At 37.9% G+C, this 55,740-nt stretch overlaps 3 protein-coding genes and 1 long non-coding RNA gene across 5 annotated transcripts; all 4 read right to left on the bottom strand.

The window, feature by feature from the left end:
- Window positions 1-675: 675 nt before the first annotated feature.
- pik3cd (phosphatidylinositol-4,5-bisphosphate 3-kinase, catalytic subunit delta) lies at window positions 676-25,666 on the bottom strand. 2 transcript variants are annotated; one of them, XM_042491959.2, is made up of 23 exons: window positions 25,415-25,666; window positions 24,329-24,504; window positions 23,263-23,491; window positions 20,869-21,101; window positions 20,477-20,653; window positions 18,807-18,962; window positions 17,066-17,152; window positions 15,784-16,005; window positions 13,069-13,165; window positions 12,557-12,687; window positions 12,431-12,481; window positions 12,163-12,330; window positions 11,040-11,161; window positions 10,806-10,949; window positions 10,629-10,728; window positions 10,375-10,541; window positions 9,393-9,502; window positions 8,992-9,070; window positions 8,725-8,892; window positions 6,464-6,587; window positions 4,590-4,735; window positions 4,366-4,498; window positions 676-4,274 (listed from the first exon to the last, which is right to left on the bottom strand). In XM_042491959.2, the coding sequence occupies exons 2-23, from the start codon at window positions 24,461-24,463 to the stop codon at window positions 4,137-4,139; spliced, it is 3,117 nt and encodes a 1,038-aa protein (XP_042347893.2). In that variant the 5' UTR covers window positions 24,464-24,504; window positions 25,415-25,666; the 3' UTR covers window positions 676-4,136. The 2 variants fall into 2 exon arrangements, with proteins under 2 accessions (XP_042347893.2, XP_042347890.2); XM_042491956.2 differs by having other exon boundaries at window positions 17,066-17,155; window positions 25,415-25,665.
- On the bottom strand, window positions 25,501-31,709 carry LOC148188740 (uncharacterized). Its single transcript, XR_015777524.1, has 3 exons — window positions 31,632-31,709; window positions 28,587-28,649; window positions 25,501-25,689 (listed from the first exon to the last, which is right to left on the bottom strand). It is a non-coding gene; the product is annotated as an uncharacterized LOC148188740 (long non-coding RNA).
- An 829-nt stretch (window positions 31,710-32,538) lies between these two features.
- On the bottom strand, window positions 32,539-48,037 carry tmem201 (transmembrane protein 201). Its single transcript, XM_042491463.2, has 11 exons — window positions 47,811-48,037; window positions 46,854-46,974; window positions 46,522-46,716; window positions 46,241-46,420; window positions 44,694-45,058; window positions 44,406-44,606; window positions 39,564-39,784; window positions 38,240-38,302; window positions 37,837-38,124; window positions 37,494-37,622; window positions 32,539-35,238 (listed from the first exon to the last, which is right to left on the bottom strand). Exons 1-11 carry the CDS (start codon window positions 47,954-47,956, stop codon window positions 35,141-35,143), a joined length of 2,007 nt encoding a protein of 668 aa, XP_042347397.2. The 5' UTR covers window positions 47,957-48,037; the 3' UTR covers window positions 32,539-35,140.
- A 1,187-nt stretch (window positions 48,038-49,224) lies between these two features.
- foxl2l (forkhead box L2-like) lies at window positions 49,225-50,628 on the bottom strand. The gene has a single exon (XM_042492316.2). It carries the CDS (start codon window positions 50,531-50,533, stop codon window positions 49,736-49,738), a length of 798 nt encoding a protein of 265 aa, XP_042348250.2. The 5' UTR covers window positions 50,534-50,628; the 3' UTR covers window positions 49,225-49,735.
- Window positions 50,629-55,740: the final 5,112 nt, after the last annotated feature.

Raw genomic sequence — 55,740 nt, 5'->3', positions numbered from 1 at the left:
AATGCTTGTGAAAGGCGTCTGAGGCTGCACAAGAAAACTGTTGTTAATCTAGGTCTCAAAGGGTTAAATACTCTATATATACAACATAATATAAAAATAATATAATATAATCATAATATACAAAAACCTCACAGATATAAATGCCACTTTCTGTCTTGAAACAAGTCATTTAATTTGGCTCACTTTATTGATGTTTGAGGGAACAGGGACCTAATCCCTTGCTTGTCAAGTATTCATTACCAACATGAAATATGCATTTTTGTAGCAATAATGCAGATTCCATTTTTTTTCGACAATCTGACCGCACTGCAAAAAGCTTTAAATTGAAATGTTCCAGTTTCAAAACATGTATAGGCTACCTGTTGTTTTAAAGTTATAAATTACTGTACACCCCACATGGATGCTATTTTCATCTTCATAATAGCAAAGCAATGTAAACATATCTGCTAGCCTATGTTAAGGTCTTGGTCCGGCAGTATTATACATTAAATACACCTGTGATCAAGATAGCTATTCTCCAAATGCAGTATATCTGTGGATTTACATTATTGCCAAAACAAGAAACAACTATGGATTGAATAGACGGTGACATTGTTGGCTCTGGCCTTCATGCATAATCAGCCTTTTTTTAGCTAACATATGGCTTGGATCCTAGAAAGCCTCAGTGAACTCTGCTGTTGCAAACATGTTTATTGAGTGTGTGTTTCCCTCCCAACAGCAAGTGAAGCAAATGTTAAAAACAGCAACAACGACAACAACAAAAACAGGATGCAGATAAAGGACAGGTCTGCATGGGACTTACGTTGAGAGGATGATTTGTCGGTTTTAGCTGCACACATGTGAGTAAGGCCTGAATGTTAAAATATTTGTACCATTTGATATAATTCATCAATTACAATCAGTTCAAAGGCAACAGTAGTACATTTTACAATTTGCAAAAGTAGCTCATTAACTCATCAGACTCCCTCCTCCTGGCTCAAAGGGACAGTTCATCATAGAGATGTCCGTCTTTCCTCTATTATAATGGCACAAGATGGCACTTGGCTTACGGTGCTCAAAGACCTTGTTTGGAGCAGTTTCATATACCAACTATTTTTTTCTCTACCAAACTAAAAAAACTTGATGAACAGCATTACAGATAAGAGGCTAAAAAATGTATTTTTTTTTTAGATTTGGGGCGAACTGTCCCTTTAAAGCAGCAGTGTTTAGCTAAGCCCATTCTGAGGGGCGTTGATGACCCATATTTAAAGCCTATTCCACAGTAAATATTTCAGTAGCTTAAGGACATTAAAACTTCTCGCTGTGTAATCCACAGCTACGCTTGCTCTTCTGTAAAAGTCATCGTTGTACAGAGATTCATAGAAACGACAGAGATGGTGTGAACTGTTACGCAAAATAAAAAGGCGATGAAAAGCACACCACCTTCTCTGCATGACTGACAGCAAGATATACAGCATGTAAAGTATTCTGAATGCACCATAAAATTATATCATACAGCACATAAGTACAGAGCTGTACAAGCATGGAATCTCTTTCATGGCACCTGGCACATTAGATCAAAAATGCAATGAAAATCACTGTGCATAACTTAAATAGAAAGAACACACACACACACACACACACACACACACACACACACACGCACGCGCACGCACACACACATTCATACTGCAACATCTGTTTACATGGTCTCAAGATTAACACTTACAAAAGGGCACATTTTGAGAAACACAGCCACAGGCTAAAATATGATTGGGTTGTAATGCCTTATGTTTTCAATATAATTTTCTACATTTAGATGATATATTTGTCTAGCACCTGAGTTCCTGTTTTTGTTTTTTTTCTTAGCTAAGAGTGCTAATTTTCATTAAAGGAATAGTTGGACATTTTGCGTCTTGCTAGTTAGATGGGAAAAACGATACCACTTTCATAAACTGTATTTTCATTCAATATCAAGACAGAGCTCGGAGACAGTTATTTTATCGTAGCATTAAGACTGGAAACAGAGGGAAACGGCTAGCCTGGCTTTGTCCAAAATTTAAAAGACAAAACAAAAAACACCTCTAAAAACCTGGGGGTTTTACAGATTCAGTCTGTGATTTTTGATAGTATGCTAGCGTTCTGAAAAGGAAAAGAGACATGGCAAGCGTGACATGTAAAACAACGTGGTCAGCCTCTAGTGTGATATATAGCATATATGTTGGACAGCACTTCCTAAACAATATTAATGGCCTAATGTGACAATCACAAGCGTCAACTGTCCCTGTCATTTGGTGGTTGATCTGCTCTGAGGGTAAGTAAGGATCTCCTCAGTGTCATTGCTTTTCTAATTTGAGGACAATTTCGGGTTGCTGTTCTTCTTTTTGGAGTTAGTTACTCACTGCTGCTAGCTGCTTTTTAGGTTTCCTGGCAATAGGTTGCACACACAACACACTGTGAAAACATCACACCTGCCATGTTCTGCTGGCTGTACCTTCAAAATAAACATCGATTCAGCTGCGTTACTACCTCCGCTGCCCGCTTAAAGGTCAGACAACTCTGTCCCCCGATTCCATAATCGTACCTTTTATACAGAATGGCGAGGCAGAATAACAGCGCATTATTACAGCGCCTTGAACAGGCAGTGTAAAAGGGGCTTATGTTTCAGTCTCTCAAGTAAGCTAAGCTAAATGCTGCTGGCTCCAGTTTCATATTTAACAGACAGACATGAGAGTTGTCCAGACCTTTTCATTAAACTCTCAGCAAGAAAGAAAATATTACCAAAATGTGAAACTATTCCTATTATACATAAGCACAGAAAAGGGTCTGCTTCCTACGGAAACTTAGGAAGGCTAGATTCCAGAGCAAGATCCTGGTTAACTTCTACAGAGGAGCAATAGAAAGCGTACTGACTGAAACCATCACGAACTGGCATGGTTCGCCCAGGACAGGAAGGCTCAGCAGCGGGTGATTAAAACAGACCAGAACATCACTGGTACCCGTCTACAGAGCATCAGTGACCTCGGTGAAGTGAGGTGTCTGCACAGAGCCCAAAGGATACTGAAACACAGCAGCCACAGTCTGTTCACCCTGCTGCCATCTGGGGAAAGATACAGAAGTATCCGCTGCAAAACCACCAGACTACAGAGCAGCTTCTTTCCCCAGACTGTGAGACTCTTCAACTCCTCCTTCTATGCCAAAAAGATGCAGCAGGATTTAGGGTCAACTTTAATTTAATTTTTTCTTAAACTATGTTTGAAAAGATGACAAACAAATCTACCTTGTACCTTGTATAATGTGTAGTAGCTGTTTGGTAAAGGTCTGCTTAGTGACACAGCATGGTACACACAGGTCCCATTTAAAGTTATGTTCTCATCTTAAAATAAATGGTAAATGCTACAATGCTTTCTGTCTCCTGGCACTCCAAAGGCAACAAACTGCACTTCAAGGCAATATTACACATCAAAACAGCAGTAAAACACAACCTCTTCTCAAAATATCCTTCATGACTTTGTACAAGTAATTCCGGGCTTCCTAATTAAATAAAATACAATAAAATATGAAACAAACAAGACACATTTGCAAATAGGCAGCTGAAATGAGAGGAAATACAACATCCATCCAGTGTCGTAAACCGTACAAAAGTTGACTTGAGGTGAAACTGTCGCCCTGTAATGGATCTTGTTATGGTGTTGTCTAAGGTCTTCATAAAGTTTGTCTGCAGTTTGCTCTCTGCAGAGCGATGCAGTCAGTGAGATGAACTTTCAGTCTCTGCTTCTGTTTCCGTGATTCATGACACTTTTGCACGTGCAGGTGGTTTTCAATTGGCAATTTTAACATATCAGAGAAGCAGGTTTATGTTTACTGTCGATACGTCCTCGAGTCACAGGCGTGCTTGAGGGGAGAAAGATGAGTGATTTCCTTCATTGCGACAATATCTCTTTGTTGAGATTAAGCTGAGTGGTTGTATCATCTTTGGATGTCTCCATTTAGTCGTTATTAACCACAGACGGGCTAGTCAGATGTAAACATTTGCGGAGTGTCTTTGAATGCCATCAGTAAAGTAAAATATTTTTGTGTTTTCTTCCCTTTTATCTCCATAAATTGAAATCCGCAATTTTTTGGTCAGTGTTCAGGTTTCCTTGATGCAATGCTCTTCACGGTCTATTATCTTTGGCCAAGGAGTGCATCATCCAGTTGACCTTCGTCTTCCAGCTCTCCCGCAGAGCTTCATTGAACTTCACTTTGAAATTCTTCAGTGCCTCTTCCTCTGATTTGCCCAAAGCTAAAGAGTCCTTTAGAAAAATAAACAAACAAAAAACCCCCATTATCAACATTATCATCGTCCTCGTCAACAGTAGCAGCAGCATCGTCACTCTTGCATACCTTTAGATACTGGATGTCTTTGAAGGAGGTGAGCTCCGGCAGTCCTGCTGCCTTCATCATAGCAAAGAGGTTGACGAACAGTGTCCCGTTGCGACACAGGATCTTATAGGCCCGCTCGCAGTACTCTCTGAACCTGACAACATGATGCAATACTCAGTCAACTGTTTAAAATACGTGAACAGAATCCCAGATCAGTAAACAGACTGATACAAAAAAAGATGTACCTCTCAAACTTCTCACTGTTGTTTGTTCTTCCTTGTTGGATCACGTGGACGAAGTCATAGGTCAAGATGAAAGGCACACGCTCCCTGTTGATCCCCAGTTTTCGCTTGAAGTTGCCCAGGAAGTGCCCAAAGTCGATGTGGAACAGCTGTGGTGAAGCAAAGACGAAAATGACTTCTGTGATGTGAATCACTGACCACAGTCACATTTCTTAGAGGGACAGTTCACCCCAAAATCAAAAAACAGATTTTTCTGTTCTTACCTGTAGTGCTATTTATCAATCAAGATTGTTTTGGTGTGAGTTGCAGAGTGCTGCAGATATTGGCTGTGGAGATGTCTGCCTTCATTCCACAGAACTAGATGGCACTCGGCTTGTGGTGATCGGCGCGCCGAGAAAACTCAGAAATCAATTTCCAGAAATCATGACCCTGTTACTCTAGATAACCTACGGAACTTATTGTGAGCAGTTTCAGTCAGAAACTATTTTCTTTCTACTGAACTACACACACCAACCAGCCTCCTTCTACGCAGTGATATAGTTGGCAGGTGACATTTAAAGAAAAAATAGTTCCTATATGAAACTGTTCACAACAAGGTGTGTGGATTATCTTGAGTAACTGTGTCATGATTTCTCACAAATACATTGCCAGAATCTAGATTTATAAGTAGCACTTCAGTCAAGGGGAAAAAAAACTATTTTTGATTTTGGGGTGAAATGTCCCTTTAAAGACTCACTAACTGATGAGCAGTGTATTAGTTATTAGTCATAGTGATTAGTTAGAAGTTGAATTACTTTACCAGTTATTGCATATTAAAGTTATTCATTACTGAGAAATGTAAATTTTGCACTACTTTTAAATATCAGCCCAAATTCTCTTATTAACGTACACATGGCTATATTATTTTTGTGTTGCTGTAATAGTGTGAGACAAGACATGAAAGCTCTCACACCTGCACTTAGACTATAACTCACCACCTTATTTGTGTCTTTGATCTGAAGAGGTGAAAAATAATTTCCAGTATGTGCAGGACAGCAAACCCAAATTACCTAAACTGTCGGCCATTGTGTGCAGTAACATTCTAATATTGATCGATTGATTGATTCCAGTCATTCATTGTGCCGCCGTAAGGTTGTGTGACATTAGATTATAACCAGGAAAATATCTGTGTAATAGGCTGCATTGGTCTGCTAACATCAAGACAAAAATAATGACTAATGAGTCTGTTTAAATTTCAGTAAATGTAATTGCATTATTCAACTGAAAAATGTGATTAGTTACATTACTGGTGGAACACTGGATCTCATTCCAAAGTGACCATCTAACCTGACAAATGACTCATTGGAATTAAATCAAATTAAATATCTTAATTTATACTAAAAATGAGTATTGTAAAAGGTAAACGGCGCTTGACTTATTGGTTGCTGTCTGTAAACACCTTCATCAGTGAAACTGAAAGTAACAGCCAACTCCAGATTCACTCTCGTTTGGCGTTTCTCCTTGCAGTATTTGGTTTTTTGTTTTCGATGCTGTGTCTCTTGGTGAATTACTTCTGTGAGTCTATACATGTGTGTGTGTGGGGGGGGGGGGTTGTTTTTTAACAGGAGAATCCTGCATAGCTCATCTTTAAGGTTGTTGGCTGTTTGAAAACACTCAAACCTTGACATCATGTTTTTTTTAAACAGTACCCACTGACTATTAATCATATTGCTACCATGTTATTAATTTCAGCAACTGTAGTAAGTGTTCAGCTGCAAAACTGCATTATGTAGTAGAGCACAAGTAAATTCAGGTTGACACCCATTTCTCATTCTATGTGTAATCGCCCCCTTGTGGTACATTTCAGTTCTGTAGTGTGAAGATAAATATCATCCCACCTGTCCAGTTTCCCTGATCATGATATTGTCGTTATGACGATCTCCAATACCCAAGACATAAGTAGCTACACAGTAGCCAGCGCAGGACAGCGTGAACTCCTCTATTGCTTGATCAAGTTTCTCCCTGATGACAAAAAAAAGATCAGATAAACAAGGAAGCGAAGCATGAGTGAGTTTTGATCTTACTGTACATTTACACTTCTCTTATCTTTATCATATAACCTACAGAACACACACACACACACACACTCTCTCTCTCTCTCTCTCTCACACACACACACACACACACACAGACAGTCATGAGGCAGGATTTCCTCACTGCTTTATGAAATATTTACAGCAGGAGTTCCTGTGGACGATTAATGATTGACTGTCATGTCCTGTCACGGTCTCGACGTGCACAGAGGTTTAAGCTTTTACTAATTTTCTCCGCTCCATTGCGGGCGCTGCAGCATTTCAAGCTAATTACCTTTCTGTTCTGTCGTGCAGTCAGCTGGCCATGTCTTGCCAACGTGACTTACAAAGGCTTATTCATTACATTGAATGGTTCTCTCTCTCTCTTCGAGGAGCTTTCAGGATAGACCTTCAGACTGTCTGGCACCAAATCAAAATCTACTCTCGCTTAATATTACTAAACCTGTAGTCGCCTATGCACTTTGTGTTGGTCCGTCATGGTTTTAAAATTCTGCACACGGTAAACACTTTGAAGTAAACACTTCAAACCACATGCGCAGATATCCAGAGGGCATTTCTCAAAACATGAAACATGCTTACATGCTCCCATCTTAAATCAAGAAAAAGGATTTTTCTACACATGGTCAATTTTGAAATACCACTCACATACTCTGTACCTGTATGTTTTTTTAAATCAAGAATTTAAAAGTATTTTTGTTAATTAGCAGAGGTGTGGACTCAAGTTGCATGACGTGGACTTGAATCAGACTCGAGTTACAAATTTAGACTTAAAACAAAAAAAAGACTTGCGACTCAACTTGAACTAAAATTCCAGTGACTCATTCCTTTACTTGGACTTGAGTGTTTTAACTTTAAAATACTTGATACCTTCCCCCAAGCCCAAAGATTAAGATTGTTACTATAATATCATAATATTCTACTATTCTGTTGTTAAAATGGCATTTAGAGTGCTTAATAACTTGTTCAGGATCCACAACACGAAATGTAGGAGTAGTTTGTCAGTCTTGACTTGGGGCTTAAGTGCAAAGACTTGAAACTTACTTTACAAGCATCTAATTAACATATATGGGAGCACTCGCATTTTTAAGCATAATATAAAAAACCTTAGAAATGCACTTTTAAGCACAATATAAAAACCTTATAAATGGATTATCACACATTGTAGTGTAATTGTAAGCATATATTAGTATATTTTATATGATAACTGATGTACAGTATTTCTAAACAATTATAACCTCTCCTATGAAGACAAATGTTACTATTGAACTTTGTTTTACTGAATTGTGATTCACTATCTCTTTATACGCACACCTCTACTTATGGCTTCCTCACAGGCAGAGCTATAGTTGTCAACAAATGATGATTATTCATCACTAAAAAAAAAAACAAATTCTGAAATGCCGATTTCAAATTAAAAAATTTCACAAAGAGTAAGTGCAAGATTTGTTTGTGTTGTGAACAAAACATAACAATAACTAGTATAACATGCTGTATGCATTTGGGACACAGTTTTCGACAGAGTTGGCCTAGCAGCACTTGGGGATCTCCCCATGAGGCACTGGGGAAAGTTACTGGGTAAAAGGCCATTTGGATAGTTTTGCTGATCATGATAAACAATTTGAAAGTGCTTAGTGTGCTTATAATGGACCAAGTGTTGGGCTCCTGGGGTTAAAGGGTAAAGTATGTTTCTGTGTGCAAGTGACTAACGGGAAGAACAATTTAAAAAAAAATCCAGTATTGAGCAAGAGACCTGCAGCTGGCAGCGGCAACACAAGCCGCAATGTAACCACTCGGAGCATGTCCACCCTCGGTGTCATCCACTAAAAGTGTTTCTTTTTGCTATTCACCAGCTCAAAATATTATTTTAAGTGTCCGATAGCGTTGTGAGATAGCCCTTTTTTGATAGAGTAAAACCCTTTTCGTTTGTCCAGTTTTAAGAATACCAATGCTACTCTTTCAATAGGGTCAGCACTTCTAAAGAGCTAAATACAGTATCTACACAGTAGAAGATGACATTTTGAGACTCCAGTGGTAACCACTGCAGCACAGTCGCTGATCATACTCACTCAGGATTTTTAGATTTGAGCCAGTTGAGCAGGGCATCCTTGTTGAAGGCAGCGGTGGCAGCACTGTTGCTGCTGTTGCGCTGGATGTTGGCGATGGTGTCAGAGTTCTTCACTACCTCAATGAGCCCCATCTTGTTCCCGGTGGACAAGCAGCCATATGGGATCATCCTGTGAGTGTTTGGTGAAATGAATAGTATCAGGTTGGTTTTCAGGAGCTCCTCGTGCAAAAGCATCACCAGCTGCAGCAAACAGCCGCTGCCACTGTACCTGAGATCCAGGCCTTCTCTCTTCCATAAATTCTCCATAAGCTGGATCATCTGGAGGGTCAACATGTCTTGTCGAAGATCTAAAGGGGGTGAGGAAAAAAAGGCGAAAGAATCATTATGTTGTCACGACTGATCAAATTTAAATGCAATGCTAACTTTCACCATGGTACTGTTCAGCTTCTAACCTTCCTCTTTTTGAATTTAGGGGACATCCCTTTCCAAACCTGCCTGTTAAATTTATCTTTCTGCTACATTTCAATGCACAGCCCTGTATGTGAACCCTTCAGCAAATTCCTTTTGGGCTAAATTGATGTAAACTACAACTTAAATTTTGACATTGTGTGGCTGGTGTAAGTTAATGTGTACTGAATGTGTTTGTATTGACATTTTCTTGTGTCTCACCATCTCCGTTCTTGAAAATGATTCCCACCAAGTCACCCTGAGCACAGGGGTTTTTATACATCAGCCAGAGCGGCTTCATCTTGGAGTCCATGAACCTGCACTTGTCTGCACTGCAACAACAAAAACACTCTATATTAACACATGATAATTATAATCCTGCCAGATACAAAAGGTTAAAAAAACGTTTCTTCAAACCCTAACACCATTTCAGTTTTGCCACCCTTGTAAAATTTTAAAATTGTACTATTATTTTTTTTACTTAAGTTCTTAAGAGAATACTTCACCCACAAAATTATCATTTCTCTATTACTAACTCCCCCTGTGTTGTGAAGAACACTTTATTTTTCTTGTATGCCCAGAGTGAAGGAAGAATCCAAAAAAGGAGAAAGTTCTTGATAAACTGAAGTGAAAAGGGTCCGGGTTCAAGGAGCACTGCTCGTCCCCGTGTTAGACTGTTTATGCAGAGGTGTTTTCAATAGTAAGGCTTTAGAAAACCTGTGTTTGGAAAGCACTAAGTATACAACTGGTTAAATGAGACTTGGATTACACTGAACGAGTTGTATGAGAGTTTGTGAATGGATGTCTTTGTATAGTTTTCTTTTTATTAAACACAGCCCCCTTTTACTCCAGTGTATCAAGAATATTCCCAGTTTTTTTATTCTTCATTCATCATGGAGGCATGTGGAAAAAACAAAGTTTTCTTTACAAAATTAACATATCACAGGGGGAGTAGCTGCTAAACAAATAATAATTTTGTGGATGAGGTATTCCTTTAAATATTGTATCTCTGACTATTGTCAATTGACAATTTGTCAATATGCGACATAAATGTATTATTTTATAATTCTGTAAATCTAGAGAGGGACCAAAACTGCCCCTGAAAATCCAATTAAGCTGTTTCTTTTGTGTGTGTGTGTGTGTGTGTGTGTGTGTGTGTGTGTGTGTGTGTGTGTGTGTGTGTGTGTGTGTGTCTGGCACTAACCAGATCTCAGTGAGGATGATGCTGGGGTTGAGCGGTGACAGCAGGTCTGACAGGGCCTCCAGGTACGACTCCTGCCTGATACACAGCTTCAGGTCATCTGCTGTCATCCTCTGGGAGCCCGACTTGACAAAGTCACTCAGGGCCTTCATTTTGCCCAAAGCCTCGATCTGGGAGGGAGAGGTAAGGGTGAAATTTGGAACAAAACGAAAACATTTCAGAGCTTGACGTCAGTGTGTATTAATGAGTGACATTACCTGTTTGGTTAAGAGCTTGATGTGGTGGATGTTTCCCCTGCAGTAGGCCTCTAGAATCAGGCCAAAACGCAAACTCACGGACGCCACATGAACCTCTGACCTACAGCAAAAACAAACTGTCAATCAAAAGGCTGCAGATGCATATAGTTGTGTGTTTTCCGCTGAACTGTGTCTCACCTGAGATGCCAAAACAGAAAGTGTCCTATCCTCCAGTTAGACAAAGCCCTTTCTAGCAGGAAAGTGGTGAGGTCACAGTCTAAGTAGGACTCGTACTTTAGGACCTGGACCAGCTGAATTAAGTACTGCAGCAGTTCATCATCACTGTGTGCAGAGAAAATGTTGCAAGCTATTAAAACTCAAAACATGTGATTCTTCATGAGCAAAACACGAGGGCAAGAAATATGTGTGTACCTGAGCTTCCTGAGGCACCTGATTGTGAAAGAACGGACCGCTGGGTCGGGAAAACTATAGTCTAAGAGCTCCAAGGCATGGATGGCAGGGAGGTCCGGCCAGTGCCTCAGTAAACTCACCATCTGAGGAGAAACACATTATTATTTTATACCATAATGAAAGCAATTAAAACTGTTTCTGTTTCTGTTTCTGTTTCTACAACAATGGAAACATTTTATTGTGATCACATCTTTCCTGGTTAAGTTGATTACTTCAAGCAGATGATCATTATCACAGATTTTTTATTCTTGACCTTCATTTCTCATGCAGATAACCATAAATCATGATAATTGACAGTTATTACATAAATATGTAGTAATGAAAAGGGCAGCTTGGCTATTTGCCTAATATTATTGACTGTTTCAAAATAACATACAGCTGCATTATCAATGCACTGGATCAGGGAGGTTTCAACCACAGGTGGTTTCCCCGTGCACATTAGTTTTCTGTCTCCATCACTCCCAGACATGACTGTTTCTTGCTTATTTCAATGTGCATGCAGCACCAGTCTCAGATAGCCAGCTGGAAAACAGACAGGTTACTGCTACAAAGTATTATGGGAGTAAAATAAAATTTTAAAAAGTAATTAATTAATAGAATTACCTTAGATTTTTATAAATCAGTAAAAAATTACAAAAATTACATAGCAAAACAAGAAGTTAGCTTCAAAAAGTGCTTCAAAATTATAAGAATTTTGTAACATAATTTTAAATATGTAATAATAATAATTATAATAATTATAAACACAGTTTTTTCCAGCTTTTTTTCCCCTGACATTTCCCCTAGCTTTTTAAAAACAAAAACAGTTTTCTAAATCTACTAATTTCCAGCAACATGTATTGCATTTGTGCCCTATGTTTTTGAAGGAAATTGCACCATTTTACTCAGAATTTAAAGGTTTAAATACTGGTAAAAAGTATTTGAAAGCAGCACAAGAAAAGTAATGCTGCTCCAGGTTTCAAAGGGTTAATGTGTATTATAAGAGGAACTGGGGAACATAGGACCCTGGGAACGTAGATGTGCTCCCCACTGTGAGGACCTAAACCTACTTTAGACATTCCCTCTTAAAATTCTCTGTTAATACCTGAACTACGTCCTCACGCCGATTCCACTTGGAAATGAGGAGCAGCTTGGACAGACTTTCAGGAAAACGGTCACGGACTTCTGTGCGGAATTTCCACAGGAGCTCCTTCTCGTCCTCGAAAAACTCGGTGTAGTTTTTGTTGTCCATGATTTCTTTTAGTTTCATGTACTGCAGAGAGTAAAATGACATAGGTGGTCAGCAAATGACAACTGCTGTTTTTTAGCTTTAACTGTGTGAGACCTGTAAACTGTGATATGTAGAGTCTTACCTCTTCTTTTGTGGCAATAGCTGCATCACCGTTCTTCTCCATGTCACTCACCTGAAAGTAGATGAGGATTTTGTAATACAAATTATTTCAGTATATACTCAAATACAGCCTTTGGAGAATAAGTACCTTGTCTAGTGGAGGGTAATAGAGAGGATGTGGCCGGATGTTTGGGAAACGAATGAGAAGCCCGGCAGCACTGTCAACATTTGGGTTCTTCTCGACCGTTCCCATCGGGTTCAACAGGTCGCTTTTGTCATCTGTGATTAAAAAAAAAAAAAAGTCATGACTGAAATGTGTCATTTGGTAGATGCTTTTATCTACTTAGTGAGTACATTTTCATTCAAATCTCTAAAAGTGACAGCACGTGTTAAACTCACTGCCCTTCCCAAACCACTAAGAAAGATCATTTTGGTAAATAAAGATGAAGTCATAATTAGCGAACAGAAAACTGTCATTTTCACATTTCAAAAAGGCTGTCATGGGCATCAGTCAACGTGTAATGTGTAAATATGTGGGGTTTTAATGGCACCAAACGTCATTTTCACGGTGGTGCTGCTATGCGCTCTGAAGGAGGCTGTCAACATGTGAGGTGTTTTTGAAGAGGATGAAATGTCAGAAAAGGTAGGGTCTGAAAGTACCAGGAACAGATGGCCATGTGGACAAGAGGAACTCCCCAGTCTTCAGCTGGTCCTTGTAGTCGAACACCATGGTGTTCACCCAGGCTATCGGACAATCCTGAGGAGAGGGACAGGGAGGATTAGAATTTGTTGACTGGCTTTAAAGACCATCTGCAAGCAGTGAAATTGGGCAAAACAGAGCAGAAGAGCAACAGAGAGTACTCTCATTTTCAATCAAAGCTATATTAAGATTTCATCATCTGATCAAAAAAAGATGAAATTATTTTTAATCAAAATACAGGAGCTTGTAGTGATTTGTCTCTAAATTATATTCTAACATCTATATGCTCTTTTCCTGTCAAAAAGTTGAAAACAAGTTCAACAGCCAATTGATTTTGCAACATTCAAAAGACATATTTACATATGAATGATTTTTATCTATTAATCTAAAGGGCATTGAATCTCTCTATGACATCTACTTTATTTTAGACGGTTGTTTGAATTCAAATCAAATAGCACTACAAAAAACTGAAATATTTTAATGGCCATAAATAACTTTAAAAAGTATTCATGACATCTTTTATTTTCTAACTCATCACGTTAAATTATAAAACGTGTAGCAAAAGACTTTGCAGCTGTTGTTAAAAAATGCATGACAGCGATGCCACATTTATATGGTCGAAAGTTGAAATGTAAAGTAGCAAAAATGGAAATAAGAGGAAGAGATCTGCAGAAAAATAACTTCCAATGTGTCAAAAACAAGACAAACACATTCAAGCTGAATGCGTCCAGCTAAAAAAAGAGATGCACATATACACGACGGACTAAAATAGCTCAACTTCTGCCTGTCTGCAGGACTTCTCTTCCGGGCAAAAGAAGAGAGAAGTTGCAAAGAAAGCAGAAGTGGCCTTGATGCCTATAAACACACCTGGGTGCCATGTTTGGGCCGACCTTTGAAACAGGTTGCCCACAGCCACTGCAATGCTTCAAAACAAGAGAGGCTGTGACCACAGCCGCAAAAAAAAAGGGGAAATTGTTGTTTACTGTACGTCCCACTGTACAGTGAGTAGGTGTGAGGAGTCGGTGTCTCAGTTTAATACTACTGTTGGTGTAGTTTGATGCATAAAACAGGGTTTTAAAAATAAGCTAACGGCAAGAGGACTCCGCTGGCATATTATAAATGTTACTTTTGTGATACTGGAGTAGCATATCCGTTTGAAATGTCTGAATGTACCCATACTGAAATGTAATATGTGTACATATGCTGAATTCCAGATATGAAATACATGTACATGGGAGTAAAAACAAGTACACTCACAAATCACTTAGAAATTGGAACAGTTTCATATATTGACATATATGTCTAGGCCATACAAATATGTATGTTTACATATGTTTGATACATTTACTGCCATATATATCACATACATTATGATTTATACATATAACATAAATGTGTACGGGTTTCAGCATGAAGGTCAGTGTTCTTGCCTGCAAAGCCATCTAACTTTTTCATACACCACTAATAACTAACTACTACTAGATTAATAAAAAAAAAACATATATAAGCATAAAGATTTTTGGTATGTACTTTGTTTTCAAAAACTTGCATTCATAAATTAAATATATATCGTTAACAGATGTGGTTGCAACAAATAATGTTGTATAAAAATAGATCTTATAGGTATTCTTAATATACTGTATATGGTATGCATATAAATATAAATATAAATATATATATATCTCCATCCTAAAGCCCATCAAGATAAGGTTTTATTATTTATGTACATATTAAAGACAGATATTTTTCAAAAACATATATAAGCATACAGAATTTTTGCATATATATATATATATATATATATATTGTTTTACAAAAATTATCAATTCAATACAGATTGTTAATATATATGGTGATATATAACATGGTATAGAAATTAATCATAATGATATTTTTAATATGCACATCTACTAATTTTACTGTGGGTATATTTTATATCATAAATATTTATTTTTATATATCCAGAGGATGCATGTATGTGATGATAATATATCATAACTAACATATACTGCTACATCTCTTGATATAAGGGCATTTGTGTCATTTTCGTATGGGTAATAGAGCGGCAGTTAATAGTAGAACTTTATTGTTGCTTAATCTGCTGATTATTTTCTATGAAATGTCAAAAAACATGTTAAATCCAAAAACATTTATTAACAATTTTATGAAACTGAGTAAAAAGGTGTTTGGCATTTTGCCTTAAAAAATGAAGATACGTTTTATATCTAAAACAGCTGCACAGTTTTTAAACCTCTGCTCTAACCTGTCCCAAACACAGGCCTAAAAGATGAAAAGTAAATTAAAAAGTGAAATGCTCAATGGGTGAAGGGGAGAACTGCAACTACGAACGACGACTGCAAAGATGAATTTAGAATTCCTTGAAAATGTTTGTCAATTCCTTCCTTCCTTGGAGTGATGTACAGATAAAAGAACTGAAGCGGATGAAATGCTAACCGCAGCCTTGCCACTGAACATACTTGCACAACCAGACGCAGCAGCAAAACACACCCACACAGCAAACACACACTGACTACACGCACCACACAATAGAGAGGAAACAGATCTGTTTGTGCTTGTTAACAAACTCACACCCACCAACCCAAAACACTCGCCCCCTCCATCACAAGTTGTACACTGAGGACCCAAAAAACTGTGTGAGTTTCTGATAAACTTACCGCTTTCTTATTCTTCTTTTTAGTGCCGCGGGGTTTCTTGGTTTTCTCAATGACAGCGTAGAGCGCGAAGCACAGGCGGCTCATGCGAGGCAGGTCAGCCACGTTTATGTCAAACTCCAGCTTCTGATCCCACAGTGGCTCAGAGCTGACTGCCACCTCTGAGGTTGTCACCACCTTGCAGAGGAGTTCGCTGCCATGGAACAGACCGGCCTGCACCACAAGCTGGAGAGGAAACACACATACACAGTGGTGATTAGGTGGAGGCATGACATGTGGTTTGGATGCCGAATAGTTTGTTAAAGGGAGATTGTTTGTGGAAGATTAACAGACTTCACGAGATGATTCAGAGTTTCCTGTGTCACTCAGGCTATGAGTCAAAGGGTCTACACATTCATAACGTAAGCAGGCCGCGACGCCTTTCAATGTTATGTAGAGTCTGTCCAAAATGACAAACAGCCACCAGAGTCAAAATTCAATATTGTACAGCCATTAAGCTCCTGCCTTTTGCCAAATCAAGATAGTCCTAAATCTATATTTACAAAATATATGAGTGGCTGTTCTCCCCCAGGGTGTTTTCAAACCTCAGCCTGCCAACTGCAGACATGACTGATAATTATGTGACAGAACAAATTTGCCATGAGTCATGCTCTGAGGCAGCAGCCGGAAGTGCACTTACACTTAATAAGCCATCTAAACAGTAACATAGTTAGTTATGAAACTGAATCATAAGCACAGACACACATTAACAGAGTTCCCTACTTGTCTTTTCGCTCTTTTTCTTGTGTGTCAAATTGGATGAGTAAAAAATAAATAAATAAATAAAAACACAAAGAAGTGAATATGGAGTGTTATAACTGGATGTTTTTAACACTGGATATTTTTAAGCACTCGTTTGCAGGGGAACAGGCTTTAACAAACACTTCAGCAAACACTGAAGCTTAGGTCAGGGCCTTTCTGCAATAGTAACAAGATGCATGCATCGCCTTCAAAAAAAGAAGTGCATTGAAAGCGAGAGAGGGAGAGACAGCCTGCAGTCTGTCTTTTTTCTTAGAATCTAGGCCTCAGAATGAGATGTAAAAAGCAGATAGGCCCTCCCCACTTCCTGTTTTGAAGTTTCAGCCAACCGCCTTGATGAATTATGGGAAACGTGTGGTCTGGACCATGTGACCCCCCTGTCATTTACATGTCAACCTCGCTGTTTCTACAACTGAAATTGAGATATTGGTAAACAAGTGACTGCCACATTTCATTGAGTGTCAAACCCACGCAAAACCACACCAACCTTCATTCCTTCGTCTGCATTGACTCGGCTGCCCTGCAGCAGGTGAATGTAGAAAGGCTCATTGATGGACCACAGAGAGGACGTATTCTGCTGTAAGAAGGAGTCAGAGGAGGGGAAATGTTAATTTTTCACTTCCATTCTTTAAATTAAGTGGAAAAAGACAACTAAGGTTGCTTATTGTATAGTCTTTTTGATGACTGCTGGAGGGCGACCTTACAGATATTTTTTTGTTTTTATGTCATTTTGTTGATTGTTCAGAGCTTGACGATGCACGTCAAATGTCTGTGAGAATGGACAATAAAGTATCATCTTATCTTAAGATATCCTACCAAAATGCACACACAAGAGTTCACATGATTTCCTATGAATTAGCGACCTGCGAGTGTTGCTATGTCTTCAACGTAGAGTTATGTAAATGATGTTCAGTTTAAGAGATCAGGTTTGGGGAAGTAAAGTTAATGTGGTTAAGTTTACTTGGAGTTCCCACAATTCTGAACACTGATCTTAGGGTAAAGTCTTGTATTTTGTGACTCACCTGCAAATTTGCATTTCCTAAGATGACAAAAACATGCCAATGAAGGCAACGAGCACGAGCCAATCAGAGGGAGAGAAGGGCAGGTCATTCCTTGCTATCCTATGATTTGCAAATTTGTGACCCATCCGCCGCTCAAGACCTCTTTTTTCTGTACTCTCCTTCTTTTCTTACATGATTTCAGCCTTCAAAAATACATGGGTTATGCACGAATTACTAACTCATCATTAAGTGGGATATGTACGAATTATGGATCATGGCTTTTTATAGGAAAATGTGCAGTGCATGAGAACAGCCTGTTTCAAGCGGTATCATCATTGTTAACGCTGTTGTCGCACAGACAGCCGGATTGCTTTTTGTGTTCCTCAGAGCCTTACAACAGATCTCAGTTTTCACAGACACTCTGTTTGTTTCAATGCCCACTATTTCCACTACTGGGGATAGTAACTGCAAATAACTTTCACTGGTACTCTCTAGTAACTGGAACTATCGCTACAAACAAAAGCGCTATCTTCTTCCTTCTCTGGTTGCGCAATAGCATTTCCTTCGTGCCGTAAATTGAGCCTTCATTTGCCTGGGAGATTGTACTCTATGACAGATAGGACTGCAGTGACAGTGACGCTTACAGGGAACCACTCTTAGCACTTATGATGTCGTTATTCTGAAGCCGTTACATTGTGCATACATTTACATCATACTATGTTATAGCAAAAAACGTTCACTTTATCCAATTTAAAACAGCATTTGTAGCAATGGCTGAAGTCTAAAATCAAGAGACTGTTGCTACAATGTCCTGTTTGGCAACACATCAGAAGATGGAAACACAACAACGTACACTTCTTAAAAGTGAAAAAGAGGAACCAACTTCGAAACCTGGAAAAAACTGACAAAAGTACTTTGATTAAGTGTTAAAAACATGTAATGTCATTGTTCTTTAGCACTCATATTTCAAGATTTCAAAGATAAAAGCTTAAAAAAGCAGAACAGCTTTCATTTTTTCAGTGCAGTTCAGGGACAGTATTAGATGCTCTATGTGAAACTACAGTAAATGCAAGCACAGGTGTAAATTATCAACAATTGTATTGCACTGCATGTTTCAAAGTGTGCCAAAGTCCACAGTCCGGTTGAGGAACGACTGTGATGAGGACAGAGAAAAAAAGAGTCACAGCTCTGTTAATGAAAGATGACAGCCGTCAGCTGACCTCTTACCTTCTTCAGGGGCAGCGGAGGAGGTCTGGACAAGGAGCGACTCTTGTATGCCTGGCTGCACATTCTGCCCTGCTCCTCCTGATATTTGCTGATGGTGGTGTGGTGCACCATGGTGAGGTGAGGGTTTTGGCCATTTCTCAAACACAAGAATATGTACTGGGAGATAAAGAGAGACAGAAGGGGACAGAAGATTTGTTTACTGGTACAACCATCAGTCAGCTCACCCACAGATATTTCCCAGTGTTCTGATAGCGCTGGTTAACTCCTGGAGGCTGTTCATTTGCTGTAGGTTAATGCAACCGAAATCTCATTATGTGTGGATGGATGCAGTTCCTTTCTGCAGGGCTGCTAGACAGATATGAGTCACCCCTGCAGGTAGCTGGAGTTTCAAAGTCAACAGTGGAGTCTCCTGCCACCAAAACCTTGACTCACCCCACTCCTGATCTGACAATCATTTCAGATATTATGGACCAACCGCACAGGGCATAAAAGAAAATCACCCACGTCCTCTGAGAAAATAACAGCTCTTGTGACGATACAAAGTGTTTGTAATAATTTGGCATTTTGACACAGATCAACAGAAAAGTGCTCTTTGGGGTGAAAATGAATAAAATCGCTATAAATGTATCAAAATCCAGCACAATTAACCAGTTTGATTGCACAAGTATTCACCCGCTTACTATGAGACGCTTTAAAAAGCAAAAACTACATGATGATTATTACTAAATTTTACACAAATCTAAAGTCAGATTATTTAAAAACATCAATCAGAAGGACGACAGTTGAAAATGTCCAACATACTGAGTATTTAACAGTTATGTAAATCACAAAAATATGGCCCAGTTGGGTCCTCTAAAAGTATCAGCTCGTCAAGCTGACTGATTGCTTATCAAGTCACAATCGTACGGCAAAAAGTAGGGCTGGGTATCGTTTAAAAATTACAATACTAATGTCCTTAAATTGACATCAAAACCAGTAGAGCACTTCATTTGATGGCTTTTTTTGTTCTACTTCATTTGATTCCCATCAAGTGAACACAGGCATTCAGTTACATAAAATACCATCAGCCACTGATTATTACACAATAATATTTTGAGTGTTCAAATTATTAGAGTATTTATTAAATAATTGTACAGACAGTCACATCGCACTCTACTTCATCACACAGCAGACTGTACTGGTTATAGCTGCTGCGGCTAAGACGCAATCATTTGTTACATTCAATCGAAGAACGATTGTGGTTTTTGGCTAAGAGCAAAACCATACGAATAGTCTTTCGTTTTTCTAGATCTAGGTAAAAAATGATCAAACACAGGTATCATTTGATTGGAGAAATTCCCCTTCTACTTAGTACTGGGTCATTTCAGTTGATACGATAAAGGTATCAAGTACTGACTCCCATCTTTAGTGAAAGAACCGAAAAAAAGGCATAACATCTAGACTAATGTTTTCCTTGAGGCATGTGGGAGCCTCTGAAACAAAGTGGAGAAAGATTTTATGAATTAATGAGAAAACTGAGCTTTTTTACTCATTATACTGATGGCCGTTTGACATAATCAAAAACCAAACATCCGCAAAAAAACGGCATAAGTTTGAATGAGAACAGGGAGAAAATAAAATATGATTAAAACACAGAAAAACTCAAAAACACTGCTGCTGCAGTCACTCACTTTGAACTGGCACAAAGGATGTTTCCCATAGATGAACTCCCACCTCCCATTGACCTGTAAGGTGTAGTCCTCAGGCTCCTGGCGTACTGAGCGAAAGACGGTGGCCTTCTTCTTCAGGGCGCTCTTCATCAGAACCACTGGGGGGTCCTGAGGGTCCTGCTGCAGCATGAAGCTCTCCTGAAAGAGAGACATTGATGCAAATATAGGCGCCAGGCTCATCAAAAATCACACAAAATGTAGCTTTCATGACGGTGGATGTTGCTCCCGGGTGATGTTTTGTAGTGTGGGAGCGGGATTTCCAAAGCTGCTCACATTTACCTGAAATCATCCTCTGATTTGTCCCAACACCCTTTGCAAATATGACTCATGAAAAGTCATAAAGATCAACTCACATCACAAGCCTCAAACTTGACATTGATGAAAATCTTCTTGGTGTTTTTTGACTTCATGCTACCACTCTGCTGCAGAGAGCAGCATGGCTCCAGCTCGCACGGAAAGCTGTATTCCAACCACTGCTGCCATGGTAACATCTGCCGCTCCTGAGCCTTTTCTTCACAAAACGTACGCATCTTCGTCCGAAACTCATTCACCTCGTGGTTCTTCTGGGCCTCAAACTCATGCAGACCTGGAAAAATCACAATGAAATCATCACAAAAAACAAGTATTGTACAGTGAGAGAAACACTCTGCTAGTTGTGAAAGATTTCTATACACAAACATTTAGTTTGTGTATAGAAAGTTAAATATGTCACTGGAAATGGTAAATGGAATTATTATAAGTAAGCGTAGCTGCACTGCATTTTCAGTTAGCTACATTAGTTCAAACCTCTCTAACTTGTTGACCTTCAAAGATAGAAATGAAAGCTTTTTTCATACCTTCTTGTCCATACAATTTATTTTGCTAACTTTACTAACTGCTCAAAAAACTGTGGTAATCTTTTCCGACTGACTGAACTGAAGCTTCGTGAAGATGACAAAAGAGAATAAGCTCCATTTTCAAGTTAGCTACAAGTTAGCTTACTCACAGCTAGCCAGTACCTTTTTCCCTCCCAAGATTATGAACCACAAATGTAAAGCAAACTAAGACAGAATTTATTTTTTTTAACTTTGTTATTTAAGTGCTAGTTTGCTAACTTTGCTAGTGGCTCCAAATTAGTGGTAATTTAGTTGTGCCCATAATTAAGGTTTTCAGTTAGTCAATGGGATTCGTCTCTGGGACTACTCGGCTTGCAGCTCCAAACTATCCACGTAGTCCCGCACTCTGAATCATGGTCACATCCTCATTTTCATCCAATAATTGTGCTGTTGCTATTCAGACTTTTCTGTGCAACAGAGGTAGGACTCAGTCATTGTTTTGCAAGTTACAAATAAGTCTCAAGACTTTGCATTGAAGTCCGAAGTGTGGTCCCAAGTCCCGTGTGATTTTTGAGTCCTAAACACGTCACTGACCAAATGAAATGCCACTTAAACAACAGAGTAATAATATATGACACTTGCAAAAATCACAAATGCTTTATAAATTTGCTCTCTGTAATTTTCGACCAGCATCGCAACATCGCAATTCCTTTTAAGTAAAACGCAATTAAAGTGCGTGAATAAAATTATCTTTAGTATAGTTTTTTCTAACTGGTGCTCAGTAACGTAACATCAGTTCTTCATGGCTCTTGCTGCAACTTGATTGGATACATTTTTTTTTGGTTCAAACAAAGTGCATCATCTTTTTTTTTACATTTATATTTAACCAGGTAAGTCCCGTTTAAATCAATAATCTCTTTTTCAAAGGAGACCAGGCCAAGACAGCAGCATAAAAATGTTACAAACAACAATAACCATAATAAAAAAATCAGAGAATACTCAGTAACATCTAGAAATGTCAAGTACCAACACGATTCATACACCTGGGCTTATGAGGGGGCTTTAAAATCAGGCAGTTCTCTTAGTTTGAAATCTTTCCGAAGGCTGTTCCAAGAGTGGGAAGCAAGAACATAAAAGCTTTCTCTCCCCGCTCAGTCTGTACACTAGGAACAGACAACAAAACTAACTCTTGAAATAGCAGACTAGAGCTAGAGTCAGATTTCTGTTCGATCATCTTGGGAATAAAATGTTGACATGCTGGGAATGAAAAGGATTAACATTAGTTGACTTATTTAATTGATTAGTGGCACACTTTATAAATGATGTATTTTAAAATCTTTGAGCTTAGGGGAAGGTATCAAGTGTTTTCAAGTCAAAACGCTTGAGTCCAAGCCAAGTCAAGAGTCACTGGTCTTTTTTTAATTTTGTCCATATTCATTAAAACTGTGACGTGAGTCCACACCTCTGCCATGCAAGATTAAGAATAGGATTGTCATCTTCATCTGCCACAACCTGAAAAATTGTGACGAAAAAAATTCCAACAGAAATGGCGAGAAGTGACATGAGACCAGACCTCAGAACAGGCTGTCATCAGTAAACTTACAAAAGTAATAATTCTCAAAACAAAATATTTATTCAATCAATTTGAAAAGCGCTAAATGCTCTAGCAGCCGCCACCAAAGCTTCCCTCATGATGAGGACGTGTCACTGTATGACTGGGACGGTGATTGTCAGTAACTACTAACTGATTAGTGTCAGAGTGAAACAACATGGCAATTCAATATGAAATTTCCAGAGGTGTGGACGGTGATTCAGAGAACTTAAAACATGCTAGAAGATGTATGTTACACTTAGTAAGTGTACAACAATCCCAACAACCAGCAAAAACCTCTATATAGCATGTCAGCTCTATCAGAGGAGGATGCTGCTGACCTTTGCCAATTAACAAGCTGATCTGGGTGTTAGTGAGTTTCTCCACTCGGTCGCCCTCCCTCGCCACCAGCCTCAGAACACACATGAAGGGCCGCACGTCGCTTATGCGCCTCGATTCTTCCTCCAGTTCTTCCCTCTCAGCTGTCTGGTTGATGCAAGTGAAGACGTATGCGTCGGGATCACCCAGTGCGCTGAACAGGGCTTCGCTTCTGGCATTTTTCCAAACCATCTGAAACAAGAGACACCAGCAACACATGATATTGAGAGCATGGCGTTTATAACCTGAAGTGTACAGTGTGTTCTTTGGGGCTGTGAAATTTATGCTTGAGGGGTCGTGTTAAACAAACTTTATCCATACCTCGACCAGTGCCCTAACTATTTTCAAAACTACTGTCAACTAAAGTGATGTTGAAGAAAATCATGTTTGCCACCACTCTGATTTCTCTAATTTGCTCAAATGATACCCGATTGTACAAAAAATTACCCCGGCAGTTTTTGAACATTTTCTAAAATTCCTTGTGAATAACCCCCCAATAGGAAAGACATTTAATCTCTTAATCATCTTAACAGCTTCCAAGAGTATCATTACTTAACACAGCTAAATCAAACAGCCTGAAGTGGCAGAACTGTTGGCATAGAAACTGGCACATTCACATTTAACAGCAGATCCGCCTCAGTAGAGAACTGGCCGTGTATACCAAGGAGGAAAGCTGTGGCTCCTTCACCAACAGTTGCATCAAAACTTCAAGATGAATCAAAAGCACACAAGGGCATTGTTCGGATTGTGTCATGTTTTAATTAGTTTAATGTCTGAAGGAAATATTAAGCCAATTTGCTTAAAAGCGTATTGAGTAAATATTGTAAATAACATTTTGGAAACAGTGGAGACCAGAGCTGCAATGTTGTGCTGCAGTCTTTCCATTGCACCAGAAATACAGTGTTATCTTCTGACAAGCATTATGACATCACACATTATTTTTAGACGAAAAAATTTTTCTGTCAGAGATCTCTGATCTCTAAATGCAGCTGCTGATAAGGAATTACAAGGGGATGTGAGGGGACGTACTTTTTTGATGCTTTTGATGGTGTCGTTTGGAGACACAGGGAATTTGAGGAAGATCCCAGTCGGCAGCAGGAAGTCCATCTCCAGGTCCCCCTCCTTCTCCCATTCCTCCTGCATCCCATACTTCCCCGGGGGCATGGTGACGGCCTCTCATTTACCGTCAGCTCCTCTGCTGCACACTGGAAAACAAGCCGGCCGTCCACACAAAGGAAACACACAGCCAGGGTTAATACGTCCACTATTAACACGTGTAACTGTGCAGTGTTTATAAAACCCCGAACCATCTAACTGTCCGGGGTTGTTTCTGGGATCAGAACATATGCAGAGTGTGTATGACATCCATATGAATCCTGCAGTTGATGGGACTTGTTTGCACCTGACCATTCCTCCATCTCTTCAATGTTTAATACATATAAAAACGTGGATATAAGATACAAACTGGTAAACAGAGGCAGTAGCATTTGGATTCTTTTTGTTTTTGGAGTGCTGCTATCCGTTTGTATCAATCCCTTTAATATACAGTTCAGTTACATACATTGAACTGTACATAATTGAACTGTATACTAAAGGCAGTTCAATTACATACATTTTAAACCTCAAAGACTGAATGTAAAAAAAGGTGCTCGGGGGTCAAATATGGTAAAGACACACTACTAAGAAACTCCAATCCACTGAATCATACACACTACAAAAAATACAGATATTTTTTAATGTGATATCCTGCTTCCCGCAAATGTACCATACTGAATGTGCAGACAGTAAACACTGTATCTTGAGCGTAATTTCAATAGTTCGCCATAAAGTAATTCTACACTACTGATTTCGTTAAGAGGAACTGCGTGAGCTGCATTGCCTGTTTCTTAGTGCCAGATGTATGCTGACTTGTATATCAAAATGTAATATAATGAATTTACAGTATTATTTCAACACATTATAAAGGTCTCTAAAATCAGCAATGGGAGAGAGATCAGCAGGTGCACATACAACTAGAGTCCGATATAAAACGTGACATTTTGCTGTGTGAGTTAAACTTGTACAACAGATGTATGATAGCGAAAGCCTTGCCAACCTGTTAGCGCAGACACTTGCCTGTCAGCTCTACAAGCCGGTCATCTCTTCATTGTTTTTTTTCCCAGCGATGATGGAGGCTGTAACATCACGGTGACATGTCTCGGTCAGGCGGCTGCGGGTGTATCCGTTAAGTTGTAGAGAGGTGATGTGTTGTAAATCCAGCTCAAACGGACGAAGCGCTCGCACACGGCTCGTGTGAAGCGTCGGAGAGCTCCCCTGCGTCGGTCAAGTGCGCCGTCATTCATGCAGTGATGTTGATGCGCTGAGCGGCTGCGCTCTGCCTCTGCAGCTCCCTGCGGACCAAGGGACCGTCCAACAAAACTTTAGTTCGCGCGAAGTGAAAGTAGATATGACTCTCTCTTACTCCCGCCCTCCATCCCTTAGATGTTTTTCTTTCCTTCTTTTCTTTATTTTCTGTCAAGTTTCAGTCAAGCTTATTAACTGAAATTAATAAGTAAATTGGAAACAATTTTAATAATTGTCATTACAGTAAATTTTTCAGAGCAAAAATGTCAAATATTTGCCAGTTTCAGCATCTATTTTTTTTTTTTTCTATTTTTGTCAAAAACTCTTTACTTAACATTTATTTTATTTTTGTAAATTTATTTTAGTCATCCATTTTAATTATTATTTTGTTTCCTCACAAATTCAGCAAATGATTCATATTGCTCTTTATAAGACTGTTACCTGAAAAGATTTCTTTTGGGCTTTCAGATCCTGTGAGTAAAAGTAGCCTACCACAATAAATGTGTTTACACGGACATGAATAACCCCTTTACGATTGGGTATTTGTTTTATTCTGTTTATGTGTTGGAATATGTAAATAGCATATTTTGTTGATGAGAAACCTGAATATGCTAGCCAGAATACTCTAATAGAAACTGCGCGTATACATGTAATGTGAATGCGCATTATGTCCCGAATATGATCATAACCAAGATAAGACTCATAAATGGATTAGTCATGTCCATGTTACCGTAGTCAATTTTTTTAAATAGAAGGAATAATAATAATAATAATAATAATAATAATAATAATAATAATAATAATAATAATAAGTAAAAGTCACTTTTTGAAAATATATTAGTAAAAGAACATAAGTGTTATGGGGAAAATGCACTTAAAATATCCAAAGAAAAGGGACTCAGTGCAAAAAACAAGTCCCTGTTATGTGTTATATTATTATATATTACATTTTTGCATTATTATTACTAAAACATTCATGTGTAAGTTGCATTTACTGCTGTGTGGTCTAGGTAGAGCTTTGTTTTTAGATAAATAGATATTTCACAAACAGATGTTATTATTTATTTATATTTTAAAGCTCATCAGATGTTTCAGTTCTAAAACCTTTATCTGTATCCAATATCAGTATCCAATAGCTGATAAATAAATACATGTAACTGAGTAGAAACTAAAGTATTTCCCTCTGAAATGCAGATGAATAGAAGTGTTAAGTGGCACCAAGAAGAAAGACTCAAATTAAGTACAACATACCACATCAAATTTCAAGAACAGTACCAGAGTAAATGTACATTGTTTGAATCCTCCACTGGATTTGGACTGTTGGTCGGACAAAACAAGTAATTTGAATATTCACCTTGGACATATTGAAATTGTAACTTATAACATAGACTAATCGATTAATCAAGAAATAAATGAGCTTATTATTTAAAATAAAAACAGTATTTTGCAGCACTAAACCATGTTGTCGCTTTAATCTCTACAACGTTCATAGTGATCAAATTAAATTTGTCAAATAAGCCATAGAAGGCATTACAAGTCTAATGCGCATTCAGCCAAAGCAGACCCAAGGTGTCTCCTGGTTTTCAAAATTCTTGTAAGTCAGATGGCTTTTAAGTTTATTTCCAGGTACTTTAGAAAAATCCAGCCCCCTTCAAGTTGACTGTTTGTTAAAAAGGAGGTTAAATTGTTAATGTCCGTTTAAGAATAAGCAGCCATCATAAAACAGAGAGAATATTTCCTAATATATATATTATATATATATATATATATATATACACACACACACACACACACACACACACACACACATATACATATACATATATACATTGAGGAAATATTCTCTTTGTTTTATGATGGTTGCATATTTATGACATATATATATATATATATATATATATATATATATATATATATATATATATATATATATATATATATATATATATAGTAAAAGTGTAAGATAAGAGTTTATGGGTGCTTAAATGTAAATTCATAAAAATAAATAAATACAACATTTTGTGAATAATTAAACTGTTTCTCTGCACTTTGTGAGTTAAAGTATTCAGACGCTTATAGCCAACCACAGTATAATTTACTTTTAAGCCATTTGTTCATCTGTAGATTTCAAATAACAATGAAACTCCTCAATCAGACACCTGCTTTCCATTTTTATATTTCCATCTGGTAACCATAAGACCAGAGACAAGTTAAGTTTTGCAGCAAATAGCGAGCAGTGTCACCACTCTCATGGAAGTGGATCATAAACCACAGTAGTACTACCGTAAAAGGGGGAAATGCAGGGGCCAACATCAAAAGCATGACATTACAACTATTCACTCTCAGCTATTTGATACACAAAGTACAGCACTCTTTGTCTTCATATCCAGGCCAGACCGCATAAATAAAAAACATGATATTTGTCAGTTTGGTTTGCAGGTGTTAATCCTTCGTGTGCTCTGAGTCTTGGTGGTCTAGTAGTTCTGGTGAAAACAGGAAGTGATTGTACAGAAGAGAAACTTTTGGCCCGAGCTACAGACTGAAAGTACGAACCTGCTTCCCACCAATCAGCTGGTGCACTATTTTCAGCTATAAAACCCTGTCAGTAAACAAGAGTTGAACCTTTCGTGCATTGTGTCTGACAAAAGGATCAACTCCACCTGCTTTCATAGGAACTCTGGAGCCATAGTGCTGTATGCAGAGGGGTCACAGAGTTCAGATGATTTGTGCTGCTGGGATTTAAATTAAACTGTCGGTGTAACTACAGTTTCTAAATAACACAACCTCACTGTGCTGTTTTAATTTCACACACAGCAATAAAGCCATTACCAGCACTTTAACAGTGCAGGAAAAAAATATTTAAGACAATATATTTACCCTGATAATAAGCAAACAAACTATTAGTCATGTGATACTCAGATGTGTGACCTGTTTACAGTCTTACCCGCAGTGCTGTGGTGGGACTGAGAAGAGGGTCTTGACTTCCTGGAAAGGTGCTGTTCTGGCCCTAACAAACAAAACAAAAAGTAGCCACGTCTTTAAAAAAAAAATTGCTTTTCTTTTTGTAATGCGTATTCGTCTTTTCATTATTCCTTTCTTGACTCACTTGGTGGGTTATGTAATATAACAATAATGTCACTTTGAAGAAAATGCTTGAGAAAAAGATTTGTTGATTTAAAAAAACAGAAAGAACACAAAAGGGGTTTGATAAACAAATAAAACGGCAAACACAATGCTAGAAAATGAAGTATGCAATTACAATACATCATAAAGGTGACAGTGCTGGGGAGTAACAAGTTACATTAAACAGATTTACGTAACCTAATAAAACTTCAAAATAAACATCATTGTAATCAGTTATAGTTACTAAGAAAAAAAGTTGTTTGTCTTTTCCATAAAAAATTGTTTGTATATTATCACACTTATTCTGTCGCTGTGTAGGAATGCCTTCTTTTGGCATGTATTTGACAATGCAGGTCAGTAAAGCCTTTGGGATAAACTTGAGTACAACATATACACTTAAGTTTTTTTTGTAATTTTCAGCTTTTTTAGCCTGTTTAAAGTATTTGTTATAGAAGTACCTATTACATTCCCCACAATGACATTGAATGACAAATGCACAAAAAATAATTTTTACATGTTAGTTTTTGTATGGATTTAACAAATGAGACAGAGAGTATTTATTGGTGAGTTTTAGAGGTGATGGTGGGTGGATTTTGACAGAGCCAGGCTAGCTGTTTCCATCTGTTTTCAGTCTAAATGCTAAGCTAAGCCAACTGGCTGCAGATTTCAGCCACAAATTGATAACTGATATTAAACACTGATATTTGACCCAGAAGAAAGTGGATAAGCTTGTTTGCTAACCCCTCTGCGATTCTCGTCTGACCAGGATAGAAAAGGAAGGGCTTGAAAATTATCCTCAGTTGAATGAAGCTCGACCTGACTGCTAGTTATCCATCTTTATCCAAGCAATCGTCAGAATCGATTAAAAGATTACTAGCTAACAGATTTTCACTCATTGAGTTTTACACAGCTATCCAACTTCTGAGACAACCCCAGGGGTCTTTGAATTATAGTTTAGTTTTAGAATGAGATATAACAGCATCAATACTAACAGTAAATACATGTAATTCTGAAAGATTTGACAAAGAGGAAGTGTGCTGTAAAGAGAGAAAATGATAGCACCTAACATGAACCCTTGAGAAAGCCAACAAAGGAAACTAGCAAAGGATGAGAAACTGCCCATTACTCAGAAAGTTCTGTCTGTAGGGTAGCAGGTAAAGCCGTCCAGCAGTGTCCCGTCAATACATTTCATTTTGAAAGAGCACATCCCATCGTGTCAAAAAGAGAGGTCAAAGAAGAGAAAAAATAGCAGTATTAAAAACTAAAATTAGACTATTTAAGAATTTCAGATGCGCTGATCCGCAGATGTTGAATCGCTAAATCCATACTGAAATGTATCACAGATTACTGGGACTTAAATAACTGGAACATTCTCCAAAAATGAGAGATTAAGGGATCAAGTGTCAAATGAGGTGTGTTTTTAGTCAGGCAGTGTGGCTCCAGCAATGACAATATTGGTCTGATGGCCAGGGACTACAAAAATATCTCAATAAATGAATAAAGGACAAATGGTCATCAGATTTTGTACAGCCTTTTTTCAAAACTATAATTCTTCCAATACTTTGGTTTATGACCGACACCTGAAAGCTGATGACATTCAGCTTCATGTTAAGTGCTAATTAGCACGTTAGCATGCTAACATGCTAAGCCTAAAATGGTGACAATGGTAAACATCAGCATTTTAACATCATCATTGAAAACATGTCTGCATTTAGCTCAAAGCACCAATGAGCCACTGAACATCCTCCCAGAGCTGCTTTTATGACTGCAGACTCCAGTCAAGTCGACCATTTTTAAATAGCCCAAGCTTTAGTATCTGTCCGACACCCTCCGCCTTTAGATCTCACTTCCTCTTGATCTTCTTAAACCATGGTGGCAGCACTAATTATTTTAAACAAAGTCAGAGTAGAGCGATACAGCACAGAGAATACTGGAGTCTAATGTGTCTAAAGCTTGTTTGAACAATATGGAGAGCACTGTAACTTGTCAGTTTTATTATTATTATCATTTTATCTATATCTTTACACATTTAGTCTTTATTTACCTGTTGTTTATATTATTTTATTTATTTTCTTCATAGGTTTATTCTGCTTCTGGTGTTTCCTCACTTATGCTAGCGCTTCCTCAGTTCTGCAATTTCTGGTTTAAATGAGTACGTCAATGCTTTATTTAATCACAAGGTCTCGTTGTTATTTATGCGTGTGTGTATGTGTGTGTGGGCGGGGGGGTTACTTTCACTGTGTGAAGCACTTTGTGTTACAATCCGTTTGTATGAAAGGTGATATACAAATACAGTCTGATTGATTGATCGATTGATTATAAAAAAAACATTTAAAAATTAATAAATACTGATTTCAGGTTATCTTTGCAGTCAAAGTTCAGTGCTTGAGATTGAGAACATTAATTAAAATACCTGTGCTTTATCTACTATGACCTGTTAAAATTTCTGTTGTGAAGAAAGACAGAGGGAAAAAAAACGTTCTCTGAAGGTAACACAGAGAAACGGAAGCTCTAATTGAACAAACAAAAGAGGATGTAAGAGGAAGTGACTCAGGGTTAAGAAAAGGCGATGGAGTATTGAACAACTGACCTGTGAGAAGATAAGAAAAAACAGCCACTTCAATTTTTTTTAAGAAAAAAATTATTTAAGTTATACTTAAGTATTTAAGTATATAAGTTAACCTATTTCACACCTCATCAAACCTTCTGTTGGTGGCATCCAACTATTAGCAAAAGGTTTGAAAAGGTGGGTTGACTGATAAACTCATGAATAAGCTCTTTAAAATTTAAAATCCTCAGGTCTGGGGAAAATAGCCTATTCATGGGCCTTAATCTGTGACAAAATGTGTAGGTGCGGGGAACTCACCTGGTAAATCGGGCGCCCCATATACGAAGGTTATGTCCTAGGTTTGACTCCAATCCCAGCCATTTGTGGCATGTCATCTTCTCTCTCTCCCCTTTCAAATAAAGGTGAAAAGCCAAGAAAATATTGTTAAAAAATATGAGTGCATCTCAAAAGTTTTAAACTCAAAATAATTGAGTTATTTATCTAAAATCCACAGAAGTCTTATATTTGTCAGAAATGCACTTATACCTTCATATCCACCGTGTCAAATTCAGTCTACCATTGCTATGGCAATGTTTTAGGTGTCTGACTTCCCTCAAGCGTTCAATGCAAGCTCAATGATGCAAACTTTCAGTTTACTGAACGACTGCAGTGTTCAACAAAGACACTCATCACAAGGACTAAACACAAGTGTGAAGGGAAAGAAGCTGATGATTGCAAAGAGGGAAACTAAACAAAACCTGCCAGCATCAATTTATTTTACACACATTATGACAAAATTGCCAGAATAAATGTTGACATTGTACATTCCTGCAAACTATGGATAAGTTGGCAGTCAAGTCAGCCCTAATAGATATCCAAAAATGTTCCATTTCAATTTAGTTTTATGTTATAACAACACTATGTTAATATGGGGTTAGGTTTGGGGTCCTGAACTCTTATTTAAAAATACCTGCTTTTGTTGGTCTCAAATACTAGTCTGTTGATGTCTGTTGCTCTGCAGGCATCCCACTTTAATGTGTCACGCCATCCAACACCTCGCCCTCTTCCTGATGACAAACGCTGCTCATACATGACATCTGAAACACATCATACATAAGAAAACATACAAATGTAACACATCCATGGTTTGCAGAAATGTACAACACTAGCTGGGCTGTAATAGCAGATTTATGTAGCTGGATAAACAGGAGAAACGCAACACATATTTAACAATAATTAGGAAAAACACTTTATTAAAAAAGTATGGGTCCACATGAAACACATCAGTGTTGTTCAGTACATTCACACAGACCAGCAGATGCTGCAGACAAGCATTTGCTGAACAAAGTGACATAACAACCCTTCAAACCCTTTTAGTGCGAGTACATAAATAAACCTTTGATTTAACTTAATGAAGAAGTGAAGTCCAGAAAAAAAACACACAACATACTTTCATAACACTTTAAATACAAACTCAAAAATAAATTCATTTTTTCATTAACTACGAAATTAGGTTTGTCTCATCAGGAAAATTCAAAACAGTTGATTTACATTTCAACCTGTACATGATCTTTCACTGAAAGAGCATTCTTCAGAGAAGAAATAAACATACACCAAGGTACACATCAAGTACAACTACACGAGTCTGTATACAGTATGGCGAAAGGTTCTAATACCTTTTAGCAACTTTTATTCATTATAAGGTTGGGTAACACTTTATTCGGGATAGTCGAGTTTTTAGTATTATATTTCTAACATTTCAACAGCCTATTCAGTTAAGTGAATTGTTCAAAAAAATATTCAGAGAATATTTAGTGAATTGTCATAGAAATAAACATCTACAAAGTGAAACCGCTGAATTATTGAATCTCATTCACTAAAACAATGAGATGTTATAAATACTCTGCTGGCGGAATATCCAAATAAAGTATTACCTAAGGGTGTCTAACGATAGTTTTTCTGAACTTATCATTAGAGAATTCCCAGTCATTTAGTGACTTTCAGTAGCAAGTTTATTTTTCTCAGAAACTTAATTTCACATAAGTTTCTTTAATTATGATTCTGGCTCAAGATAAACAAACTCATTTCAGTCATCACAGATTCAAATTGTAGTAAGTAAGCAGTAAGTGTCTGAGAAAAACACATAACCCAGTAATTCTTCAAAGAAGATAAAATGTTTCCCCTCAAAAAATCAAGTGTGGCCATTTAACAACATTCTTCCAAGTGAAAACAAACACCCAAAAGCCTACCATAAGTTGTGTTTTTACATGTGAAGCAAAATAAGTGAACTAACCTGTTTATATACATCTTACACATGTCCAAAATGTACAACTATTTTTTATGTTCAATACACACACACACACACACACACACACACACACACACAATAATAAAACATCTTCATCTCTAATAGAATAATTTCAAACATTCAAAATACAACACAACCAAACATAAAGAGTGAACAGATTCAGAAAAAAAAACACGTGCAAACTCCTTCCAATTTAATATGTAGATGTTTGACAACAAGTTAAATATAACTTATGTATTACTTTACAGCTCAGTTGTAAGTAGGGCTGGGCAATATGTTGATATCATATCAATATTGTGATATAAGACTAGTTACCGTCTAAGAATTTAAATATCGTATAATAAGTGTTCTCTTTTCCTGGTTTTAAAGGCTGCATTACTGTAAATGCAGTACATTTTCTGAACTTACCAGACTGTTCCATTATTTGCCTTTTCCTTCCACATTAATCATTATTAATCAAAAATCTCAGTGTAAAATTATTGTGATATTTGATGTTCTTCATATCGCGCAGCCCTAGTGAGGAGTAAAAGTCACTGGGGGCCTACATCTGAATCTTTGTGCCATTTTTAAGCAAACATCATGTAAATGTGAACATGATTTCATTTTATAGATTGGGAAATAAAAAAAATATATATTAACATTGCACTTGAGCTTAGGAGCATTGCCCTCTTCAAACCAACCTGTGAAACGGAGATAACGGTGAAAAAAACATTTAGGTGAAAGAGAACCATTTCTATAGTGACCGATTGTGACATGTCACCGTGGTATGAGATATAAATAAGCATAATATTACAAATGGTGACTGTAAACTGTATAACAAAACATCATTACAGGATAGAGTTTGACACACCACTCTTTCCCAGATGAATATACAAAGAAACACAATGGAAAACGCGTGCAGTGAGATTATGACATTACAAAGTGAAAGTTTGTACAAATTTCCAAAATGGAAAAACTTAATTATACACCACAAATGTTACATGCTGCTTAATGTTTTGTTTTTTTTTTAAATAATCGTTTGGCTGTTGTAGAGAAGCAAAAGTGTTTATCCACTGGGGGAGGTAATGCACTCATCACCATCAGTATTAGACATGAACCTCTGTGTCCGAGGATCAACTTAACAGTACATGTTTATTGCACATTTCACAGCATCAGTGCAAGAATTGAGCCTTTTAAATCAATTACACATGCACCTGCGTTCATGTAAGAGGAGCAGTGATGCCAAAACAAGGCCAGATCAAAAAGGAGAAAAAAAAACATTAACCACAAATCACAAAGAAAACCACCGTTTTCTCGTAACTCCAATCACATGGGAGGTATGCTGTTGAAAATCTATCAGTTGACATCTGTATTTTCACTAAGCACCAGTGAGCAACAAGTAGCCTGAAATGTGATGATCTCTGGCATTGCTGAATAACTGCCAGGTCCACAGACATGACAGGGATGTCAGAGGTCAGAGGCCAGAGGCCGACTCACTCTGTGCAGGTCACAAGAGAACAGCAGCAGAATCACCAGCAGTTCATCTCCAGTTATGGTACATGTAGAGGCCGGCGAAGAACAGGTTGGAAGTCAGGCTCACCAACAAAAGTCCTGGCCAGAGAAGACTCTTAACAAATCCTGGAGATGTCAACGCAGAAGAAAATTAGTATCATAAGAATTGTCATTGTGCATCACCTATCTGACATGAAGGTTTTCTATTTTGCATAAAAGGATAGATGCAGGGAAGGTTACAAAAAGTCTGCTGTGTTAAAGGTTTCCAAAAAGCAGAGTGGCCGATGAAGATTGGTAAGAGAGGTGATGAGGAACTTGATGTTGACTCTGGCTGAGCAAAAGAAAGGCTGCATGGGGAAACTTCCAGAAAGACAACCATCACAGCAACAATAGGATTTATAGCAGAGTGGCCAGACAGAAGCTTCTCCTCAGTGAAAGACATAGAAAAGCACCTAAAGGACTCTCAGACTGTGATGAACGAGATTTTCTGCACTGATGAGCCAAGATTAAACTGTTTGACATCGCCATCTGCCCAAGACCATCCCAATGGTGAGGCATGGTGGTGGTAGCATCATGCTGTGCGGGTGGTTTTCAGCTGCAGGGGTTGGGGAACTGGCCAGAGCTGAGGGAAATCTCAACATAAGTATAGAGATGTCGTTAAACGAAAACCTGCCGCCAAGTACTCAGGACCTCAGACAGGGCCGAAGGTTCATCTTCCAACAGAACACTGACCCTAAATGTCTTAGAGACGACTCTGTGAACGCCCCTGAGTGACCCAGTCAAAGCCCTGACTTGAAAATTGAACATCTCTGGAGAGACCTGAAAATAGCCATCCACTCGAGGTCACCATCAGGCAGAAAATCCTCAAATACAGGTGTGCAGAGCTCATACCCAAGAAGATTCAAGGCTGGAATCACTGACAAACTTCTTTCATGCAAAAATTATGGAGGCCACAGTGCTTTTGGTAACATTTAATGCAGCAAACATTTTTTTTAGTCATCCTCCACAAAAGCCTGTCTCTGAGATCTGCAGGCAGTTTCTTGACCTCATAGTTTGGTTTTTGCTCTGATATTCACTGTCAGCTTTGAGACCTTTTATATAAAAGGCTGTGAATTTATCACAGGTGTACTCCAATCAAGGTGTAGACACATCCTGACTAGAAAGAGAAAAAGGAGGCACCTGGGATATAATTCAAGTGTAATAGTAAAGGGTCTGAATACTTATGTCAGTGTGATATTTCAGTTTTTCCCTTTTTAACACATTTGCAAAAATTCTAAAATCCTGTATTCGCTTCATCATTTTGGGGTATTAAGTGTGGATGGACAAGGAGAAGAAATAATGTAAACTGCTTGAGCATAAGACTGCAACTTAAAAAAAGAAATGTAAAAAAGAAGAAGTGATAGGTGAATTCTGGATGAACGCTTTGCTTCTAAACCAGGGCTGTAATGGTTCATGTAGCAGGACCATCCCTGGGGTACTGGGCTCATGTTCTGGTGCATGCAGCCGTAAACAAAACACACAGTGTGTAGACTGACTCATGTTATGAGGAACAAAAATTGAGAATTCAGACCGGAAATTAAGCCGTACGCCGTTAGCAACACATGTTATTGTTAGCACAACAGGATTGGTTTGTGAGTCAGTCTAACAGGCTGATCACCCAAATGATTCATGTTTGGCTGCTTTGAATGTTTAAATATAGGCAATGTGAACTGAAACTAGTCAAGGTAATCGTAATGCAAAAGTTTTATTTTTTAATTATTTAATGGATTTTGATATTAGCAGTTATATAGCCCAAGTAATGCTTTTCAGTTTCATAGCCTATTTTGACCTGTTGCCTTTTGGGAAAGTGGTTGTTCAGTGTTATACAGAAGTGTTTGAAACACTCCTTATTCTCATAGATATATAGATAGATATGAAGGAATATTTTTGTTTTTGTTCCTATTTTTGCCTATTTTAAATGTAATTACAAAGACTTTTTTTATGTGTACCCATGAAACTTACTTCTCTAAAATTTTGTGTACATATCTGTTCAAAACCACACTTCTCCTTTGCCAAAATAATCCATCCACGTGACAGGTGTTGCTTATCAAAATGCTGATTTCACAGCATGATTATGTCACAGGTGTGCCTTGGGCTAGCCACTTTTTTTAATCTATAGTGCTCTAAATGTACATAAACATGTGAGTATTGTTTTAAGACAGACTTGACTGAATGTGAGCCGATCCTTTAAAATGTCAAACAAGGCCTACCATTTTATTTATAAAGGTCTAAGGTCATGACACTGTTTAGCATCCAGTGAAAAAAAAGGAGTGGGACCAAAATTAAATGTGATTTCTGACACAACATCCATCTCCCTGTCATGTTTAAATCATACTGGTTACCTTCTGGAGGAGGGGTGTTCTCAGGTCCCTGCGTAGTGGTGCCAACCATGCATGCGGAGGACTCAGAGGAGCTGCCTTGCTTCTCTTCCTCTTCAATCACACTGCCGTCCCTTAACAAAGAACTCAAATCTGCACAGCAATGGAACCACTTAAATCAACTTGGATTTATTGATGAACATTGATGAATATGTCTCTCTGTCAAGCCGCCATATGTAGGATTTGAGAAAGATTGCCATCTGGTGGTGATATCACAAATGACACTAAGGTGTACTGCAGTGCACGTTGTTAATAACCCAAAAATTCAACTTTTTACTTTGCACAATTTAACCTCAGCTGTACTTACCATTTTGGCTTTGGAAGGGTGATATGTCAGGTGAAAAGCAGCTGCTGTAAATGGAGGAGGTTGACTTTACATTGAAGTGGGATGAAGACACAGATGGGGACATGAGCGCGGGTTCTGGCTCCGTGGAGAAAAGCCGCAGTTTCCTGCCGCTGATGTTGAGGCGAGCAGGGCTGATGAGGGGCCGCCGTCTGGCAGAACTTGAACTGGATGTAACTGACCCAGCTACTGAAGGGGTTGGAGAGGGACCCGGGGATGATGGGCGGCTCCCAGAAATCAGTGAAAAATAGTCTGTGGCACAAAAGAGAAAAAAAAATGTAATTCAATCAAGTGCTTTTAAAGGGTTAAGACCTGTTTAAAATAGAGTGTTGAGTTGAGATCACAAAATCACTACAAGTTTAAATACCTGAGGGCGGAGAGTCTTTGTATTGTGATGCTGGTCTGCTTCCACTGAACAGGTAACCAGAGTCTGAAAATAAACACATAATAGTCCACCATTAACTACAACCATGAACCAGGGCTCTCCTCAGACCTGCAGAGAGACAGCTCTAAATAAAAGCTAATGTGTTGTGTCTGATAAACCTTGAATTAGGTAACTTCACATGGACACATTTGATTTTAGAAGTTTCTGGTATATGGTTGGGATCTGTCATGTTAATCTATTAATTTCTGCCCCCTAGTGAGAAAAAATATAAATACATCTAGGGCTGCAACAATCCATTTTCACTATTGATTTATCTGGTAATCTAAATTTTCTCAAATAATCCTTTGTCAATAAAAAGGTCAGAGTGGCTTAAAAAAAAAGTTGATTACAATTATTAATACCTAAGGTGACATCTTCCCATATCTTGTTTTGTTGAGATAACAGTCCAAAATCTATGAATACTTGGTTTACTATTACATAAGACAAAGAAAAGCAGCAAATCCCCATGACTGATAAGCTGGAACTAGATGATGTTAGCTATTTTTTGCTTGACATGTGACAAATGAGTGATAGATTTTTCAAAACTGTTGCCGATTAATTTCCTATCGATAATTTGATTAGTTGAGCAAACATTTCAGCGCTGAATGCAGCTTTAAATTATTGATTTTAAAGCTGCATTTAGAACAGCTTTAAAGTAAGTGGATAGTAGGTGTAGCATCATATTACAAAATGTTAAATACACATTACGTGATTTCATCACACAATATAAAAAAAACCCCAGCTAAACTAATCAGCCAATATTACCTTATTAGAGATATATTTGTATCTGCATGCATGTTTGCCAGTAAGTACAAACAGTACTGAAAGGCCAATAAGAAACAATGTTTCCATTACATAGTTTGCCCTGCAGAGAGAACTGGCAAGGTTTTATTAATCTGCACAATGTTCCTTCAGACAAATCTTTTCTAGAAAACCTACTGAGGCTTCTGTATCATATCGAATATAAATCTGTTTTGCATGCAAAGCAAGAAGCAACTCAAGATCGAACACATTAGACGGCTAAGGAAAGCCATGCAACAATATCTGTTGGCTGAAGTAGGTTGTATATTCCTGTTTGACCCAGTTTAAATAAGTGACCAAGTACTTGAAAAATAATTCGCACAACACCAAGTTTTTTTTTAGCTATTAAACCACAAGTAAATTACATGGCACCAAATGTGATCAGCGCCCCATGTTAAGATTGAGCCAAATTGGGTTTTTTTTTCAATTCTTACGGAATATACAGAATTAATCATTTTAATGTTACCTGTCCTTGTAAGGGAGGGGATGGTGCCAAGACAGAGAGCTCTGTTGAGGCGCCCGGGCAGAGAGGAGGGGGAAGCCTTGCGCTCGCGAGGACTCTGCTGGCGGTTGATGAGCATGGAGAGGTTGGGCGGCGGGGTGGGGACAAAGGAGTCTGCCAGGTCCGGAGAGAGCAAAGGAGGCTGGCTGCAGAAGGGGGGGACTGCAGAGCTGCCTGCAAGGTATCTGCAACACAAGAGCAATGGAACGGTCTACTACCTGAAATCAAAGTTATAACAAGACTGTCAAAATGTTTAAATACTGAAAAAAAAGCATCATGTGTTTTTGTGCAAAATGGTAGCGTTCAAGGAGATGACTCCACACACAGAGCATTACAACAGAGCTTTAAGAACTCTGGATTTTCAAAAAAGAAAGTGGTCTTCCAATATGATTTCTCTGTTCCACAATGTCAATATACACCATACATGACATTAAAAAATAATCTCTGAAATACATATAAAGGCACAAGGAATGTCTGAATCCAAAAGGTGCACAAACTTTGTACCATAGAGCCCTGATATCCAATTAATATGAGCACTATTAATGGCAGCTGTCACCGAAATGCTGCTGCAGCTGTTGGACAACATGCAGCAGCTGACAGCTCGGACAGAACAAAAGCTGCATCAGAAAAGCTGCTCTCCGATACAGCTCAACTCTCTCACATTTCCACAACATGCAGTCAGTGGCCCATCATTATTTCTCAAAGAGGTTTATATTCCATTGCAGATAAGCTTCTTATTAAACAAGTGAGGAGAAACATACACAAGTCGGAAATACGATGTTTGTGTTGAAAACAAACAGAGAAGGCAGATCCATTCAGCAGTTGTTTATTACAGATCATGTACAGTAAAGCATTCCTACAAAGTCTGCAAACTGGAGCCTGACATTAAAAGAAAGACACCCGATTTCAACATGTGAGCACCCAAAACGCAGTACGTTTTATTGGGTACCGTATGTATGTTTGTTGCAGGAAACCTTTCAACATGGACGGAGCTCAAATTTTGAGCCTACAGCACAATATATAAAACACATGGTAAATGATCAAATAGAGATATAGTTCATTAGCTTATTTATAGTATATCTTGAAATAGCAAATTATTGCTTCAATTGTGTATAAAGTATCAAGATTTGGCATGTTAACCTTTAAATTTTTATGCCTTTAGTGTTTCTGCAACAGACACGCGCACGCACACACATTTAGTTATGACACAATCTTGCTACAAACTGAATATCCATACAGTGCGGTAAAAACATTAACATTCATAACTACATTAGTAAAAAAGGAGTAGACCTACATCTATCACTGTTAAAACACCACAAAATGTATTTGTGGCAATGGTACGATGCTACAGTTGAATTTGGCAGTTTAAATTAGCAAAAAGTACCAAAGTACCATAGAAGTTTAACTGTAGTGCTTCTAGAGTTACATGCGTGACACCATTGGAGGTTAACAGTCATACAGCTTAAAAGGTAGAAACAGGTATTCTTTAACAAAACACACACATACACACAAATAACCAAATACTCAGGCTCGATATTACTCATACATTATAGTGTAACAAACATGCACACAAACATAAATATTTTAGCACAGCATGTAAAAGTTTGGCAAAAGATAACACATTATTAGATATACCTAACGTATGCAAAAAAATATGGTAGAGATGACTGGAATATTATATTTAAGAATGCACATACAACAAGGTTCAGACCAGTTTCCGTGCAAGCCCATAAAAATTTGAACATGTTGCAAAATCCTTCTCTAGCACACTAAGGTTTTTGGCTATCATTATTTCATCAGGGTGGAGAACAGTTTTGCAATGGGCTTTAATTCTGATAAAATATTTTCTTCGTCAAAAGCCTAAAATGCTGCTTGTCACATGATTCAGCTTATTAAAAAAGGTATAAAAAAAAAACCCAGTCCCTCTATGTAATTACTTGTAGATTCTCTGGCACGATGACTCAATATCGATCTCAAATCCCACGCTAGAGCACTATATAGCACTGAATTATTTCCATTACATTTTTTCAGAGGCAAATCGCAGCTTTAAAGCATGGAAATTACCCTGAATGAGTTGCAGTTAATACTTTCCTCATAAGCTAAAAAACAACGTCTTTAACATGCGACATGCTACTTAAATTCCACAGTTACAGTACTCTATCAAATACAGTCTACAAACACTCTACAGCTAATAGTTTGTAATACCTTTTCACATCACCGTCAAATAGCTATACCCCCATACATTCCAAAAAAGTAAAATAAAATGGGTTGGCTAAAATAAATTCACAAGGAGGTAAAATGTTAGCGCATGCAACTAGAACGTCCATCAGTGTTTTCAATAAATCAACATGTTAGGATGTTGGTAAGTTGAGTAAGTGACTAGAGGCCTGTTTACACCAACATGCATGTTGGCAGATTTGGTCACAAGAGAACTGTTCTAAATACAAGTGTAAATGAGCACTAAGATGCGTCGTGATCCAATCACTCAAACCACTTGCCAAGGTTTTCTGGGATGTATTTGACCACATATTTTTTGTAGTGTTAATGCTAATACCTCCTGATGCATCGCCAATAAGAACTTCAGAGCAGGATGTGATGGTTGTTTTGATGATTGCGGGCTAACACTATACAACTTGTACATTCAAGGATAAGTCAGATAAAGTGTTGCGTGACAGTCCATCGTTTTGTCCTATGGAAGGAGACGGTTGAATTCTGCTTACAGATGTCTCCAGCTGTACTGACACTACTACAGACTTGACTGGCAAGCATGCTAGCATGCAGCTCAAAAGAGTGTGGACGAAATAACTGAATGGGGCTTTGTGACCTTCTAGTTTAAGTGATACAGGTAGTTATCAAAAGTGGTCAGCTGGAGACTCATGACAGACACAGGGGGGAGCGGCGATGTGTCTTGATGGTCCACTTATATTCAGATCAACGAAATGCATGTTTATACTAGGTATGAACAGGCTCTAAGGCAAACAGGTAAGTGCTGAGAAAATCTAATATTTTCAGCTGCACATATTAATGCATTGTGTTCTTTCTTCTTGCTTGTTTTATTGAAATTTGGAATATGAAAAAAAAAAGAGTCTTAACACCTCACTTGAGCCGGACTTGAAACTAATTTCTTAAACTTACTTTACAAATCAAACCATAACTTTGATTTTTACGTTGTGCAGAGAACTTGCTCGCTGTTGTAGTCTTATTTCACACTTGAAAGATTTACTGCCATGTAGTTGTGCACTGATACAACAAGGCCATCACAAACTACTACTCAGACATGATAACCTCACACAAATGTCGAGACAAGCATCTGCCGGGTAGGCACTATTTTAAAGCGTCAGCTTTCGACTTGGCAGAGAGTAACAAAAAAATAATTAAAATGTGTTATACAAGGCAGAATGTTCTGCAGGGATTACTGGTTTACAGTGAAGAAAATGCTTAATTTCAAGGGAGAGGAAAAAAACTGAAGCATGATCAAAATGGAAATCACAGAGGCACAAGATCACAACAATGCAGACGGTAAAAGAGCAGCAAAAGGCAAGTTTTTTGGACTAATAACAGAATTTTTGGAATGCATATATGAATTAGTGACTGCTATTCCCAGGCAAGGGTTGACATTCTCAAATTAGCACATTAACGTCTACTGTTACATCGATCAAGAGTCAAAAAATTTGTACGCAGCGGCTGTCAGGATGAAAATGCAGCAGCAGCCACTTCACTACAAAAACATCACACAAACGGAAAAACACCCAGCTCTGCCTTGAAAACTGACGACTTGCTTTAGCGCTGATGTTGTTTTCCTAAGAGATTCCTCACAGACATCAGTTATACATTAACAGTGGCTTCAAAAGGACTTGCGATGAACACTTAATAATATCCAAGGACATTGTTTGTTCAGAAATTGTAGATGACGGGGCACACCATAGGAGGGATGCAATCAGAAGAAAGCCGCATCTTGAGAATGGCCTGTAGTGTCTTCATGTTAGTACTTGATGCAATGAGCTGGAGTTAGTCAATGATTATCAGCCCACAGCTACACCAGTGTTAATAAATAAGTACATTCAAAATGCTTTTAAACATTCTAGCATAGTGTAGAATACATAGATTAGTTTAGTACTAGTTCGGTAGTTAAATGTAAAAATCACATTATTGGCACAAAAACAGTTAGTCTATCACACGTTATAGTTAAAAAGGAATTATCAGTGTAATCAAAGATTATTAAAAAAGGATGGAATTGAGAGGCACAATATCCCACGAAACACTTTCGGTAAAGTCTTATTGTAAAGAGTTTTGGTGACTAATGATATTCAATTGTATTCTCAATCTTTCCTTTTAGATTACATGATTCCTGAGAGACTCCCTTGTCAATTTCTCTCATTGAAGTATCCCAAAAATAAGAAATCTATCTTTAAGTCATAGAGAGATCTGTTACTAATCACAGAGATTATCATCTTATTTTTGTGTATAAATACAGTTTACCACCTAAAGATTTTTTTTACACATTACAGATGTTGATGTGTGCTTGAAGGTGAAATTTTAGTGTTTTTGTCACATCATGGGCCACACACACAATCCTACGTTCCACGTGTCATATACTCGCAATCATTCACACACAGCAGTAAAAGAGCAGGGTTATGAGTAAAAAAACTGAATTAAAAACAGCTTGTTCGTTGCCCTTTTTCATGGAACACTTATAGATTATGTTCTGAACGGCTTCTAATGAGAACAAACCTCTAACGGAAAAAGGACTCTTTACGAACTCCCATGTTTCAAACACAATTTGAATATTACTGCTCAGATTCTGACCTTCGATATCTGGCTCTTCTTGGCCCCAGTGGTTTGCGAGTTGCCACAGCAGCGGCAAAGCTGACTAGGCAACAGAGGGAGACGGTACTGAGCTTGGCTATGTCCATCCAACCCAAGGTATCAGTCAAGTAGCTCTCAGCGAGGAAGAGGCACAGGATGAAGAACCACAGGACAGAGGACACGGCATCAATTCTCCTCAACCTGGAATTGTAGCAAAATATAAGCATGCAGATTGTTTTTGCTTAAAGTTCTCCTGGATTTCCAAAGGCAATTAGAGAGGCTGCTTACCTCGCAGGTCCTGCTAAGAAGACAGCAGAGAGACAAGTCAACAGGCCAACAGAGACTATAACCAGCTGGTTGTCCTTTCCATGCTGCCACACCAGCTTGGCATTTTCTATGGCCTTGTCTGGCACCAGCTCCAGCAGACCCTGCCACACAGGAACACCTCCGCTGCTTTCGTTGTTGGAGGTGGATTCATTCTGGGGTTTGGGCTTTGGAGGAATGACTCCACCACTTAGTGTCTGTGGGCCACTAAGCGAAGCAGGCTGATTTGGCAAGTCACACAAAGATGTAGCAACTAGGAAAGCACATATCAGGAAGGCAAGGGCCCGTAACAGAATGACACCCGTGGGAGAAGACACAGAATAGGAGCTCTGTGGGAGAGAGAGGATGCTTTCAGTGTGAATCCTGACATTTTCACAACATGTGGAAATCAATAAGCCACGCAAAGACTAATGTGGACATATTAAAATGAGATCAGGCAACAGAAGGCCAATTAAATGAAACCAATTGAAAACACCTCTTTTGGCATCAAAATGTAAATGTTCTGAGGGCTTAAATTGTCAAAATGTGTCAAAAACACATTATGTATTTAGGACTATAATTACTACTGGCGTTGCAGAAGAAAACAAAACCCCTCTGCACTCCATAGGCCATATTGTTTTTTTAATAAAAAATTGGCAATGTCAGCATCAAGTTTGAGTTAGTAATTAGAAACCAGATACATGCAGTATAAACAGACCAGATCGATGGGGGTAGTTTTTATTATGTTATAAGATGAAATTGGTAACACTTTTACTATATTTAATTGAGGTGGCTTAAAGTCATGTACAATAAAATAAAAACATACACCAGTATAAATAACAAACTAGAGTAGGAATGACAGACCAGGTATTAAAAAGTAATAAGTTATAACAACTGTGGACTTTTCTTTTTGGTTCTGAAACATGTTAAGTAGTTGAAAGGAATTATAACAAGCAAGAACTTAATGACATTTTTGCTCTTATATCTCAAGATAAACAAATTACTTTGATTATAAGTAAGAAATAACAGACCATCATAATCGAGTTTAAATTTGGGCAGCTTCCTTTTCCCAAGCTCGGGGAGGAACTTCATAAATACATACTTGATTAGGTCTCTCTGCTGAAAATGTGTGTGATTTACAAGCTGCTATGATACTAAACAATGTGAGATTATCTTTTCTTAAAAAAAAACTATAGTTTGTGTAGATTTTAACTATGATGATCACCTCAGTGAGTATATAATGATTATGAAGATTTTGTACTCAAATCTCCCACTGAGCAACAGTGACAGATTCATTATTTTAATTATCTGACAAAATACAACAGAACTTTAATGCAATTTATGTACATGTTGTTCATTGTTATGTGTAATACACTGCTCTTAAAAATCATGTATAATCATTTGATTTACTTTTTGGCTGAAACGTAAACACTCCACAGCATGTTGTTACCCATCAAGCCTTACTGTGTTCTAGGTAAATTCATTCATTCACACACTCTGCTTGCCAGTTTTGGAGTTTTGATAGCACTGACCTTTACGAAGCCCTTGTCTGATTCTCGGCTGCGTCGAAGCTGATGGTTTAGGAGCACAGTTCGCAGTTGACGGTTTTGATATTTGAGGTAGTACTCCACTGCTGTCTGACACGGCCGGCATAACTTATAGGTCTGCTCTAAGTGATGCTTGTAGGCATCAATTTCCTCATCGTAGTTCTCCTACAAATGAGACAAAAATAATAAATGTAGTGTTTACACTGGTTAGTCATGATAACAATGACGACAGCATTGTAGTGAATAGAAAAGAACGAAGTACATACATCATCCCTTGGGATAAATGTGCCCAGCTGCTTGATCTTTACAGTTTGGTTGTTGTTGCACCTCCTGCAAAGCAGCATCTGACAGTTGACCCACTGCTGTGTCTTGGGCGTCTCAGATGAGGGAAGGCTACCAGACACTCCATGGTTCAGATGCTCCATGTACTGAGCTGGAATAGGTTTGTTGTAATCCCCATTCTGAAAACAAGTTCAACACCAATAAACATATATTTTATACATTTTACAGCACAGGCAAAAATAAAATAAGAAATTAATTCACTGCAATTTCCTGACATGTTAAAATAATTCACGTGTCATTCACTTTTGGCACCTACCTCTTGAAATCCATTGTACTGGTCACAGTTAGGGCAGTCCCAACAGTTCCTGTTCCCATAAGGCACCACTGTATTCTCATTACAGAACCAGCAGTTCACGTTTGCATGGGTGGGCTTCTTTCTGTAAATAAGACATAATGCAACATGATTCTATCAATGACACCTAGTAATGTATTTCTAAGGTCTGTTTGCCAGCAGTGGGATACAGTACTACATCAGTCTCCAAGTATAAATTGAGTAAATGGAGTACAAAGTCAATTGAGTCAAAGATCATGTCAATCTGCAGTGTCAATTTGCACATCTTTTTCTTGCACATGGCTTATTTGCACATTTTATTCTTCCACTCAACCTCACTGCATTCTGAAAAATATAACTTAAGCAAATTTGATTAATGTATACGGGCAGTAGTATGTTCTTATGGACCTATTTACTATTTTAGTATTAGTGTATTATAGTATATTCATTACACTGTGTAGACTAGCTACTATACATATGTCTATCTAATACTTACAGACTATGCTAAGATTTATTATTTTTTAATTTGTTATTTTGATACTACATAAACAAAATCAAAACAATCACGCTGAATCAATATTTTATAGACTTATGCACACAGTGGCTTCCAAAAACAAAAACTACAAAGTGTGTGCATTCAAGTAGTTAAACTTACTAACTTTATCTTAACGGTAAAAGTTTGAAAAACAAAAAAAAAAAAAAAACTAAACGCTAATAAGTTAGTTAGCACTACGGCTAGCACAGTTAGCGCTCCTGCTAGGGTAGCTAAACAGACGACTCTTGAGAAATAGGAAACATATTAAGACATTTTTGTTGGCAATGCTATAATTGTTGGACTGCATCAATTTTGAAAAAAAATGCAAGTTTTAACATTGTTTGCTAACTTGTACCGACGTGAATCTAGCTAAAAACATACGCCGCAGTGCAAAACCTTGAAGTTACCTGTTAGCAATTTTGTATATCAGCGCTCCACCGGCGACAACCGCCGTAGCTCCGACTCCACTGTACATTAGCTCAGGATATTCCAACAGAAGCTGATTAAACGCCTCCATTTCCAATGACACTGACGACAGGTGAGCTAATAACATGAGAAATATAATGTTGTTACGGTGCCGCAAAACACGGCGCGAGAGCGCACGCGGTAAAAGATCCCCTTTTGTTCACGCCCATATAACGGAAACGGAACATGCGTAACTTCCCGGACGCGTTCCAATATTAGTTATTCATACCTTCTTTTCGACTGTACTATTCACTTAAACCAACCGTGGTTAAACTATTGCACGGATATAAAACGTTTTCTCAATATGTTGATTGTTTTTGGTGGAAGTATTTTTTAAAATAGAAATGAACCAAACCTTTGTTTGATTCCAAGCACCGTGCAGTGTAGTAGTAGGAGAGCACGATAGTGTTGGAATGCGGGAGGGTACCATTTCATTTTTATTTTCCCTGGCATGGTTTATTGTTGAAGAAGTTGGCCTTTAACCTTTCACACAGAGTACATGTATGTATATGCTGTCAAGAAAAATGATCATCTGAAACATGAGTTTCTGATTTAGCTGAATCCTATAACCTAAACTATCATGCCTAATTCAATTATTATGGCTATTGCTGGAAAGATAATTGTATTTGAGTATTTCCATTATTTGCTACTTTATACAGTTGCTCTGGTGCAATTCAGTAAAAAATGTACATTTTTTCCTCTACTACACTTATTTTACAACCAGTAACATTGCATAGTCAGATTAATATTACAATAATAATTATAATCTATAAATAAATGCATGATTATAGGTTAAAATCTAATTTTTTTAAAAAGTAGATTACTTAAAATCACCTTCACCATGCTGCATTAATGTGACATAACCACTAATACATCAATAATTCTATTCCAATAACATACTATTATTCTAAAATGGACCATATTGCATGATGAGTAATTTTTCTTCTGGTATTTTAAGTTGCCCGAATTCTAATATTTCTGTACTTTTACTTAAGTAGAATTTTTGAATGCATGACTTTTAATAGAGTGCCTTGTTTCTGGTAGGAGATGAGTAACCTATCTTATCCACCAGTGATCATGGAGGGAGACTGATATACGCAGGTTTTGAGGACAGTCCATCTGATCATTTCAACAAAGCTTATATAGAGAGATAAACTACGTGTAAGCTCTATGCATCAGTTACAATCATCATTAAAGTTTACATAACAGGCCAACCCCTAAAACTTTGACTAAACTTAAAAGTAATAACTTTTGCATTGGCTTAAAATGAAGTAATAGATAGAAACATCAATAATAAATAGGCTAGTAGAGGAGTAAGAAAACTAATGAAAATATTTGATGCAAAAATAACATTTTATTTTAACAAACATGATGTATTTTACATCGGGTAAACATTCACAACAGAATAAGAAAACTGATCAGTGCTTCTGTGTCACCAACTGTTGCATAGTAGCTCAGAGAATTAGATCTAAAAGATAAAATAAATAAATAACATAGTTGCAATATTACAGGCATTTTCAATAATAATAATAATAATATTGAAACAAAAAAGCAATACAAATGTAAAAATGTAAAAAAAAAAAAAAAAAAAAAAATAAAAATTTTTTTTTAAAAAAACACTTAAAAAAAATAACAAAAAAAACACAAGTTTGTTTAGTTGCAAAAAAGCCTAATTCTCAAACAGAATGGATATAAATTAAATGTTTGCATTGCACCTGTAACTTAAACAGCTTGTTTAACAATTAATCAACAACTTTACACCTTATTAAACTCCCAAACAACTGGACCAACAAAGTATGACAGCCTGTAATGGTGAAACAGATGAACCTTGAGTCAGTGAACTGGCCGTCAGTGGTTGTAATAACTCCTAATGGTCAAATGAATAAGCAAGCGGCGCCTCCGCCTGCCGTGAGTAGGTGCTGAGCGGCGGGTAGTTACACGCCACTGACACGGTGCCTCCGCTGGGGCTCATGGGCTGGGTCACTCCGCCGTAGGGGCAGCCGTTGTGGGGCACCAGCACGGACGGGTGTCGGTGGTAAGCGCCGTATGGCGAGTGACGGAAGTGGGAAGGCGAGCAGTACGAACTCACCGGGCCGCTGGGGGACACGCTGCGGGGGTGTCCACTGATGACCTGTGTTGGGTATCCGGTCGGCTGGGACAGACTCCAGGAGTTTGGACTCACATAAGGCTGAAGGTAGAGGGGCTCGGGATAGTCCACGGAGTTCCCGGTCAGGTACTGCACACTCGGGGGTCTGTAGGGTCTCCTCACCCTTCTCCGCCGCCGGTAGTTACCCTTGTCAAACATGTCCTCAAAGGCGGGATCCAGCATCCAGTAGTTGCCCTTCCTGTCCACTCCGGTCTCCCTTGGCACCTTAATGAAACACTCATTCAGAGACAAATTGTGTCTTATACTATTTTGCCATCCTTTCTTGTTCTTCTCATAGTAGGGGAACTTGGAGATGATGTAGTCGTATATTCCGCTGAGCGTTTGTCTCTTGTCGCGGCTGTCCTTAATGGCCATGGCTATGAGAGCCACGTATGAATACGGTGGCTTCACCTGCTGGTCTGTCGCCTGTGCACCTTCGGGCTCAGACGGGGGCGAGCTGGAGCTGATATTTTGCAGCTTTGCTGCATGTTCGGTGGGGGACTCCTCCGATGCATCCATGGCTCAGGTGTCCGCTGCTGCGTCCTGCTGAGGCTAAAAGCTGCAATTGCGTCTGACAGAGTTAGCGCTGTGTGATTTTCCGCAGGTGCAAACACTCCTCCCACAGGTACGGAGCGCTGCACTTATTCCCTTCTTTCATCTCGCCGTGTTTCTCACACTGTTTAAGTCACAGTATGGGAAACAGCGCAGTTTTTTGGGGGGGGGTCACAGGGTTCACAGGACTGTGATCAGAAAGAAAGTATCAAAATGTTATCACTCCGGAGCAGGACGATCAAAGCCTATGTGTCCCATGTCTGTCCATATATTGTATTTGATGTTCAGTCTATTTCTTTTTTTTTTTTTTAATCTTTTTCATTTACAACAGATGACTTTACCATTGTAAAGCATTTTTATATATTTATTTAACATGTGACATATTATGCACATAACAGAAATTACTAGAAATTAACGAAATTACTAGAAATTAACTGAGGATAGAAGAACTGACTTAAAATGCACCATGATGTTTCTTTCTTACTTTCTTGCAGCATCTTGAAAGTGAATGTTTTGATCATATCTTTATTATTATTATTATTTTTCTTTCTTTTTTATTAAGGACTTTTGGGGCTCTGTTACTGACATGATGATAAGGCACTTTGCACAAGAAATGCAAAGTCAGTAACAGAGACTTCTTGCAGAGAATTTTGGTTTAGGGCCCCCCTGAGCCCTTGGGTCCCTGGGCTTGGACACGGTTGGGCTGTTCGGTAATACACCCATGAGTTTAACCACTTATTAAGGTACAGTACCTGACCCGTAAGTTTGCAAATGACGAAAACAAAGACCTTATATTAAAAATTGTGAAATTAGATTAATTAAATTTCATGTTGTGAACATGCAAAATATTGTTTTTTTTCTTTATTTATTTTTGATGACATAATAATTTATTTGTTGATTATCTTTTTTTATGATTAATCTGAATCTGCCAAGTTATTGTCAACTGAAGGTATGAATGCAGTGAAGTAAAAAGTACAATATTTGTCTCAGCACTGTAACAGAGTAAAATCATAAAGTTGCAGAAAATGAAAATACTCAAGCAAAGTACAATTACTTTAAAATTGCACTTGCACAAGTGCTTTATTTAACAGCTTTATACACATCAACTCAGAGGCACACGATAGTTGGGTATTTCCAGCACTTTGTATACGACAGAGGAGTATTGAGACCTGCAGGTATCAGAGCACCAGCATACCACCCACATACAGTGAAGCATGAACAGCAGGCCTGTCTGTCCACCGAGCATGGTAGATAATGATCACCTGCTCTCCGCAGACAGTCTGTCTCCCCTGACTGATAGGGAAATACAGATCTAAAAAAGTGAGCAAGCAGTGGAAAGGCAGCTTTGGCAAAAATTAGAGGGCATTTAGGGTTAACCATTGTTATCACTGTCAGGGTATTAATTGAAGTTACACTGAATAACTATCTCTCTTAAACAATGCATAATTAATTTTTTGAAAATTAGTAAGATCAGGGGCTCTGTGAAAACCCGGCTCCAGGTTGTCAGTCATTACTTACTTATTTTTTATTGAGGAATCATCACGTACACACTGAGAAATGTGTTGTAAACTTGAAGATCCCACCATATCCAGCGACATGAAACTTGCCATGCTGACATTAAAAATAAATGCATATAATAATACACAAGAGTTTTCTGCTTGCTTTAATAGTGCAGTCATAAAGAATGTCTATTAAACAATCCCCACGTTTAAGCCAAAGTAAAAACTGCTTCTTTTATGAAATCAGTGTAGAAATATTGAAAAACAGTCTATCACTGGATGTTCTTTGTGATGTTAAGAACCTTTTCTTTTTGGAAAAAAAAATCTGAAGTTCCTTCTCTGATTTTTCAGGGTTTTTTTTGATAAGTAATGAAAGTGAGCAAAAGAAACTAGACAGCCCTATGTCCTATTTCTCACAGAGAAAGCTAGATTTAGCTTCTGATATCATATGAGTGAAGGTAGGCGCCAGGCTAAACACAATCTGTGCAGTTGTAGCCGTATGAGACTGGAGAAGAATGCAGCAAAACAGCCAAAAACAAAGATTGTGAATGCTGGGTTTAGACATCAGGAGAAATGAAGAGCCACAGTCCTCGAGCATCCTCAAACAGCTCTCAAGTCCGAACCAGAGCAAGAAAAAAGGTTTCAAGGATGTGTTTGAGAACTGCAGCTATTTTTTTCAAGTGATGCCTGGCCTTCACACTTAAACTGATTCACTGAAGTTGACTATAAAATATCACGGCTGCACTGATCTAAAGCATCACGTTTTTAAAAGATCTTTCTTTTATATTTCAATACAGTGCATTCGTTTTATTAATCACATAAAGCCTTCTCTCTCTTTATTACTTCATCAGTTGAAGCCCTTGAAGCTCAACTCTAAACTCAAAGGATTATCAAGGTTCAGGGACAAGTTTGTGTTCTCTGCTTAACTCTTTCTAATGGAGAGCTATTGCAAAGATGCTACTCCATTGCTTTTCCTGAGGAGGACGGCAGACCATAATGTCAGTGCAAAATGTAATTTAATAACTTGTGTTTGACTAACAAAATAATCATCTGAAAATGTGCAAATGTTAGTAACTGGTCAGAAAGAAAAATTATATATAGGAACTTGAAAAAGCCGATGTGTGCAGCTCCTTAAGAGCTGTTTCAGGCTGTTTATTGCAAAATATCTCTATGTGGTGATATGTGTAATGACATGATGATATCAACATGTCATTATTTAAATTGCCTGTAAAAAAAATAATGCCATACTGTTAATCAGTTCAGTAACCTTTGATGTAGATGAGAATTTCCAATAAACTATGTAAAGTATTAATCACTAACACTTTGCATTTGTGCAAGCAATTCACATTTATGCATTTCATGCAGATATATAGACTTATATGCCATGAATATAACATTTGACAGGAACACTGATAGGTATGTCAAGATAATCTGCAACTTTGATACTGTTAAATATATCACGTTGGAGGATAATTGAAAATGAAAATGTTTGATGGTCACTTCCAAAATGTGTAATTCTTTGCTAATGTCCTGTAACCCAATAACATAAAAATCACCTTTTGAGCAGGAATAATGTTACTTTCTTCAGATGAATAGGAAATGTACTGCTTTATCTTTATTATGATGCAATTAAAGGCAGATTGTACTGATATTTTATTGAGGGAGATCATCTGCATTCTTGATTAGTGTTTAACAAAAGCATATTCACTGCTGATTTCTGGCATTATGTATCCCAGGAATTATTAGTATTAGAAATATGTTTGTTACTAAAGGGGACAGTTAATTCATCTTGTGTGATAAATAGCACCACACTTAAGAGGAAAAATATATCATTTTGATTTTGCTGGTTTTACTGTCCCTTTAAGTATAGTTTTGAAATACTGGTACTTGAATATTTCATTATGTTGTGACACTTTATGCTCCACTTACTTTTGCATGGGAAATATTTTACTTCCCTATTACATCTGAAAGATCACTTGCAAAACAGATGATAAGTTCAAAAATGCTGTTATGTTGTGAAAGTAGCAAACACCACCCTCACCAACAATGCACCCAATGACATTTATTCCTGAACACGGCAACACTGGGTTATTCTTTCTGATGTTTATTTCTTAGTATGTATTTTACAGAAAAAAAAGGTTGTTGCTTATTTGTTGTGTTTTTTCTTCTAATGCAGCATTTTGACATTGAAGTTTTGCTTGAGTTACCAACAGTCCGGATGAGCACTTAAAGAAAAAGCAAGGACTTTCGACCTGCAACAATCAGGAATTTCCCTGCAGTCATACTACAAATACCTTTTATGCACAGATGGTGACTGCACAGCTGCAGAACTCCTCTTAACAGATCAGGTGGCTCAACACCTTTGCTTCTCTTCTTCCTGTGCACTGACATAGGTGTGTGTGCTGCTGAAGTTGAGGCAACAGGATACTCTGATGTTTGTAAGGGAGATGAGTGACGTCCGGCTGCAGACATTTTCTCAGCTCCTTGCTTTAAAATGTTTACACTTCTGGCCTCACAATTTAAAGTTTATTATTTTATTTTATTTTACCCTTATTTAAGTCCAGTTGAGATTAACGATTCCTTTTTTAAGGGAGACCTGGCCAAGACAGCAGCATAAAAAAGTGAAAGACGAACAAAAATAACCACAATATAAACAATTTAAATATTTAATATGTTGAAATATTAAAATATCAATGCACAATGACAAGTACCAGCTGATTGATTCACTCTTGTACTTATGAAAGCTTTAAAATCAGGCAGAGAGACCAATTCTCTCAGTTACAGTCCTAGCACTAAAACAGACAAAACTAACCCTTGAGATCTCAGACTATAGTGACGGTTAAATCTCTGTCCATTCAAAGTGTAAATGTATGATTGGAGTTTACCCGAAAAATACCGTTGCTTTGTCAGTGATTTCAGACAAAGGGCGATATGTGACGATTTTAGGTAAGAACGTGTTGCAATATGCAACACCGATGACTGAGCCTATGAAAGGTCAAAGACCTCCGACCAGCCCTGGAGTAAAGCATGTAGTTATGAGTGAGGGCTTTACAATTTGTGACAAATCTCAATGCATTATGATATGCAGTATCTAACATGTACAAGCAATGTGCCAATGTATTGAATACAAAGATCACTGGGTAGATTAAGGTCCTGATCATGTTTATTACTAGTGACTTTTAAAAGTACATTTGGTGTAAATCAAACAAAGTAGTGACTTCTCTTGAGAGAGAGATAGTTTGGAATAATATGATGTATTATATCAATTAAACATTTACAGTAGGTCTTTTTCCACAGCAAACATTTTGACTTGTCATACAAGGAAATGCACAGGTGTTACTAATAACAATAACTGTGGCTCTGTGTTATTCAGTGTCCCACTGAGCCGTGACAGTTAGACAGTGAGCCAGCATGCACAAGGCAGTGACCTCATTGTTTACAACTGTGCTTTTGTAATGTGTAAAAAGAACTGTAAAATCTGTTTTACTACCTCTCATCTGCTCAAAAAAGACAACAAATACTAGTGAGATATGGTGAATGATGTAAACGTGGCAGGTTATTAATGATTACATTGTAAAGATAAAATATTTAATTTTGATGAAAACAAATAAGAAGCTGTAATATTAAAGCAGAATTTCAAATAGTGATGTGTGACCAGTTACAATGGCTGGGACA

This window comes from Plectropomus leopardus, chromosome 9 (genome assembly GCF_026936395.1).
Source record: "Plectropomus leopardus strain MGB_pleo_1.0 chromosome 9, ASM2693639v1, whole genome shotgun sequence".
Taxonomy (NCBI): domain Eukaryota; kingdom Metazoa; phylum Chordata; class Actinopteri; order Perciformes; family Serranidae; genus Plectropomus; species Plectropomus leopardus.
Note: the sequence above shows the minus strand (reverse complement) of the source record. Positions and strands in the feature narration are given on the sequence as shown.

Coding starts and splice junctions, on each gene's coding strand:
- pik3cd (XM_042491956.2), bottom strand. CDS start 24,463: ATGCCCCCGGGGAAGTATGGGATGCAGGAGGAATGGGAGAAGGAGGGG. Junction 12,688..13,068: donor CACATGGCCATCTGTTCCTG/GTACTTTCAGAC, acceptor TTTTAATCACAG/ATGACAAAAGCGACCTGTTG. Junction 10,950..11,039: donor AGGTGCCTCAGGAAGCTCAG/GTACACACATAT, acceptor CTCTGCACACAG/TGATGATGAACTGCTGCAGT.
- tmem201 (XM_042491463.2), bottom strand. CDS start 47,956: ATGTTATTAGCTCACCTGTCGTCAGTGTCATTGGAAATGGAGGCGTTT. Junction 46,421..46,521: donor CATTTATCCCAAGGGATGAT/GTATGTACTTCG, acceptor TCTCATTTGTAG/GAGAACTACGATGAGGAAAT. Junction 38,125..38,239: donor CAAAGACTCTCCGCCCTCAG/GTATTTAAACTT, acceptor TTTGTGCCACAG/ACTATTTTTCACTGATTTCT.
- foxl2l (XM_042492316.2), bottom strand. CDS start 50,533: ATGGATGCATCGGAGGAGTCCCCCACCGAACATGCAGCAAAGCTGCAA.